Source organism: Sesamum indicum, linkage group LG7 (assembly GCF_000512975.1).
Source record: "Sesamum indicum cultivar Zhongzhi No. 13 linkage group LG7, S_indicum_v1.0, whole genome shotgun sequence".
Lineage (NCBI taxonomy): Eukaryota > Viridiplantae > Streptophyta > Magnoliopsida > Lamiales > Pedaliaceae > Sesamum > Sesamum indicum.
Genome location: NC_026151.1, coordinates 2,450,430 through 2,521,118, shown reverse-complemented (window position 1 = coordinate 2,521,118; position 70,689 = coordinate 2,450,430). Strand labels below are relative to the sequence as shown.

Here is a 70,689-nt window from a genome sequence, read left to right as displayed (position 1 = left end):
GCTTTTTTCTTTAAACCTAAATCTAAGTCGGTGCGGACCTTCTATCACACGTTCATGTGACATATTCGTGTAATATTAATGAGTAATTCACACGTATGTTCTTTTTTCAATTAAAAAAAGTTAATATAATTAGATTATAATTTAAAGTGGGGCAGTATTCAATACACGTGTGGATGTGACTTCCGTGTCATATAAACATATGATAGAAAAATATCCATTTGTCATACCTACGAACAGGAAACCTTACTCGGACTTAATACATAGTACAGACGGATGAATAACGTAAAGAATTAATATTTTTATAAAAACAAAAAAATCCAAGATCACATTATGATTTACAATAAAGTCAACACACAAGATTTTCAGGAGAAGGCCATCCAACTATTTAAGTGGCGTATTATTATTTTTTGCTTATTTTGGGCACTGTCACGTAATTTTCTCTTCCTCATAATTGTTGTGTACAAGTTTGGAATATTGAATGAGACCATAATTAATCTGTGGGTGGAATACAGAGCAGCCTCATTACATCTGCCTTTTATTTCCACCTAATTCCGCCGCACTATTTATTTCCACCTCATCACACTAAAAATTGGAAAACAAACATAAATATACTTTCCAACCAAAATAGAAAATGATCAACACAAGCCAAAATAACTAATGCAGCTTAAAAATTATGATAAATTAATATTATTTTTTTTTAAATATTTTGACTACATATGATTAATAATCAATATTTGTCCTAGTTTTCAACTGTATCTAATATTTTAGTTTTGTTTGCAGAAATAACATTAATTGTGATTGTGCATAATTAGTCTTCGCCACGAATTTTTTAAAATTTCTTGTAATGCAAGTTAAATACAAATCCCAAATATATTAATTTATGAAAAGTTCTTATCTAAATCTGGTTTGGCCGAATCGAACCAACTAATCATATAATTAGTCACTTTTTTTAAATTACATACCAATCATAAAATAAATGAATTATACTTATTATGTAATTGATTTAGATTTAATCGAAGTCGGTTCGGATTAGAATTTTCCATTAATTTATATACAAACAAAAGGAAGAAAAGAAAAAGAAACACAGCTACACAAAATTAACAAGGCACGCGGCAGATATACAAGAATTAAACAAAAACAGAAAAACGTGAGAAATTACGAAAACAAACGTAGAGTCTAAGAAAGAAGAGCCACTCCCAGCCTTTAAATTTTTGCAATGAAATCAGCAGAGAGAAACAAACCTAAAAACATGGTTGAAAGAAACTGATGGCGGATAAGATCAGAGAATTTAGCTAAGGTTTCTTCAATTGCTTAATTAATGCTCTCACAGAAATTAAAACCCTTATCTCCATGTATTAATTACCTCTCTAATTTCATGCACAAAAGTTTTAACATTTTTTGCTCTCAGGTTTACACGTACGTACAGACAGATGAGTAGTAATTTTAACGTGTAAGGAACGTACTGATCTGTGTGTGATGATGATGATGAAATGAGAGAATTAAAAGCCAATTATATAAGTATATTGGTTGATGAGGCGGTGTGTATGTAGATACATTAATAGCAGCTACCTAATTAACTTTAATTTTGTGTCTCTTCTTCCTTCTGCTTAAGTCATTGTACATGTGAAATTAACCTAATGGAAATCAATATATAGGGGTGTTGTTTGGGGAATACTAGGTTTTTCTTTGCCAGATTCTTGGCTTACCATGATTGGATCGATGTCCCGGATGAGAAAAGATTTGTTGTCCAAGCTCGGCTTGTGTTTAAATGAAGGTTTGTTTCGGACGAGCTAGTTATTTAGTTTTTGTCTGTGTATATATGTTGATTGGAATAGAAGATGCAACATGATTTGGAATGGAACGTTGAATCTGATATGTTGGTTTGGTTTTGGTTCATCATGTGATCATTATTTGGTTTGTTCTAGGTTTAATGTTTGGCATGTGATGATGATGTTGAGTTCCTGATTATTGTTATGAATTGATCATGGTTTCAGGTGGGCATGGAAAAGAAGAGATTGTGGATAGCTCAAGGGGTAAACCAAACGTGAATGATGAGTATAGAGAAGCCTTCAGGACAAAGTCTTACATAGACATATGCAACAAAGTTCAAGGCCAACTGGAAACAAGAACAAGTCTTGATGTTCAATTAGGACAATCTTCATCATCATCATCCTCGTCTTCCTCTCCTTTGGTGCATCCTGTCCGTCTCTCGGACAACTTGCTTGAGCCGCGCCAAGAAACCCTAACAGCCATCTTTGAAACCACGAAGACTCTCCATGATCACTTTCTTGAAAACTACTTTGAGATCAGCCTAGAAGCAGGCAGAATCTGCGAGTTCCTCCTCCAGAACGTGCACCAAGTACGCACCAATCATCGTGCGATAAAGTACTTGCTGAAGTTGATTAAACGAGTACCCGACTGTGAGAACTGGACAAACAATCAGCACCACACGGTGTACAGAAATCTTGCTTCGTTTGCCTCCAGCAGGAACCCCTTTTCATCGATGACTCCAGAGAAATTCCACGAGTTGCACGATTGCCATGTGGATTTGCTGCATCAATTGACATCAAAATGCAGGAAAACAAAGAGGAGAACAAAGTTCATTAGGTACATGAAAAGGGCATTGGCAACTTTTGTATTCTTGGGTTGTGGTGGATTAGCCATTGCTGTGTTAGTCCTAGCAATCCACAGCATCGTTGGCCTGTTGGCTGCACCGTGTCTAATTTTAGGCATGTTCGTGATCAAGAAACTGAGGAAACAAGCCGATCATGATCAGTCAAGCAGAACCTGGCTGGACGGGGTGGGAGCACAGCTCGATCTTGCAGCAAGAGGGGTGTATATTCTAGTGAACGATTTTGACACGATAAGCCGGCTCGTGCAGAGGCTGCACGACGAGATGGAGCACAGGAAGTTCGTAGCGGATATCTGCGTGAGGAAAGGGAAGAATGAGATGTTGAAGGAAGTGGTGAAGGAATTCGAGATGCATGAGGGTTGGTTCATGGAACAGTTGGAGGAGCTGGAGAAGCAGATATACTTGTGTTTTCTCGACATAAATCGATCGAGAAGGCTGGTTGTGGAACAAATGGTTAAGTGTTGATTAAGTCCACATTATTTTTAATGGTAATTAAATCAAATTTAAGTATAGAAACATGCAAGTTTTTGTAGGGAATTTAATTAATTCACCTTGTAAATATAAAATTCCTGAATTTTGATCAATGTATATTAAGACAGAGATTTCGATCAGGGCGTGTATTCTTCAGTTTTCATTACATGTACTTTTGATATCTATGGAAAGAAATTGTAGTGAAAAGTTATTGTGATCAAGCCTAACTAATTGATTTTTTTAACTAAGGGATTAAAATTAATTTTTCTTGTAATGAAAATGATTTTTAAATTTTTAATAAGTAGCATCCTTTAACTAAATTAAATAAAAAAGTTAATCAAATTATTTATCGACTAAATCACAATTAACTCTCCTGAAGTTTAGTTAATTACGAATACCACCTTATTCTTTGAAAATTATTAATATCCCAAATGTTTTATGAAATTATATAATTTTTGAATGGGAGCTTGTAATTGTCAACTTTTGACATTATTGTACTCTTTTTAATAAAAAAATAATAAAAAGTGATAAAAAAATTATAAGATGATAAAAATTCCACTTAGTTCGTAAAAGATATAAAAAATAAATAAAAATAAGTAAATTAAAGTTCATAGCTCACAAAGACATTTAATTTGATCAATTTACCATAAAAAAAATGAATGGAAGTCTAACGGAGAGAGTAGAGACTAATGGATTGAACTAATTGTTGGACGACCGATAAAATCAGGGTGACTTGATAATTTTTCAAATAATGAGGAAATATTTGTAATAATGTTAAACTTTAAAGGTGCCCTTTGTAATTTATCCTTATTTATAATAATAATGATTAAAGGAATAACAATTGACTGGTGAACAACTTTGGGTAGAGTGGAAATATAAAATGATCTTTTTATGATTAAGGAAAACGAAATATTGCATGGTGCATATACACGTATATATATGACAGGAAATTTCTCCAAACTGATCTATTTCTCTTTTATTAAATCATCAGACAAAGTAAAAATCATCACATGATTTTCAAAAATTCTACTAAAATGCAAAACTATGGCAACAGAGCCCTCAAGGCTCAAGACTTACTGCTAATCGGATAATGTATGTGTTCTTGTGAAGAGCAGCAAGCATCCGTCGGGCACCAGCTGAAACGAGTCAGAGCTCCGCTCTCAACTTTTTATACTCTTCTAAGCTCAGCAACGAAGCCTTTGCCTTTAGCCAGTCCGCGGGTTTTGGCATCATAATCGCAATGTATCCCTCCCGCTCTGGCTACAACGATAGATGATACAAGTTCAGTCAAGATTTTGAAAGAATAGGTCGAATTTGCATAAGGTGGTCAATATAACTAAATTTCAGACAGTAGGAGTACAAAATTCTCTTTGAACTTGTGTCGGACTTATGGCCTAGATCAAATGAATCCCACCATCAAACTTCAATAATAGGACAAACATGGAACCACTAAGCAACGGTCTGAAATCTGCTAAAGAACATTGAAGATGAAGTCATTCGCTTACCATAGTGTTAAGCAATTCTGGCTGCTTTATTAGCCTATCATTGACTTCCAATAGAGAGCCCTTCACACAGCACCTGAAAGAGCCGATTAACACCTCATAAGTTTTGAAGAAATAATGACACATGTATGAAAAGACGGAAAACAAGAAGTTCTTGACCTCACTATGTAGGAAGAATCACTGGTGCACACTTTACACAATGCTGTGTTGGACTCAAAAAGTTGCGCATTCTGCATAAGAAAATATTAGGAGACAGACTCGTTTAGCTGAATTACCAACTCCAATTGTAAGCTTTCACATTTTTACTAACAGTATAGCAAAATACTTTCTGTAACTCGTCAAATACTGCAAACTAACAATTTTGAAATGGTAAAAAGGTATGATCCGTACCCTCTGGAACTAGCTTCAGAGCATGAATCAAGAAACTAATAACAAATGATGAAGGCAGATACCAAAATTTGTAAAAAGATGTACATCAGGACTCTCAAACCAATGTACAGTCTTTGTTCCTCTCTCGTTACTTCAGCATGTTTACTAGTACGGGTACAATATAATAGAAGAGCGCTGAAACAAGTACAGCATATTTGCTTTTGACTTTTTAGCGTCCATTGTAATTAGAGAATGTAGAATTTCCAAATAAAGCTAATAAGAACATCAGTATAATCAGATGAACTAAGCCATTGCATTGAACTTGACAGCAACAGGAAAGAGTTCCAGTATCTTATACGGTGGGTTAAATGCATAAGAACAATAAAAAAAAACTGTTAACATAGTCCTAAATTCGACTAAAAACATAAAAAGGTCACAAGAGCTCAAACTGGAACTTCCATTCAACCAATTCTCAAACTCTTCAACTTATACATTTGAGATGAACTCCTTTACCAATAACTATTCACATTTCAAAATCTTGCAATATCATCAATTCTAATAACACAAATGATAATCACTGAAAGATGTTGTATGGAGACCACGCTTAGGCTGCCCAAAATGATAAAACTACCCTGGCATCATCAGAATGACCAAATACCTCAGGATCCACACATGTTTTCCCTGGGTTGATCTGTCCCACCATACCTGACCCCAATGCGACCAAACACAATACTGCACTCGATCTTCATGACCGTTCCATTAGGCCTTGATCAACAATCCATGAAGAATTACACAACTTGTCATTTCTACAAATACAAAGCCCCCCAGATGTATATATTCTCCCACCGCGTTAACTTAAGTATCGGAAGGCTATAACAAAGGTCTACCTAGTGTTGTTTACAACCTAAGACCAGAGCAAGGACTTAAGCAGTACTCCAAATTATTCTACTGTACATAAAATATTTGCAAAAGTAAATCACCAAAAATTTAAAAAAAAAAAAAGAAAGAAAGAAAAATTGACCTTTTTTCGCTTTCCAGTCACTTTAATTCCGCTGCGATCAGACTTGCCAACATTGAAATCAACTGCAGTTATTCCCCCTTTGTCCTTAAATGCCACATGAGTCGGAGCCAACCCAATCACACACAACCTACCAATCACAAAATCACAAAACATACTACAAAAGAAAAGAACATTCATAATCCAAACTACCCTTGTTTAAACAGAGTTCTTAACACACCCATTGGCATGGCGATGAACATACTGATCATGACCAGGCTTCATAAAATCTGAAAATAAAACAAAATCCAAAAATCATATAAACCCCACAAATACATTTGAACTCTTGATATCATCAAGAAACAAGTTTTCCATGTATTGCGGCAAGAAGAACCATATATGAGAAACTTTTAAACTTTACCAAGAGCAAAAGAAGTTGAAAAATTGGCTTCCACAGCAGAGGGAGGAATGTCGGGCAATTCCTCCACATTTGGCAACAAAAGCCTTCTCAATTCTTCTTCCTCGTGTTCTGGTTCTTCATCTTTCAGCTGTTTATGTTCAATCTTGAAATCTTGGGCTGAAGCACAAGATTGACGAAGTGGGTCGCAGTTTTCATGCAGGATTTCAGGGTTTTGTTGGGTGTTGATGTTGGGGTTTAGCTCTTTCATTGGTTGTTCAATCGCTCTTCTCTCTCAGGCTTTGTAGTTTGCACTTTGCAGTTCTCCTGCGGAATTTTTCTTCGGTTTGTACCAAAATCGTACCGTAGGTTTGAGATTTCCCTTACATAAGAACAGTGCACATAAGGGCATTGGATTGGACTCATGTTTTTGTTGCAAATTAATGAATTCAGGTCCATATGGCCCATTTTTGACAAAATATAGAATAGGTCTAATGGCCCATTGGTGATTTAAGACGGTACTTCGTTAATTTTATTTAAAAAAAATTATATATAAAATTTTAGCTCTTATTTTAAAAATAAATTTATCAAATTATCCCATATCAAGAATATTATTTGGTCCAAATTGGAGTTTTAGACGAGAATTAAAAGTTAAAAGTATTGTGTACTTTATATCACTTTCCTAAAAATAGTAGTCGAAAACTATTATTTTAATTGAGATTATAATTTTAAAATAAATTTATTTTAAAGATAAAAATTTGACTTTGGAAAGTCATCGAAGAATAGAAAAATTATTTTTTTTGTCTCATAACTAATAAGGTTCTATATATTTTTAGTACCACTATCAATGAAATTTCTGAAAATAGTCCTATAATTTTAAAAAATTCTCACTTAGTCCTCCTACCATATTTTCATTACAAAATTGAGGGGAAAAAAATTATGTGCAAATCACGTGACCATTACCTTTATTATAAAAAGATAACAATCACATAACTTGTATGTAATTTTTTTTTTGTTAATTTCCAAATTAAAGGTAGTGGGAGGACTAAAAGTGCAATTTGCCCTGAGAATGCATGAGGGTTTCCATTTGGGGTATTGATAATCATATATTATAATATGAAACCACAAACTTGCATTAATTACAATGGGCAGCATGTTTTCAAGAACAATAATCACAATTAAAATTAAAATTACAAATACAATATTATTTGCACTACATAATATGTAAGCTTTAATACCTCTTTTAATTCCTAGACAAACCTCTTTCCACTCTTTTGTTCCTCAAATCCCATAGGAAGAGAAGAAAAACACAGAATAAAGCAACCGATTGGGTTGGCCATGCATATGCATATGCATACACAAACATCAACTAAGAAAAAAATTAATTAACAGCCCCACAATTTCGCCTAATCTCAGTTCCACCCCCACTAATACTGCTCATTTTGATCATAGACTTTACAAACGCCTCATAGAACTCCTCCTGCGAGGCTGCAAATTTGGACACCAATGCCTTAGTTCTGGAAGTGGTGAGCAAAGCCTGGTCGGAGGAGAAAATGCTCTTCCCCTGAAGAAGTGCCTTGTAGTATGCATTGTCGAAGACAGTTGGGGAAGAGTCTAAGTTGGCTCCCGCGTTTTTGACCTTGTTGTGCATGGGGCAGAGCTGCCTCAGCCTGGCTGCCAAGGATGGGTTCATCGACGGGTCGACATCGGTTGCGTTGTTGAAGTTGTGGATTCTGTTCTGGAAGGATGAGCAATGGGAGAAGCCTAGTGTGTGTCCTCCTGCATTCGTATGTGTGTGTTTCGGATGTTTAGATGGGCAGTTTTTGCCTAATTATAAGGTGTTTGTGTGTTTTCTTCAAGTGTTTTTGTGTGCGAGATTGATATATATGCTTGATAAATCCTTTAGGAAAATTGCATCGACACCACCTGACTCAAAATATATTATGAAAAAGGATTAATTGCACTTGGATTCCTTATAGAAGTGCAAAATTATACTTCATTTAAAAAAGTTTCAAAATACACTTGCAACCTCTTCAAAAATTCTTTGTATGTTGACGTCAATAAAAAAAATGCATAAAATTTTAATTTTGCCCCTTATTTGACATTCATATATATATTTTTGTACTTATAAGAGGATAAATATAATATGTATATGAAAAGAGATTAATGTTATTACATTTTTTTTACTTTATAAGTACAAAATTATTGCATAGAAATATTAAAGGGGTAAAACATCGGCATTTTTTTGCATCCAAACCATAAGAAAAAGAGGTCAGAAATAAATAGTGAATTTTTGGAAGGGGTGTAAGTGTAATTTTAAATTTTTTTGAGAGAAAAGTGTAATTTTGTATTTACAGATGGAATTTAAGTTTAATTAACTCTGTAAAATTCTCTCAAATTTCAAAAAATTATACTTAAATATCAAGAATGTGAGTGTAATTATCCAAAATAGCTTGTGTTGAATCAAGATTGGCTTATAATTAGTTACCTGAGAGTGCCACTAAATCCTCTATAGAAAGGCCTCTTTGGGAGAAGCTTTGCTGCAATTGAGATATGTTGAAGGTAGGAAATGGCAATTGCAACGTATCATTAGCCCTTGAAATTCTTCCATCTTTCCTCCCTTTAGGCACATCCCACCTCGGACCTCCAGACTAACATATGCATCAAGTCTTACCCCAATTACTCATAATAAAATTACATACATGCATGTCCACTTATTACAACATAAAAGAAATCAAACTCTCCAATGTTAATGACTCTACTTACAAGCACAACTGCATCCCTAGCAGCAAGAGCCAGAATGTCAGCACAAGAGACTACACCAGGGCACATTTTCTCCACTTCCTTCTTAGCATTGTCGATAACGTAAAACGCGTGCAGTGAAATATTGGGAGGCCCGTCTTTTTCTGCTTTGTTGCTGCCCTTGGAATTCAGCAGCACAGAAGCATCACAGCCCTTGAAGAAAACCAAAATAATAACATCCATACATTACAAGACATAACGAAACCATAAAACCAATCGATGAATCAAAGTCCGAAACTGTTGTAATATTGAAATTAAAGAATGTGCATGCATTGTTGGTTGATCATTACTCTGATGAAGCAGTCATGGAAGTGCATCCTAAGTAGAGCTGCTGGCACAGTTCTGTCGTTCATCATGCCCTTCTTAACGACGTTCGTGATGGTCGATTCGGCCTTGGGGCATGTTTGTTGATAGTAGTTTACACTTAGTGCTTTTGAAGAATGCAAAATAGAAGAAAAGATAGTAAGAGTAAGTAGAGAAAGTAGTGTTGCTGCCATAGTAATATTATGTGTTCAACACCTTGTAAATTTTCTGTGGCTTGACTTGTTGAGTCATGAGGTGTATTGTATATGGTATTTGTAGGGGGGGGGGGGGGGGGGTGGAGAGGACATTTTTGGTAAGTTTGTTGAGCTAGAACCACTTTGAGTTCGTTAAGAGTTGTTTGGGAATGGATAGTGTGGAATATGTGGATTTGGGGGGTGGGGGGGGGGGTGGAGAGGACATTTTTGGTAAGTTTGTTGAGCTAGAACCACTTTGAGTTCGTTAAGAGTTGTTTGGGAATGGATAGTGTGGAATATGTGGATTAGGTAGCAAATGTATAGCATAAGAAGCTGAGGGGGGAAGAAAGGGGACTAAAAAGATAATTATGAGAAGTCAAGGGACCCTATTCTGAGAGAAAAAGGAAAAGTATGTAGTTGGTGGATTGGGTTGAACTAATAAAGTCAAGTGCCTCTATATTATTATCCTAGTGTTTCAGTTCACTCAAGTTTTAAGATCTTGTTTGGTTGGGTGAAAAAAAATGTATAAAAAGGTTTTATATTTGAATAAAATAGAAAGAAAGTATAATTGGATATATATAAAATTTTATTGAAATTCAATTTTGTGTTCATTCAGAATGTAGAAATTTTATTTTACTTACTATATGGATGATATTTTTGTTATTAGGTTTTCAAGTTTAATTTTTATTTTTTTTAATATGACATGATGAGAAAGTTAGATGGTAACATTACAAAATAAATCGTTTTTTCTTTTGCAATTTACTGTTTTTTTGGATACCCACACCATCATTCAAACCTATTGATATCGAATAGTATCAAGTATTTTTTGTATTTAAATTAAAAAACAAAAATAAATATATTTTAATTAAGTAAAAAAAATCAAACGACATCATAATTTTTTTTTTATTTTTCTCTCATAAATTATATTGGAAACTTACTTTTGACAAAATCAGAAACACCAGACACAAGATCAAAAACAATTTGTAATTAGAAATCCAAATGCAAAAATCTTAAACAATCACACACCATCCTCTCTCTCTCTCTCTCTCTCGTAATAATAATTACAAAAGTTTGCAATTACAACTGAAAAATAGAAATTGTGAAGCGACATTACATCCCGCTTCTTATTATGCTTTTTGTATCTTTCCATGGATGTGTACATTTGAAACCAAAGAAACTAATCGCTAAATACAGTCTGAACCAATTCTTACAGCCCCCGAGTCCATGGACTCACTCCCGACACATTTCACAATTATAATTTTTCTTTTTGGCGGGCTGCTTTCAGAAAAATAAAAAAGCATGCCGCGGCCCAGAACTGGGATGCCAGCCCATTTAGAGCTCAGAATTGGATTGGGCTAGAGTACGTCTGTCCGAAAGCCCAGTTGGAGGGGACAACGTTTGAGAAAGTTTTGGTAATGCCGTCGGTGGTGGTGACCATGAACGACAAGGATTGGCCGTTGAGGTAAGAGTAGGATTGCCAGTTAGCACCCCAGTTCCTAGACATGCTCATCCACCCTGTTTTTGAGCCCTTGATTCTGACTGATCGAATGGATCCAGCGTTGCCCACGTTGCTGATCAACACCAGCTCGAAGTAGTCTCTACCGTTCATGGTGAATCTCACTCCACCATGCTTCTTGCAAGGTACCCTGCATTACAAATTTAGATTGATCATCCACATTTTGATTTTTTTTTTTTATTTTCGCTAAATGCGTATGTGTTCACATAGTGTATCTGGATTGAATCGATCATATCGCAAGTAGATTAACTTAGGTTTGATCAGTTTGAGTTCATCGTAGACGACTGATTCCAGTATGAACCCGTAATGCCCGGATGATTTAAATGGACAAATAATCCTTTTCGGTACTGATTAGGTAACACGATAGTAAAGAGTACAGAAGGGAGTAAAAAGGGAAAGGACCTTTGGTAGAGAACGGGCACTATGCCGCCTCTATAGATGCCAATCTTTTCCCAAGCGGGCTGAGCCATGTCGAAGTGCTGGCGGGGAGGGTTGCACCACCCACCATTGTTGCTAGGAAGATCATAATTTGGTGGGCAGAAGTTTGTGGCAGTGACGGTCACTGACACGCCTCTCTTGCACCACTGCGGATTAGCTTTGAAGTCGCATATGATCTTGTAGCATTGCCCGCACGACGCCCCGTTATTGAACAGTGCCGTGCTCAATGCTGCAGTTCTAGTCCCGTAGCCAGATGAATACAAGTTGCCGTACCCACAAGCACCCCCTGCATGTCACAATAATTTAAACTTCAACTCTTGATCGTTTTTAATTGGGGTTTAATACACTTTCCCCTTATAATATTATAAATGAGTAAATTATCCTTTTTGCGAATAAAAATTACGTACCCATGGTTCCGGAAGCATCGCTGCCTCCATAGAAGGTGGCGAACGCCCGACTCCAGCCGGAAGCTGTGAAGGCATCGGTATTGGTGACGAAGTAGTAGATTCCGACCATAAGTGCCAATAAGGAAAAGCCGTTTATCGCCATATTTGAGATGTTTGATAAAGGAGAAAATTGCGGGAAGAGATGAGTGTGGATGAACTAAAAGAAGATGTGGGAGGAGTTTATATAGGTGGGAGAATTTAAGGTAAAGAAGCAGGTGGAGAGTGGTGAGATGTGAGAGAGCAGCAAGAAGCTGAAAATCTGAACAATTATAATATTTTGGGGTATGAAGAATGCAGAATTATTCCCACGTTCTCTCACTACCCCCACATGGATCTCCCAATAGACCAGGCGTGAATGGATCAATCAAATTAGCACACCAAAATTTTTCATTTCTCACATTCTTTCTTTCTCTCTCTCTCTCTATTTTTTTTTTTCAAATGATAAAAGAGTTAGATAGATTAAATTTTCATTACAATTATCTAAAATTAATAGCATATTTTCTTTTGCAAAATATATCAGGGTATTACCCGACTTGATCGTTACAACTCCATTAGCTCATTTTGGTTGAGCTTATAAGCTTTTCAAAATATAATAAATTACTTAATAAATTATTTTTCTAATAGAGCTTATAAAATCCTAAATATAAGATGTTTGGAGTAAAAAGAGCAATCAAATAAGGGAGGAAAAAGACCATTTTTCACAAATTTAATAACGAGTTATCCTCTCGTACGCCAAAGTAAATGGCTAAGAAATCATGCAATGACAATTGGTCACATTTTTAAATGTTTACATGTATGTGAAGAAAGACATGAAAAGAGTTTTGGATATGGGATTGAGAGGTGTGGATGCATGTGGCTGGGTTTGACCATAAGTGGTACGGCACCATTATTTCTCATGTGTGATGCACATGCCTTTGACATTCATTCATGAGCTGCTGTTCTTTTCTTTGCCTAACAAGTAACAACCCCTTCTAGTTGCAATAAATGCGATATATGTTGTTCTATAGATCAACCCCCAACACGCTCTTCATATAAGTTTTATTTTTAGAAATCATTTTATTGTTGTTATTTTAGTATCAAATTGATTGAAAGACATCAATCAACACTCACGGAAGGCGGCCTTGTCTTTAACGTAAGTTTAATTTTATAGAGAATCCACATGGATCATAATTCTAGGAGTATTTTTTGAGACACCCCTCCAAAATTGAGAAATACCTTTACAGGATTCAGTATATTTTTATGCCGTTCGAGTCAATCCAACCATCCAGCCCCAACAACCCGAAACATGGCCCTTGAAAGCAGGACACATGCCATAATTTAGACAAGCTCCATGTAGGTTTTACCATTGATCCAAACTTCTACCTAGTATCTGGCATATATTATTTTAAGATCGATCAATAATCACTCATATTTTATATCCGACATCAAGATCGCTTTATTGATTTTATGACCGTTAGCTGCTCCTAATGTGTGTTCTAGTTTCGAATCAACCCTGCTTCCCAATTTGAGGATTAATGAGAAACGAGAGCGACCCTTTGACCTCGACCGGATACATATAGGTACACTTACGTACACATACGATTGCTTGATTGACCAACTTTAAGGGTAAATTTGAACCGAGAATTTCTTATTGATTTCCAAGTTGACAATCAGTTCTTGAGGCGTGTAGACAAAGAGGAAATAGGACCAACCGACGCGTACGGTGCATGTACTCCCAGTTTGATGATCTTAGCCATGTGATGATGCCAGAAATCAAGCGAAGGCCATGAGCTAAGTCTTCATCATTATTATCACATGTAATCAAGAATTCTTCACTGGGGAAAACTAAGAACAAGTGGGCTATAAGTCAATCATGATAAGGTAGCGACCATCACCTGATCTGTCAGAGTAATAACACCAATGATTGGAATATCATCAAGATTCAGTTAAGTGAAAAGATCATCAGCTTATAAAAGGGAATTGTAGCTGATCGTAGCTTCGCAGACCTATTTTGTGAAAATTCTACAGTGATAAATCGTACAATAGTTGCTGTTCAAAGAATAATCGTAGAGAGTTTTTGACATCTAACCGTATGGTTGACACTTAAAACGTGATTACCCGGGAGTTGGAATGATCGAGCTCAAGTAAATTAGCGGAAAAGAGTCAAAAAACGTAAACACACGTATGTGAAGTAGATCTATTTAGCATAAAATTTTGAATTCAAATCTTATTGTGTGCAACATGGCCAGCACAGTCACGAACTACAAGTGTTAATTAACACCATGCCGGCATCCAACACACGTTGAGATTATTTGTTTTATTGGATATGAATCATAGATAAAGAGAGGAGGCGATTAAGATTAACCTTGCGCTCCTGCTTCCTCAGTTGTCTCTGTTCTCGAGTTTTACACGATCAAATGATACTTGAAATTTTCCCCTTTTCGTATCCCTCAAACCATATTTATTCTTTACATAAGTGGAAGTATCTATTTCGCCTGCCGAAACAAGAAAATCTAACCCGACCGACGATCAATGAAACTTTTAACTAAATAAAGCTTCACATAGCTTCAGTTATAAAGAAAAATAAAACAAAACAAGGCATAGAGTTGTAGTCGATAACAAAGCCAGAGCTAGCATAAGGCAGACATCTTCCAAGTGATAAGAGTAACAACACTTTTCCCCTCAAAATATCCAGACTAAGATGGTTCAACGATTCAACCAATACCTCAGTATTGCGTCTAATCGTATCAAAATCAGAATAGTGTCATTTAGTCTCAAATTATAAATATCTTTGCCGATACTAAGATAGGATAGGTTAACTTTTGCAAAATGAAACTAGAAATCAGATGAAATCATTGAAGGATGGGAAGGGTGTAAAGGAAGTCATCTGCAGAGTATCAAATATCAACCAACAGAGCTTATCCAGACATACAAATAAAAGAATGTGCTGCTCAACAATCAGATTACACTTGATTAAAGCAACTAAACAACTATGGAAGCCGAAACGCTAAAGGTGACAAAGAAAACAAAAAGGCTCACCACGCATGCGCGGCCCATGTTAGTCTACAATGATTACAGATGACGTCCTAAAGTTAATACTAGCAACAGCTGCAGAAAAAAAACATAGAAATTGGGAAGATATCCATCAACCTCATAGGACAACATACTGTCCTCATAAAATAACCCCCAACGTTTGAACACCTAAGCAACTCAAGCAGCAGCTTGGATCAGCCCATTAGATCTGAATCCACGACCCCTCCCACGAATCCCCCTCCCACGGCCACGACCTGCAATTGAAGAATCCACCACGTTAGATAAATTAAGCATACCTATATCAACAGAGTAGCGACGTTCATATGGATATATAGCAGCAAAATGCAACAAGTGTATAAAGGACTGATGATCTTTGCAAGATAATGAATATAAATAAATTAATGTCTCCAACACCTTGTTGGAACCCATCTGAAATCAAAGGATTATCAAGTACAGATCTTTGATTATCAAGTACAGAGATGCACACAGGGGGCAGGCCTTCTAACTCTTGAACATTAATAGCATCAGATACCTTGTTTATTGTATTTAAGAGAGTTGCCAATCAATGCCTACATGCTAATTACTATACCCAAACAAAATACATGATATGATAAGGTCAGGCATGACAGAACTATATCTGAGTTGTATTTTCTGACTTTAAGCTCACAAAGCAAACAAGTACTGCGCAATCCTTACAACAAGCTGCAAATTTCACACTATCTAAGGAAACAATCACCACAATAAGGGAAACAGTACCTCGTGGTGCTTCTTGATTATAGCCTCCAGCATCATACTGAGCATCCACCTGAGGACCATTGTACCCTCCCCTCCCACGGCCACGGAAACTGCGACCTCTACCTCGTGCCCTACCTCTGGCATACCCACGATTCCTATCATAGCCTCCATCCTCAAACTCTGAAGATGCAAAACCATTCCCTACCGAAAGACAATAGTTCAAACTCCGTGAATACACTAAGTACTGCGAGACAAATAATTGAAGAGAAATGAAATTCCAAAAGGCGGGAGTTAAGATAGCCTGTATCTAATGAAATGATGAATCAAATTCATACCAGATGGAGCTCTAGGCCTCCCCCTTCCTCTACCAAATCGACCTCTTCCTCGGGCAGGAGGTGATCCCTCTACAAAATAAACATGTCAAAATATGACTTGCAGAATCACAAAAAGGTACTGGAATCAGAAAACACGACACTACCTCCCTCAAAGTCAAGGTCTGTGGGCACCTTGACCTGGTCAGCTGGTATGGGAGGTTGGTACCTACAGCACATATGTCAATAACCCCACATTAAAATAAATCATTAGGAGTAGAAAAGAATTATTTACAGTTTACGAACAGTTTTCAAATGTGGTTCATGATAAGAAGAGGGAAAAGGTCTTTTTCCTTTACAACAAACACCATGAAAAGTCATGCCAGAATTTATATTATTGCTTGAAGATTTGTAACTTTCACCTGATCTACACTACACTGCAAATAGATCCGAACATGAAAGCTTAGCAAACAGAAGAAACCTAAAATAACTTACCCAACATTTGTCTTATCTAACTCCTTTTTTGAGAGAGTAATCGTGACCATTGAAACTTTCCTTGTGGTTTCCAGACTGTGAAAACAAACGAAGAAAGATGTCACAAAAGGCAGTCATATCACTTGATCCTGCTGCAGCCAAAACTTGTTTAACTCAGAAGTTTAAACTGTTTCTTTTCCCTAATACGTTTGTCCTTACGTTTGAAGTCCTTCCTCCAGGGGTTCCCATGTGTCCGTTATGTCGGTGGATTGAATTGCAGTAATTTGGTGAAGTCCAACAATCCTCCTCTGAATTACAGAAAAGCATGATGTCTTGAGATCTCCTGAAATCAACAATTAATCGAAAAGAAAAAAACAGACTCCAGATCAAAATAAAAAACCTTGATTAACTCCACGATTGTTACAGTCTTGTTGATGGCTCTGCCCATTGCCTTAAATACTATATCATCGGATCCCTTTTCCTACAACAAGTTGCATGGAAAATTGTTGAAGTCAAATGCTCTGACCAAGCACTTGAATAATCAAGCATAGATAAAACTTGAAAAACATTAGGTAGGACTTGCACAATCTCCACAGATTGAAAACAAGTATTGCAGCTCTGGTAAATGAATTCACTCACGTGACTCACCAAGTACAGACTCCAATAATGATTTCTTAAAACTACACAAAGCATCACATAAGTGTCTGCTACATCATCCATGCCATAACCATGAGATAAACACTAGAAATGTAGAAAGTATCAAAAATTCAAAATTTCAAAGACATCACAACAAGAACTTGCCGAGCCATAGAATGGCAAAGCTGACTCTATAATCTACTGAAACTAGGGAAACCTTGAAATTATGTCTAATTACACAAACCTTATTTCAAGGATATGTCTATAAAGCTCATTGAAGCAGCCACAAGAACCCGAGCAAACATCTCATATTTCAACATCTAAATATGAACAATAGCAAGGTCTTAGAGCCACCGCTCCGCAGTTGTCATACAAGCACTGACCAAATTAAAAATACGCACAACACATCAAACTGACAAATTCAGCTCCGCACAAACTATATTTGCAAACACATGCACACAGATACAAAATCAGCAAATGTGTAAATATACCTGAAGCAGACTCATGGCGTAAGTTATATAACTCCGCATCCTGCCTTGGCTTGTAATCCGGATCTCGTTCTCATCTATCGGTGTTTCCACCTTTGGCTTCTCCACCTTCTGGTACCGATCCATGCTCTACAAAACCCCAAAAACAAAACAAAAGAAAATCATCCAACAAGGAACCTAAAAACAACAAGATAAACATCTAACACATAAATACAAAGATACCACAAAAATTTAAAATAAAAAAAAAAAAATCTAGGGTTTTACTGATGGTAAGAACGGCATAGATCTACAAATAATGAATTGTTCCAAAGAAATTAGCTTAATTAAATAAAAAAATTCACTAAACCTTGGTGCTGTGTGTGTGGTAAGAAAGGATAGGATAGTACGCTCCAGCCCTCTTCTCCGGCTTCGTTTGTTCGTTAGAGCCCTGACCGCTTTGCTGCGTGCTCCTCAGCTATTTATTGTGCCGGTCCAGGGTGTGTGCCCTAGTTACTATCCACCGGTCCAACCGGCTATCAGTTGATATTTTCCTTTTTCTAAAAAATAAATAAATATTTGGAGTTGGGATAAGACTGCGCCCAATATTTGGATACCGAACTGATCGAACAACTAGTTTGGGTTGGCCACACGTTTCGACAAAATGGGTTTTAGATATTACCAAATCTTAACGTGCTACAACATCTTTGTTTGGTTCTTAGGAAGATCTCAGATTCCACTTGTGACTTGTGTTGCCCTAATAATTTGGAAATTCATCCCACGGTAATTCCTATTTTTACCCCATCCGGAAGTCGTAAATAGGAGTAATCAACTGTCAAAATTGGATAATTTTAAAAGAACATCCGCTTCTGTCCAACCTCAACCAATGTGTAATAACCAATCATCTGTGATTTGTTTAATCAGGCCAAACCAATCATGAATTAGTTTGATGTCATAATTTCAAATTATATCAGACTTTATGTAAGTTTATTGTAATTATTTATTCATATTTATTATTATTGATGCATTTTTTCAATTACGTTCATTTACTGAAATATTTATGTAATTATGTAAGTATCGTTTCTATTTATTTATTTATTTTTTGAATAAAATGTCTGTTTACTACAGTAAAACCTCTATAAATTAATAACTTTGGGACCATGAAATTTTATTAATTTAGAGAGATATTAATTTATCGATAAATTAATATTTTATTAATTAAAAGAGAGACTTTTTAAATTCAGCAAATTTAGTACATATGTACTAAAAATAATTGAATTCATATATGTTTCATTGATTATATTCATGCATCAATCAATTCTTTGTAACTAATTAGATATATTTATGTATAATATCAATTCATTGTATACAATTAACTATTATATTTATAGACGCATATATCAATTCATTGATATTACTTAAATATACTATATAAATCGTTGCACTTAAATAATTATTATAGCCAATTAAATATATTCATACATGATGAATGAAACATATACTATATAAATCTCAATATGAAAATAAAATAATTCATAACAACCCACCATGTCTTATCATCTAAAAGGCATCGTAAAATCATTCATGAATGATCAAATGCATAAATCATTACAAACTTCATATTTTAGCAAATTACCATAATATTTATAATTATAATATTTATGAATTATTAATTTAGAGTTTTAATGGGACCTAGTATTTATAAAGGAATTTTCTGAAAAATTATTATCTTATTATCTTATCGAATTTGATGATTTTTTACAAAGGCCCAAGTCGGGACCGGAAGATTTTATTATTTTAGAGAGTTTATTAATTTATAGAGTATTAATTTATAAAGGTTTTACTGTATCTAGTTAAGTCCATGATTACTGTAATATTATGAGTTCTATTTTGCTCTACTTCAATTATGATGATTGGTTAAGTATAAATCACTATTAATAATTATTATATTTTCATAGCTATTTTTGTATAATGTAATGATATATAACATAATCGCTCATCAAAGCAAAACACATTGCAACTAAATGAATATTTACTTTCGTTTGGTTTAAAAAATAAATAAATTAATATTATACTAAAATAATTTTAGATATAAAAATGTAAAAATCTTAATTAGTAAAATATATTCATCAAACAGAAATAAAATATTTTTTTATTAACAAAAATATTCATGCATTTAATCTAAACTATTCAGCCTAAATAAAATAAAAGTTACTATCAATCATCGACGGCATAGTGGTTTTTCTAGCGATTCGATTATCTTTTCTCAAAAACTATCAGCGGAAAGAAAAAAGAAAAATTGGAGGAACATTATATACATAGGTAATAAAATAAAAAAAAAATTATGTACTTGTTTATTCTTTTAGTCTTATACTTCTTATTTTTCCGCCCAAACTTGAACGAAAATAAAATTGTATGGGGCTTTATATACGACCTGTTTTATTTTTCCTCTAATTATTCTCCGTAACCAAATACCAAACTTTTTCTTATACGACCATTTTTACTTAATCTTTTCTTAGAAACTTTACTTTTCACTCTAACCGAACGAATCCTTAGATACTAGGATCATCTAACCCATCTCAAGGGGTGGGTTAAGTTGAGCCAACCCAATCCCTCGGAGTCTAATAGGCATAAAAAATCATAAATGCCTCAAGTAGGTTCCACCATATTATTAATGTAACCTCTTTAGGTTGGATTATAATTAACCTCTAAAGACTGCAGATTCATCCACAGGCAGCTGCTGATAGTATACGATCTAAAGACCAACGCACAGTCACCAGCCATAACAGGATTTTAACTGCAGTAATTTCTGGAAGCATTGCTCTCTTACACAACTTAACTATCAACAACTCATTATTGACTTCATAACTTGAACCAATACATATTACATGAGAAAGAGAAGCAGATATTACACTGTGCATCTACTCATCATCATCAGTAGATATGCCTAAACTCCTCCACCCTTTTGCCCTTTCCGCTGACTAAAGGATCTAAAACTTTCCTCCATCCTTTAACGTCCAAGGCCGACCCTGCGTCCGGTAAGGGAAACCCATTGACGAAGAAGAAAGGCGTCCCATAAACGCCCCGTAAGCAACCCAACTGCAAACATTAGAAACTCGTGAGATCAAGTCGCAAATGATTCAAAAGAATTGCTATCTTACCTTGAAAGAAACTCTTGTTGCACGATCTGTTTTGGAGTCTGTGAAGCCGGATTTGATTGCAGCGCGGTACGATTTTCCAAGTGTCTTTGTGACGAACTTTGCTATTTGGTCTAGAACGGCTGCTCTTGACAAGTTGAATGTTGCTTTGCCATAGAAGTTTTCCTGTTCGACAATATGCCAATTTCTGAGTCTTATGATCCAGTATCGAGGAAAAATTCTTGCTCAAATTAGATTTGACAAAACGAGTAATCGCAAAACAAGTGTGTACAAGCCACTTTTCTTAAATTATGCCCCAATCATACCGCAAGTAAGTGCAGTGTTCAGGTCCAACCAAACCTGAATTGGGGTTAGTATTTCCACATTCTTGACAGTAACTCAACATCAATAAACAATCAGGTAATATGACATTTTATGATCAAAATAAAAGACATCAATAGACGGAAAAATCACTTGGATCGGCTTCTGAAACTGCATAAATAGGAATTCAAGCGAAACTGAAGGGAGACATAAACCAATGTAGACGTATGAAATTCAATCTCACGTCACCTGGTACTCGAAAAACGCCTCCAACAGATGGTACGTGATTGAACTGTTCACCTTATTAATTATATGCAAAGCCCGCGAAGTGGCGAAAGCATTATCATGGTACCTGCAATGTTCAAGCAGACAACACAAAACAACAAAAGTCAAACAAACATCTTACAGTCTTATCTAAACCTTTGATTATCAAAACCTTGTTCTCTACAATGAGGACAAGATTAAGGGAAAAAAGAAACCTCATGCGCATGTCAAGATTACCACAGTTTCCATATCCAGATTTCGAAAGTTTCCTAGATATGATGATAGAATTTTCTGTACGTACTACAATTTCATAGTGTACCAAGATGACAAATTTGAGCCATAAATAAACTTCAAGTTCCATTTTAAATCCACAAAATTTGGATGACAAGTGAGAACAGACAAGACAAACAAACACAAGGAAATAAGAAAAGCAGCGATTGAGAGACTTACGGCAAAGGAAAGGTGTGCACGACAACTGAAACACGAGAGCCATATTGCTGAATTGCTTTCTTGAGAGGGGGCCAAGAATCCCGGCTGTCGGGGCAAACCGGGTCAAAGAACGCCTCGATCAACACGGGCTCTTCCTTGCCTGTTTTCCGTCGGTACCAGAACCCGTCCTGCTTCGGCGGGATTGGGGACTGACACGAAATCAGAGAAAGCAAACACAATAACGTAAGAAACCCAACAAGATCTCTCGAGTTATTGTTCCTCTTGAAACCCATTTTTCTCATCCGGGCTCCTACGAATTTTCCTATTCTGTATTTCTAACTACAGTGAAAATCCGAGTACAGTACCTTCCTACTTATATAGTGAAGAATGAAGAGTGAAAAGAGTTGCGGCGGTGACAGTCAAAGCGTGGGGGAATTACCAACTGCACACGTGGCGTGGAGGATCAACCGATGAATCTAAAGCAATCTCGAGGTGTTATTGGCGGATCGTTAAAATGGTCGAAATCGAATGATGACAGACTGCTCACTAGAATTGGAAGTCAAGAAACAGGGGATTCTGACTTACGACAGAAGGCGATGAGGTATTTTGTGAAGAATTGCGTCTAGGTACACCGGAAATCGATAAGGTTTCCTTTTCTCTTTTTCTTTTGATCTCGGATAAGATTTTCAGTATGGGGTATTGGGAATGAACTGTCAATTCCAAGTTGTGAAAATCTCCACAAACTTGATTTCGCTTGATGATACAAACTTTCTTTTCCAACTTTTTATTTTTTTAAATTGTTAATTTAATTTTAATTAAGATTAGTTTATTTTAACTTTTTATTGTTATTATATTTATGAATAATTACACTCCCTTTTCATAAGATTTGATTAATTACAGATAGACCTCTTATGGTTTGGGATAAACATCTAACAAATACATTCCTCTACTAGTTAAAATTCACTGAATTTGCAGATATTAATAAACAATTATATCTACCCCCAATTGACTTATTACTGATTAATTACAAGTCAAATAAATCTTTTTATGATGGAATTACCCTCATATATATTCGCACGTTATGAAGGTATGTCTTTGTCGATATAATGAGTTTAGTTGAGAAAAAATTGTTTGATCTGCAATAAATTAGTAATAAGGCAATTTGGGGCAAATACCAATTTTTATTTAATTTTTTTATTAATATCAATAAATTCAGTAATTTTTACTAATGGAGAAACTTAGTTGTTAAACAAAAATAAATCTCAAAGGTATTAGATATAATTTTTTAAATCACAGAGTGTTTACATATAATTACATCATAATTCAGGAAATTGAAATGTAATTATCCCTTATATTTATTACATCAAATGCCAAGACTTTCGTGTCTTGTGCAAATCTCCAGCTTAGTTCCTTTGAGTTCCTCTGCCTGAATACAACCATATGATCCCCAACAACCTCTACTTATTGGATTGAGTTAAAATTTTCTTTCAGAACATGTCAAATTCTAATGTCCTAAACATCCTTAAGTGAAATAATTAAAGTTGAGGCATCACAGTCAAAACCACGTGAGTTCGAATTCTACAAATATAAGTATATATATTTTTACAGTAGTTTGTTATTTTCTTTTCTCGTTCAAACGTATTTATTGATTTGAATTATTGTTGTACTAAATTATTTTTCTTGCATTTCAATATATTGAATAATGTAATTAGTCACATGCTGTTGAGTCATAATTACAAATACCTCTCGTTGTTTGAAAAATCACAAATGTCTTTCTAGAATTAATGAATGTCTAATTAATAAATACCCTCAATAATGGACTAGCTCGATGGGATATCTATCATACAACCATCTAATTCAAAAAATATAAAAAAATATTTATAATTTTTAAATAATAAAAAAATATCTACAATTATAACAAATTTCATGAAAACCCACATACAAATTAACATTGGCATATCCGAAAAACAATTAGATTGGGTAATGGGGAGGAGAAGGTGGCCGAAAATGTTCATCATGGGCCGTAGAACTTTCTAAATTTGTTTCTATCTTCTTTCAAGATGTACCAAATCAAAGCCCAGTGAAGACATATCAAACATTCGAAGAATGGGCCGTGTAGGATTGATGTCCAAAATCAGAACCACGTCATAATTTTCGGAATTTTATTAAAGTCGGGGTTTGTTTGTTTGTGAAAAAATATTGCAACAAACTTGGAGAAAAACAGACCAAATCAATTATAATCGTGTTATAAAATTTTATGTTAATGGGGGTCGTGTCCCGCATAGGCAAAAATATGGCTAAGCTCAAGCATTTTCTTACAGCCAATTTTTGATGAATTCTATGTTTCTCTTTTGAACAAATTCGACAGTGTCAAACTTATATTATCTTTTCAACTTTAAATTAAATATTATAAGATGAAACAATCATTTTTCTATTAAAAAAAATGGGTGGGAAGAAGCAAATTTCAATTAGCGGTGCAAATTCGAACAAACTTTCGAATTGATCCCACTAAGATGAAAATCATACCCACTTTTCTTTTAAAAATAATATATGTACAAATTCTAAGTACTACTCTTAGAAAAAATAAGTGTCCTGTTTCTTTAAGTGGTACTGTAAAATCTCCGAAATATCAATTTCACAGTAATTCATATAGTCTTTTTTTATTTATTACAAAAATTGATGCCAACCGTTTGCATGGTTCCAAAAATAGAATAGAGTTAAGGATCCCGACAATAAAGATAATTGACTTCTCTATGAATAGGAGAATTGTCCTGTCAAGGTAGGGAAAATTATCCCAACATAAAAAATTTAGGGATTTTCTGTGATAATATAAATGATAAAAAAACATCCTGTAAAAATTAAAGTATCAATTACTACTCGTGTGATATAAAACATGTTAAAAAAAACCCCTATGTACAGAAATTGTGCCACATGCGATTTGACTGCGAACTTGGATAGGAAAAGCATATTATTTTGGATATTTTTGCCCTTCTCTCCCCCAATTTAAAGGTTGCTTCATTCCCTTCTTTCTATCACATTTTTACCCTTTCTTGCACGCTCCTTTCTCATTTTTTTTTCTTTTTTGCAGATTGTGAAGCGATGTCCACACAATCAAGTCGATTGAAAAAAAATCGAGGATGCAAAGAAGTGTTCGATTTGAGGTTTTCAGCTTCACCATTTTGTGGATGCAATTCAAATGCAGAAATTAGAGTAGTGGATTTTTTAAGAAAACCTTCTAAAGGTAGGTTGTATTATTGTTGTAGATTTCAAGTTGTAATTTTTTTCGTTGGGTACAACCTAAAAGAACTACATAGGCACCAAACGGGTTTTCGGTAAACTTTGACTGTGGAGCATACACTGGATTGGGGGAGAGTGCATTTACAACAGATGAAAATGAACAAAATGGTCGTGATATAGATGATGTGGTATCGAAAGCGTCAAATTCCAGGAGATCAAATGTAACTGTCGAACACAAGGAAAAAGTGGTTAGCAATGCTATTTTTTGGATTGGAGTTAGTGCAGTTTTATGTTTTATGATTTTTATTTTGTTAATCAAGTAAAAATCAAGGGTGGTTGTAATTGTATTCTAATTCGTCAAATATGCAGTTTATTTTTATTTATCAAGGGTTGTTCTAATGGTATTGTAATTTAAAAAATCTGCAGTTTATATTTATTTCTAGATTATAACATCACATTAAAATGTTGTCCAATGCTGTAAGAAATACTATATAAGACACTTAAAATATGAAAAATAATAAAATGCCTAATTTCGTTGAGCACAATGTAAGCTAATTCACACTATATCTGCCAATTAAGTCAATTTACACACTGCCAGAATGTAAGTCAATTTACACTGCCAAATTTCTCAAATATAAGCCTAAGCTAGAAGTACATCCAACCGCATTACAAAACATTACTAGCTCGAAAAGTACTGCCAAACATTCTCTGCCAAAAATACTGAATAATTTAAACAAATAGCTCCATTTAAAGTAGCCAAAATGTATATCCAACCCCATTAAAATGGTTAAGACAAAATTACAACTCCGTTATTCATAGCTTCTATGGCCTTTTCTTGGACCTCTCCTTAATTCTTTTCAGAATTTCGAAAATTGATAGCCTTTTATTTTTATTTGTATTTATAGATCCTCTTAAGCTTGTTCCAACAGTGTCTCCTATCACAGCAGCATTTCTACGTCCTGAATAGCCAATTCTTTGCTGATAATAACAATAAAAAGAAAAAGAGTTTAAAAATAATTACAATAAAATATAAAAATAAGGGAACCTATAATAATAGAACTTACGGTAGATGGATGAGTGCTTGTGGGGGATGTTGCAGATAACTCAACAGTTGCTTGTTCATTCTACATTTCAAAAGGTAATATGTCAAAGATTATATTACAGTCACAAGCATTTGATAGTCAATTCCTTGTTGTTAATAAAAAGAAAGAGAGAGAGAGAGAGAGAGAGAGAGAGAGAGAGAGAGAGAGAGAGAGAGAGAGAGAGAGAGAGAGAGAGAGAGATTACAATGCTTATAGTAGATGGAGGAGTGTTTGTTGGGTGTAGCTGCAGATGATCAATCTGCATTTGGAAAAAAAAAATTTAATATGTCAAGAATATTACAGTAAACAATTGCAGCAAAAAGAATTATATTTTAATTGCTATGAGAACTTACAATGCTTACAGTAGATGGAGGAATGCTTGTTTACAGTATCTTTGCACCTGCTCTTGTTTTTTGCTTCTGAAATTCAAAATTAATTTGTTGATATTTAAGTAGTAACTAATATTTACTTTGAAAAAAATATATTAAAAAACTTACCTTGGTTGCTCTTGTAGCCTTAGACTGCAATTTATGCTCCTGGCTTGCGGGGGAATTTGGGAGCCTTCAATAGGTATTTCCTCATGACTTATACCCTGCAAATGAATGTTTTTACTCAATAGAATTGTAAAAAAAAAAAAAAAAGAAACAGAATATCAGATGAACAATTTCAATTAACAAACCTTGTAAAATTTTGACTTTGGATGTGGTGGATTCTTGCAAGTTTCCTTGTTGTGCCCCCTCTCCAAGCAGTTCGTGCAAGTATATGCTAGACATTTTCTTGTAGAAGTGGATTGCACTTCATCCGGACCCCTCCTCCTAAGTCTTTTTGGTCTACCCTTTTTCGTTTTAACTTTTGGTGGTTTTAGAGATTCATAAGTAGTTTGAATATAATCTTTTTACCCCGAGAACAATATGAATCATCTCCCCATAAACCTTTAAGTATGTTGATTTTTTGTAACAAACATCATCATACTCATCAATTAGAACCCTTTTGGTAGATATTATTGCACATGCATGGCAGCAGGGGTATGCATTCAACTAAAACATGCCACACATACATGTTCTTTTTAAAACATCTACCACATACTTATCTAGGAAATGATCTACTTCATACTCAACCATCCTACACCATAACGTAAAACAATTCCTAGCCATTAACTGTTGCTTCTTGATTGCTTTTAGAACATTTGGGGCAAATGTCTCCCTCAACTTCTCCATCCCATCCCTTTTTTGCTGCAATCTTGACATCAATTTACATATAATCCATTCAAACAATGTGTTTATTGGCTTATCTCTAGCATCAAGTATGTAATTATTAAAGTTTTCACAAAGATTGTTCACCAATATATCACATTTACTATGCAAAGGGAAAAAAACCCTAATCCAATGTTCTGGATTGATTTTTCTCAGCCATTCAAAGGCTGTCTCAACTTCAAGTTTTTTTTTGGGGCTAAAATCTTCAATTTTTTGTATGAATTCTTCAAAATCCCTTTTGTTTGCTGTTGATGCAGCTTTCTAGAAGAATTGTTTCAGTTCTTGGGATTTAAGTTTTATTTTGAAGTTTTCATGCATGTGCATAACGCAAAATCTATATTTAGAATTGGGCACAAGATCTTTTAAGGCCTCAATGAGTCCTTTTTGCCTACCCACCCACCTATATCATCTAGCAATTTCCCCAAAAACCAAGTTCAATTTTTCCTATTTTCTATCTGAACTATAGTCTTGGCAATAGGAAATATATTGTCATTCTCATACAGCCACAAGCAACTGTCCACTATAACAGTTTTTCAGAAAACAACCATCTAGACCAATGATTGGTCTGCAACCATTAAAAAAATTATTTTGAAGTGCTGAAAAACTTACATACATTTTATCAAGGATTGGTGAATCTGAACCCTCAACGTTTCTAATAATCATCTCGTTGCCAGGGGTAAAATGCATCACTGTCTCACAAACACAGTTTTTCATATTGAATAGAATCTTTTCTTCTAATTTTTTCAAGCGCTTCCCTTCTTGCCCTTTGAACTTTTTGTTGACTCACTTCAACCTTGCATTTTCTCAAAATTGATCTTTTCAGCTGTTTAATTGGAATATCTGAATGGTCTCTAATTGCAGATTTTATCCTTTTGGCAAGATATGAACCTTTTGCAAGCTTGTTATTATATATTCTAACACGTGTAGCCCCTTGTATGCTTTTGAATTGAAATTCATCTTTCATTACGGGGAGGCATGAATTCTCTAATTACAACCCTCAAATTTGCATTTTGCAGTCACCCTTGATTTCTCATTTTTTATATATTCAATATCAAATCCTTTTTTGACGCACCAGTCTCTCAAAACCTCCTTAAAACATTTTGCATTATGAAATTTCATCCAACAACCAATTCCCCCAAAAATCAAGTCCAATTTTCCCTGTTTTCTATCTGAACTACAACCATGGCAATAGGAAACATATTGTCATTCTCATCACTCCCTACAGCCACAAGCAACTGTCCACTATGACAAGTTGTCAGAAAACAACCATCTAGACCAATGATTCGTCTGCAACCATTTAAAAAATTATTTTTAAGTGCTGAAAAGCTTAAATACATTTTATCAAAGATTGGTGAATCTGAAACCTCAACTTTTCTAATAATCATCTTGTTGTCAGGGTTAAAATGCATCACTGTCTCACAATAATCCTACAGTTTTTCATATTGAATAGAATCTTTTCTTCTAATTTTTTCAAATGCCTCCATGCTTGCCCTTTGAACTTTTTGTTGACTCACTTCAACTTTGTATTTTCTCAAAATTGATCTTTTCAACTGTTTAATTGGAATATTTGAATGGTCTCTAATTGCAGATTCCATCCTTTTGGCAAAACATGAAGCTTTTGCAAGCTTGTTATCATATGTTTTAGCACATGTGTGAGCCCCTTGTATGCTTTTGATTCGAAATTCATCTTTCATTACTGGGGATGCATGAATTCTCCAATTACAACCATCAAATTTACATCTTGCACTCACCATTGATTTCTCATTTTTTATGTATTCAACATCAAAGCTTTTTCTGACGCACCAGTCTCTCAAAACCCCTTTAAAACATTTTGCATTATGAAATTTCATCCCAACAACCAATTCACATGTCTTTATGTTTGTGGTTTCTTTAAAAAATTCATGTTTGGTTGTGAATTTTCATTATCAGAATTAGGCAAGCTTTCAAGTTCATCACTTTTAGCATCATCACTAAACTAGTTTTCATTTTCTTCAGCATTTTCAGTCTGAAATTCTGGTTTTTTTATTTTCGTCTTCATAACCTTTCTCAGTTTGTGGATTAAATCTTTTTTAGTTGGGTTCTTACTCAAGAATATGTTATCATTACTTGACACTTCAAGGTCTTCTAAAACAAGACTTGGGGTTTCACTATCACTTGAGGCTTGATCAGGCTGATGATAATCCTCATCAGAAGAATCATCAAATTCTGATGAGGATTAATTTTCAGCATAGTTTATTTATCTTTTTTTTTTGTGTGCCTTTTTCAGGCCTCAAATTTTCAGTCTGAAACTCTTATTCACCACCCTCACCATTACCACCATGTCCTTGTTCCCCCTACCCCTCACTATTCAACCTTTCCCCAACACCCTCACACACAGATCCTATCCCATCCTACCCTGTCCTTGCCCCTCACAATTTAGCCTTTACCCAACACCCTCACACACAGAATCCAGCCCTCGACCATCCCCCACAGGAACACTATCATCTAAATCATCTTCGAAATTAACCCATCTAGCGAGTACCTAATTTCTTCCTCAGTTTCATTGTAAACAACATTACCATCTTTATCTAGTGTCTGAACGGGCTCACAATCACTTTCTTCTATATATATTTCAATAGGCAAGTCTATCCCTCTATATTGATTCTCCAAATCACATACGTAAATGTCAGGGCATTCATTGTTAATACTTCTTAGACCAAGTTCTAATGATAAGCCTGGAACTTTATAATAAAAGTTCATTGTGCCTTTCCTCCCACCATATTTGTCATACATAACTCCTAATTCATGCATTCCTAGAATATCAATATCTATCCCTTCAAATGCCTTTTTTTATGTCCCTTCATATTTAGATTTATTACCATCCACAAATCTACCACCATACCCGAAATGAATATCATGCAAGTCACTACTCTGCACATTGAGGAAAAAATAAATAAATTCAATTTTTTTAAAAGGAGGCAATTCTCAAACAAGAAGCACATTAGAAAAGTAGATACACACGTTTATCACAAGGAATTTTGTGAACATTTATATCATCAGTGGGGGTCAATTAATAACTGTCAATTTTCAAACAGGCCCACATTTATGAAATACAATACAATAATTTTCAAATAGGGACCACATACTATAATAAAAAGTCTAAATAAAATTCTTAAATTTTACAAACTATCATAAAAGGTATAAACAATATCATGCAAGTCACTACTAGAAGTGAATATCATGCAAGTCTCAAATAGGGGCCACATATACATATAAATTCAAATAAAACAAACATACCGTTATTGTCTTGCACAGTTCACCAAGTCCCAATCTTTCTTTTTCTTTTTCTTTTTTTTTTGTTTTTATACAAAATCTACAATAAAGTAACATAACTAAGAATCAGTTCTTTGATCGGAATTTTTTTTAAAAAAATAAAAAAATACATTGAAGTAGTAGATCTGAAAAACTAACCTCATATATTGGTTGAACCTCTTTTTTTTTCTCCAGCAGAAACCCAAAAAGAAAAAATCCTATACAGAAAAACTTAGAATAAAGAAATAAGGAAAACCCTAAATCAATTCTTGTACCGAGAATTTATTTTTAAAAATCATAAAAAATATCTTAAAGTAGTAGATCCGAAAACTAACCTCATATATTGTCGAGACCTCGTTGATTTTTCTCCAACCGAAACCAAAAATAGAACACCTATATAGAAAAATCAAACTTTCATATTTAGAAATTTAATAAAAAACTATAAATATCCTAAATCATACCCTAAATCGTACATATTAGAGCTTTCGAGGTACTGAGGCTGGTTAATGATTCCGAACGAATGGTGCAAGTTCGAAATTGTTTGCAATTTAAATATGAAGGTGGGGACGTAGATTTTGATACGATCTGAGTGATTACCTCATATCAAACTCAACTCTTTGTAATGAAGCATATTTTTCTCGCATCAGAAATGAAAAGAAAATCTACGTGCATCACTATTGACTTTTGGAGACGATAGTAACTATGTAATAATTCGAGTGTATGTATCGCCCACAAATTTCACGAGCAGCAAACCGTGGGCTTTGTACATCACCAGCAAAGCACATGTGGATCACAAGGATACTTCCAAATGCTAACACGCAATTACATAGTACTCACGAAATTAATGATCCAACTTTGACTTGAATATTGCTTGATAGCCTCTTAGATTGTATCGGGGAAAAAAAACGTTTATGTGACGATATGATGCAATAGTGTAAGATGTTTCTATGTTTGTGCATCTTAGATTCGGTTCTTGATCTTGTAATAATGACTGTCTTAAGTCACAAATTTAAATTTTTAGAATTTAAATAATATGTCATTTATGTATTAATTGTTTGTTGAAAAGGAGTTAACATCACCTATATAAAGTGGGACAAATATCCACGTAACTTATACAATTCGAACTTATTCATAGAACCTCAGTCTTAATCATTAGTAAAACATTGAAATAATAAATCCAAATTATTAAATCTAAATATAATTGCATGCATGAAATGTGTAAATACATTTTCAAGATTAATTTGAACTCGTTAATTCAGACATATTTCTATCTTTACCAGAAAAATAAATTAAACTTTAAAAATCTTGAAAATGCAGAATTCAATTAAAAATTAAATACTAAAAGTAAAAGCAAACGGGGGCTAAAATTTTAACAAAATTATAGCATCAATCAATAGAATTTAAAATAGTAGTTCCCTACTTTGGTGAAGCCATGTGAAGAAAATATCTTTGTCTAAAGCAAGAAACCCGTGCTTCCTGCAAATCACCTCCACGAATTAAAATCTTCCTCAAGAATTCACAAGTTCCACGGCATGAAAGCAGCATCACATACCGCAGAAACAATGGGTACGGGTTTGGATTTGGGTTCGGATTTAGATTTAGGTTCGCCTAATTCAAAACCCGTAACAAAATGGGGCTTGAGTTTAATCGTTAAATGTCTTCTTGAATTTATGACTGAGAAAAATGCAATAAATCTTTTTGTAAAAAAAAATAAAAATTTACCTTCTTGTGATTTAAAAAATATCGTAATTTATTCGTTTGTGTTTTTCTAAAATAAAGTTATTTACCTCCTTAGATAAGGAGGTAAATTGCATTAAATCTATTTATGATTTGGGTTGGATTGTGGGCTTTAACATGTATAGCTACTTATGTGAGTAAAAGGATCTTAATTTCCCCCGTTTTACCCTTTTACAAGGCTCAAAAGGAGGATTCGTACACTTTCAAAGTGGGTTAGGTCCATTCTGGTTGTCCTGATTTGATTTAAGGACCTACAATCTTAGCCTTTGTTGAAAAATTATGGCTCAAGACCATTTGGTAGGCTCAAGCCCAAAGTCGACCAATCCTCTAATATGGATGGCTCAGCCCACTCCATATCTTCGGTCCACTTATTGGCTCAACCTACTCTCTCCACTCGGCCCATTTGCCGTACCCTATTTGTCTTATATTTATATCCCCTTCTTCAGAAACCTAACTCTAATTCATTTACCCTACCCCCTCGTTTCCTTCACTGGTTCTCTCTGGTTTTTTCCTTCTCTCTCCTCGCCGATTTTCTATCTCTCTTTCTTCTCGGTTTCTTCTCTGGCGTCTTTCTCTCTCTCCAATAATCAATGTCCCTCTCTCTGATCTCTAAACCATACCTCTATAAATACTTCAAGAGGTTTTCATATGAGAATAATCGATTGAGAAATCTTCTTCTCTTTTGCTTCGATTAAAAAGGTGTTTTGTGAATTCATTCCTGAGTGAAAATCTGAAGTGGTTGTGAATTGTCTTTTGTGGACTGACCTTTGTGGTTAATTGGGTTCTGAACAACTGTGAGATGTTGCCGGCCTTGTTGGTTGTGGGCTTCCATCTCTGGATCTAGCTCCTTGAGCCAACCTCTTATCTGTTACTGCTTTACACATATAGATCTGCGAAAAAGAAGAAAAAAATATATATTTTTATATATACTCTGTTATTCTAGATCAGTATAATTTCTGTTAATATTTCTGTATATTGTTTTGTAATATAAAGGTTTTTGTAACCCATCATTCTTGTAATAGTTGATTAGACTTTCCTTTTTCGGGCTCACTGGTAGTCGATATATCCAACAACCCTCTAAAGGTGGACACATGGTGCCATCTAGGTCATGAGTTCCAGTATCATCCGTACACAAATGAAAAATAATAAATACCTGCAAATCAATTATTCAGGTATGCCAAATCAATTAAATATAATATTCAGTTCTGACCATCCCATCTTAGGCAATATCGCTAACCTAATCATTGGAGTGTTTTTATTGGAGACGATCCTAACACCTCTAATGCGACTGATGATTTTAGAATTATTTTCTGCATATCCAAGAGTAGCACAATCAAACTCCTCTCGACCTTATCATCTACATTTATATTATACTCATAATTAACAATTTAATTGGTCCATTTGGTTCTAGCATCATTAGTTTCGCCTCCATCAAGGATTGGGTGGGTCAGATTGCGAGCTCGATCAAATATTTTATTTCATCATCATTCCATAGTAGTAATTTGATGTTAGAGGTGACAATTTTATTGCATAAAGTGCAAATAAAGAGAGAAAGAGGGACATTTATTTTTTAAAAAAATACATATTAAAAAAGTAAAAGAATTATGAGATACGCATTTCACTTTATATCGGTATGAATCATGATCAGGAAATGGATAATGTATATCTCTGCAATATGCTAACAACTTCAATAAAATATAGAGGCTTAGAGGGAGTACTGTAGCCACCACCATACTTGAAAACGTATTTTGTCAAATCACATAAAATTGCAGGCAATGATTTGTTCAATTCATTTTGGAAATTTTTTTGGGCTTGCTTGGTTTTATTTTTTGTTTAGGTATATTACAACGGGTTTTTTTTTAAATTTATTATAATTAAAAAAAATTATAATAAACTGTTACGAGAGAGTTTTTGTTAGATGATTTTTAATTTTACGGGGACATTTATAAGTTTTTCAACAATAAGGGGTATTTGTAATTATAATAAATTTTAGGAAAACTCGTTGTGATTTATTCTTTTTGTTTTGTTTTCTTATTTTTTTTAACTTTTGCCTTTTCTTTTAGCTTTTACATGAAAAAATGAGATATTTTTGAATTAATTAATGTAAGTGTATGGTATGAAGAAATAGAGCTGAGAAAATTTTTATTTATTAATTAATTTGTTTGAGCTAGAAGTACATAAAAAAGGATGAAAATTGAGATTTGAATGTTGCAAAATATAGGTAGACCATGGAGAAATGCACTTTTCTTCCTCTAATGTGATAGTGGTAGGATGACACTTGTGCTCCATTTTGATTTTAATTTTTGTAATTATGAATAATAATTAACAAAAAAAAAATAGCATATTATGGTCCATTTATGTCAAAAAGTATCAATTACACCTGAAAAAGACATATACTTGACACAAGATAATTTCATTGTCTGGATAAAAATTGATCGATTTTTTTTAATAATAATATTGAAGTCGAAATAGACAAAAAAATCCCTCCAAAACCAATTAAATACTTGGTCAAGAACAACATATCATCATGTAGATTCTTTCAAAGTCAAAATTTTTATGATTTTTTTAACTTTGTAATTCATATATTACATATATTAGTTGTAAACACATTTAATATACATATAAAAAGTCTCCTACAATAACTTTTCAAATACTTCTCATTATATAATCTATAGAACCATAATTTTATTTAAAAAATATCCATACATCTACTTGTACAAAATGTACATACATATGAAAGTTCCTAAATAATATATCATCACTATAAATACTACAAAAAGAAAAATTAATAATTTTGCCCTATGTCATAAATGGTTATGGCATAAAAAATATAATAGATCAAAATCATCTACCACGATCATAAATTATTTTATATTTTTTGTTATGGTCAAAATTTGCTATAACTTTTTGGTGCAATTAATATTTTGATTTCAATTGAAGAAGTGATGATTAGTAGTCATTGCACAGCTACAAATTAATTAATATTAATTATATTTTTTTACTTTTAATCTTGATAAGTAATCATAATAAAAGAATATCTTCTAGTGATATTAAATTCTAGAGTTAATTACATTTAGACCCATCTAAAAATATAAAAATATATTTTTCTCCCAAAAAAAAATTACAGTTACACCCCTTTCGGAAATTCACTATTTAAACCTGAACATCTTTTGTTAGAGTTTAGATGAAAAATGATGATGTTAGTAAAAAAATACACAAAATTTCAATTTTACTCATCATGTAACATTCTCATGTAATCATTATGTACTTATAAGGAGAAAAATGTAGTGTGTTAACCTCAGTGCATATATATATATATTATATTTATCCATTTATAAATACAAAAATATACATGAAAATATTAAGTGAGAGGCAAAATGAAAAATTAATGTAATTTATTTTGTTAGTATTATTATTTTTTATCCAAATCCTCCTGGAAGACTGTCAAATTGTAAAGGAAGATTTTTTTGAAGATTGTGTAAGTACAATTTCAAACCGTTTTTTCAAAAAAAAGTATATAATTTTATATTTTAAAAAAAAATTGAAGTGTAATTAACCCCAAATTCTATTCTAAATTCTTTGTGTGGAAATTGGCCAAACCAAGAACCACATAAACTATAATCTTGACCCCGACATAAATTCCCCACACAGTAAAAATAAAAAACATAAGTCATCATTCCTTGACAAACAAAAATTCTATACAAATTGTAGAAACTACGAAATCCCTCTTGGATCTTCCAAACACCCCACCAAGATTACAACCATCCATCAATTCCACCCACAGAGACAGATAACATCACACACACAGACACAAAAAAACACACACTGTACAGTGTTATTACAGCCCACAGACACACACACAGAGTGTTCCATTCATTAAAACCCTGCCCTAAAAACCCTCCTCAAATTTTGCATACTTGGCCAAATGTATCATGTATGTGTCTACTCACTCACTCTTGTGCGCAACAACTAAGCAACAGTGATGAAATCACTCACTTTCTTTCTCTGATCAAGTCGCATCACAGCCATTCAATTCATTATGCTCGTCACACCAAATCACAACCCTATAGTTACACATTCTAGAGACTTCTTCCACCATTAATGAAGGGATTCATTCATGTTCACCACCCTCCCTTTGTTCTTGCCAAGAATGTAAGATTAGAAAATCAAGCGGTCACGAAATCGCGGGTCCAATGATCTCACCGCAGTACGTTTCTTTTCCTTTTTCCCATAAAAAGACGAGTGCCCATAAAAAAATCTATACATCAGTTTCTTCATTTTTTCCTTGAGATTCAAGAAAGGCGTCAGCTTTCCATAACTGGAAAAACAATTTCTGTTTGGCTTTGTCTATACTGCTTATAACTTAAAATAAGCTCTCTCTCTTTCTCTCTGTACAAAGAAAATTAATAATTTGCTCATTTTCAATATCAGATCAGTAAATTGTATTAAACTTTCTCTATATATATAGCCATCTAATTTCATTTCCCACACACAATAAATTATAAACCAAACACCTGAAGTAAATAGCCTCCCTTCAATACTCTGATAAACGTTTCCAGCACCCAAACAGACCCTAAACACCCCCAACCCCAGTATATAAACCCACTCATTTCCCCCTGACCCTTCCCACCGTGAGCCATGGTGTACATTACACTCCAACCCGCTTGAAATTCACACTTGTCTCAAGCTTTCTTGAATACCCATACCATACTCAGACAAAAAACCATGCTGGTGTCGGTGTTTCTCGCCCTGTTTCTGCCGTGCGCCGGCATGAGCGCAGTGTTCGTGGTGTACATCTGTCTGCTGTGCTACTCGGCGAGTAGGAGCGACGAGAGCCAGGAGTTTCGGGCGCCGGTGAAGCCCAACCAGGGGAAGGGCCTGTCGTCCTCTGATCTCGAGAAACTCCCCAAGGTTACCGGCAAAGATTTGGTGTTGGGCACGGACTGTGCGGTGTGTTTAGACGAAATTGAGAGCGAGCAAGCGGCGAGGATGGTTCCCGGGTGCAATCACGGCTTCCATCTCGAATGCGCGGATGCGTGGCTGTCCAAGAACTCCATCTGCCCTGTTTGCCGGGCCAAGATTGGGCCCGAGCTCTTTGATCCACCTCAATCAACCAGTCCTTGTTGAAATGTAGAAATGAAGCTCTCACAATGTTATGGGTATTCAATTTTTGTATGTAAATTTTAGTTTTTTTTTTTTTTTTTCTTTTGTTCTTATTTTCTGAATTTGTAGACTCAGAGGAGAACAGAATTCATATTCATCTTATTGTTATTATTTATATATATAATAAGTTTTTTGGGCCCTTTTATTTCTTTTTCTTTTCTTGTTTTTCATTCTTCATAAATATCTAAGTCTGATCATTATGTTAATTACAATTTTAAATCAAAATTTCAAATATTAAATACTGGTAATTCTTGAAGTAAATTACTATTAAAGCAGAGTAGCAGACATTTATATTTGGATCCACACATTTAAAATCATGCATTTCAATTCAGGATTTGTTTGGCTAAATTTAAATTTAAACAATTAAAAATTCTTGAAATTATATTTTGTTAAACATCCATGAATTTTTTAATTTCTTTTCCTATAAAGTTATTTGAAGTATTATTTCGAAATTGTGTCTGTAATTTCTAATCTTATTGTTGGATAAATTACTTCATTTACGGACAAGGAGGTAAATACCATTTTTTTAAAAAAAAATTAATAATTTTCTCATATATATCATATCTTAAGAATAAAAATATATTAAATTTGAGAAAGAAAATAAAAGTTGAAGATGAATATTTTTAGTAAGTTAATAGGGAAAATAGGTGGAAATATAATTAAACAAGAAATGCGTGTGTATGAGTTGTACATACTTTAATTGCTACATAATTGTTATTTTTGAGTGGGGGGGAATATAACTTTAATGATTATTTGGAGTAATAGGCAACAATTTTTGAAAGGGAAGTCGTGTATAAGGGAGTAGCGTTTTAGTCAAGTAATTGCAGCTGCCTCCCCTCCCAACTCCAATAATTTTGTTTCGGGGTTTAGAGGAAATAAGTAAAATTTTCCGCTTTTATAAAGTTGATTGGAATTTTCGCAATCATGTCATGCCACTTCAACTTCCTCTCAAATTTGAAAATTAGCTGCCTTGTTTATTACTCACAAAAATTGGAAATTTTTAATCACAATCATTTCTGTTTTTTTAGAAGCTATTATTATAATATTACTTCAATATTTGATCATAAAATTCGAACCTATAACCTTAAATTTGATTGTGGTCCTTAGCTGAACAATCTTGATTTATAATATATTCAGATGTGCAAATATTTAATTCATCTCTTTTTATGTGATTTTATTTTTTAATTAATATAGTATTTATCATTTTCATTATTAGATTAATTTTACTTTAGAAATTGCATGCACTTATATTAAAAATAATTAATTGAATCCAACAGTAGCATTCGGCAAAACTGCATACTGTAAGGGGTTGAATTAAAATAACATAAAATAAAATCAGAGGAAAGATCCATATGCTGGGAATATTCCCTTGTATCTATACTATTAATTAACTGGGACCAACATACATCAACTACAATATAAATTATTTGTTTCTGTCTAACAAATATATTTATTTATTAATTAAAATTTATCTAATTTGCTGATATACTAGTAAAAGATATTAAATGATTTATTCATTACTCACTTATTGTTGGCTATACAAATATTTTTTGACCCCTTAATAATTAAATGACGAGATGTACACCCCTTACATTCAGTGTTGTGTGAAAATGTACGAAGATAGTTTGATAGAAAAAGAATATTTAAATTGAGTAGTATGTGTACATATATACGTATATTGTAGTAAAAAAGTATAGAGGGGGGGAGGTATTAATGGAGGGAAGGGTGAGTGGGGCGGAGGACGAGTGGGAATGCATAGAATGGTGTGAGAGGTGGTGGGGATGGGAGTTGGAATTTGCTGCTTGGTTCACTGTTTCCAAGTGCTGCATGCAGACGCAGACGCAGACGCAGTGAAGTGATTAAAGCGGGGAGCATCGTTCGTTCCTTAGAAGACAACTGTTCGGTGAGAGCTTCTTCTGATTCCATATGTTGTTGGAAGTATATATAAGAAGCTCAAGCTGGCCTCCACATCTCTCTCCCCTTTTTTGTTCTTTACTTACCAAAAATGTACAAATTCTGTTTCATATTTCAATTGTATTATTGTAAGAAATAATTGGTGTGGTATATATCATTTTACTATTAATAAAATGATGTCCTATTTGTATCCAATATTTGAGTATAATACTTAATAATTACACTATATATTAATATATCGTTTATTAAATTTATCATATTCATAAGACATTATTTTGAACAATTAAGATTTGTATCCAAAATTACTGTACGTATGAATTATGTGACACGAAAAGTGAAATTATCTTAAATTTAATTGTAGACTAATTATATGATATATACCAAAATAAAATTCTTACCCAGTTTAAATTTTATTGAACCAAAATTAATTATTTTTTTTTAAATTGTATAAGAATCACACAATAAATATATTATACTTGTCATATAATTAATTTAGTTTCGATAAAATCAAAATTTTCCATAAAAGCTAGGCTGAATTTGATTTGAGCTCCGGGCGCATAGAAAGACGCAAATATCATGCAATGGAAAATCTTGTATAATTACATACAAGAACGAGTTCAACTTTTTAAAAATATTAAATATTAAATATTTCTTTTTATAATAATTTAAACTTTTAATGTTATGATTATTGAGATTTGGATTTGGAGAATCAAATATTCTGGAACCATATCTTTATTATTATTGATTGTAATTGTTTCTTTTTTTCTTGTTTATTCTTACTGCCCGCATCTGTATATATATACTCATTGTGTGTATGTAAAATTCTTAAACTTCTTCAATGATTCTTTTAATATGACATCAGAATTAGGACAATTAAAAGTGTATTTGAATCTCATTGTCTAACAATCTATACGATGATTAATGATACCCGCCGCATCAATTTTAATTTTTTGTAAAAGTAAAAAATGTATTTCATGATAAAATAATTAATTTATTCAACTTTTCAAATTTTACGTTAATTGATAAATTATTATTAAAATATTAATTATATACAAGTAGAAACTACATACCTGGCGGGTAGTAATTAATAATAAAACTCAGGCCAAAAAGCCCATGGGCATCCTATTTGATTCTTAGGTAGTATTCTTACAAATAATGTTCTTTTGTTCATACGAGGAATTTAGCATAGAGAAGTAAATTGGGTTGAGTTTGTGATCGGGTTCGGGCCCCGATCGATGGACTTAATATAGAGAAGTGCAGGCTCCGAAGCATGGGCTTCTGCTTCTCAACGGACCAAAAGCTAATGAAGCTGACCATGTAGTAATAATTGTGTTTATTCTCTCCCAAAAACAAGAATTGCCACTCGCATCATCAACTCAGATGATTTTAAGACATCATATCCATACAAGTACATCGCAATTAAATTATAATAATTCACATAAATCAATACAAATATACACACATTCGACATAATTTAAATTTATTCATAGAATTCAATCTTAACCAGTAGGCTAAGACATCATTTACATAAGTTCATCATAGCAATGAAGTCTTAGCTTGGACTAGTACTGATTTAGAACATTGCACGACTAAAGATAACAAAATTGTAATTTTTGTAATCAATTAAGTTGGCCCATATTTTGAAAATTTCACCTGATTTAAGTTCGGAATGAAAGTTCATTAATTAAGGCTGTCTACACATTTGGTCCGTTCTCAAGCCATGAAATCCTACAAGTAAAAAGAAGTCCCTGTGAAAAAAATAAAATACAATTTACTTATTCGTGACACTGAAAATGATGCAATATACCAAATTGCATTATTTTTTAAATTACAAGAGGGTAATTTAACCTTTATTTTTTCACAGGGTTCTTTTTAGGGTAAATTATATTCGATCCAAATTTATATTATAGCTATGTGATATCAAATAAACAAAAATTAATTTCAGGATAAAATTAGTAGATTGATGATGCGTGCACAATATAACAAGTCTGACAATAGAAGGTCGAAAATAATTATAGTTTGATCCACTCAAGTTAGTACGAGGAATTTGAGGTTTGCGTACAAGTCTTGGGCGTTTTATATTTTCTACAATTTCATGACATTTGTTCCCTTAAGCTAATAATTGACATGTTATAATCTCAACTACTTTGATGTGTACGTTAACTTAGAGTTTCGAGTAGAAATAAAATAATTTCTTTATTTAACTTTAACAAATTGACAAGTTCAAATGTGTGTATCAATTTATACACGTCTCTCCATCGCTCCCACCACTTTGGACTATTTTCCTCCATGTTTGGATCTTGAATTCTCCCAAATTCAAAATTATGTATTTTTCATGATTTGATTTGACTTTATTTTAAAATATTTGAATTTTTGCAGATGCATGTCATCATGTAAAAGAATCAGGTCCAGACAAATGAATAAATATTTGGACTTTTATTCGGGTTAAAAATTAGTGTTTGAGTTTGACTTAATTAGTGAGTACAAATCAAACTCGAAGCAGACCTTATTAGAAATTTTATTAATTTAATTAAAAATTTTTTTTTGAATAATTGAATGTGACTGGACTTCATTTTCTATGTTCAACGCAATCAACTCAAAAGGATTTGTATGAATTTATCACAAATAGAATACTAGATAATTTAATTTGTTTTTTCAACCATTATTATTATGAATGATTTCGGACATACAAGTACTTTTTCTTTGTCTTTTGTATTTTGGACTAGGTTTTGTTGCCTTAACCAAGTCCGAAACGGCACCGTATTGGACACGCGAAAGCTACCAGAAGGAGGGTCCAAAAGACAGTATAATACGTGGGCCGTATGATGGTGGGCCGGACTATCACCTTATTTAATTCTATTTCCAGGATTCACTGCGACAGATGGCGCTACTACCACTTGTCCCAATCGCTCACTCGTTTCGATGTTACCAATAAAATGCATCTTCTCCAACTCTCTAAATATGATCATGAAATATTGAAATTTCATAATAAAAACAAGGGATAATTACGTTTACATAAATTATTATTGTATTTTGAAATAGTACAAAAATCACTCATAGCTGTTTTAGCCAACCTTTAAAATAATTTTTCTAAAATAGAAATGCCCGTAGGGTGTTTCTATAATTATCAAAAGATAGAAAATGTGCTAAAGTAATATTTATAAAGATGAGACGTATGATCCCGTATTTTTTTTTATTATTTATACTAATTTTTAATTATTTATTAACTTTTTTTTATTGAATTCCTATATAAAATTACAACTTAATAATTAAAATATTCAATTAACATATAAATTAAATTAGTCAAGATTATCAATTCAAATTTAAAAATTATCACACTTGTATAAATTATTTGAAACTATTAAAATTAGTTATTTTCTATTTTTATTTATAACTAAGTTTTACTAAATTAAAATTTTAAAATAATTTATGCATTTTATATAAATCTAATTAAAATTAATAAAATAAATTTATTTATTTATTAAAAAGATATTTTAATAAAACGGGGTTAGGGTGGGACGGTGTGGTTGGGGAAGAAGGATATTTTTTTCCAAATAAATAATTTAAAATATCCTATTAATAAATAAATTATTTATTCTATTAATTCTAATATAATTTATATAAAATACATAATTTTTTTTAATTTTAATTTTAGTAAAGTTTAGTTATAAATAAAATTAGATAATAAATAATCTTTTTTAATAATTTTAGGAGATAATTTATATATTAATTAAATAATTTAATTATTCAAAAAAAACAAAGTTAATATAATAATTTGCATTTAATTAAAAATAGTATAAATAACAAAAAAATATATATATGTGGTGACATTACTCATCTTCATAAATATTACTTGACATCCCTTCTATCTTTGGATAATTATAAAAATACCCCTAAGGCCATTTCTATCATTGAAAAATTATTTTAATAATTAACGTAGTCAACAAGGGTGTTTTTGGATTTTAAAGGCTGTCGAGGGTAATTTCTATGAATTTTTAAAAGGCAAGATAGTATGTTTAAAAGACAATAGATGAGGGATTGTAAATATAATTATCCTAAAAAAAATTATGAGTTTGAGTTTTTATTGTATTAGTGAATTGTAATAGTAATTATTGATTTAATTTAATATATTAATTACTTATATATATTTGATATTGATAGTGCATGTCATAGTGCTTATTCAATCTTGTGTGGATTGTTGATATGGTTTTAGAGATCCTATTTGAAATGTCATCCGGACTATTTGTCGACGATTCATGATATGGGCTTGATTGTGTTTGGACCTTTATTTTGATTGGTGAATCTCAGGCCCCTGGACTTTAATGAAAACCTACGAGTTCTTTTTTTTTTTTTTATAATTTTTATTTTTCACCTGATGTGCAATTATATCGTAGGTAGAATTTCTATTTTATCATTTCACTAAAATCACAATTACATTACATATAAAAAGAAAATGCAGTCTTGATTCCAAATCCCAATAAAGTTTGAATTTCCTTCATAAGAAAAAAGCAAAAAAGAAAAAAGAAATACTAAAAGTAGGCTTGTTGGCAATACTACAATTATGTAATGTTTGAGGCAACAGCTTTTTGTGTTAGAAAATGTGAAAGGCAAATTAAAGTGTAGGAATGGTAAGAAGAAGAAGGGGACAGGTGTCCCCCCTTGAGTTGTTATCCGCTATACCAACCCCTAACATATAAAATATATAATAATAATATTATTATTTCTGTTTTTAATTAAGGGATGAGTGGACCTTCCCATGCCTACCATTTTTATACGTATTTTAGCCTTTCTTTTTCTGCTACCCCTCACATCATTCGCCTTCTACGTGGCGCATTCCCACTACATTTCGCCCCATTAAAATCTTCTTGTCCTACCTCTTAAGGCCTTGTTTGGAATTCTCTTCTCACTTAAACCATGTCCAGTGTTTAAAAACTACGTTGAGAAGGAAAAAATACTTAAGGTCTTAAGAAAATTCTTATCAAAATTAGATACGATTAATTACTTTACTTGAACATTATACGTTCGCAGGACAAGTATGTAATACTTGCTAAACAATTAGTTCAAATTTTATCAAACTCGATTTATGTTCTGAAGCATTAAAATAACATATTTAAGACATGAAGGATGAATATTTATAATTTTTTCTAGTGGTATAATTTTATGTTAACTGTAAATTTGAGTACATACTTGAATTTGATTCGTGGGAGGGCCAGATAAAAAGGGTGATTCCAAACTTATCCGGAATTTGAACTAGAGTTGAAGGGTAGCAGGTTTTGGGCGCGATGTTTAGGAGGATAACCCCACATTATAGACAAAAACACAAACGAGATGGCCAAACAGCCCCTAAGAAGAATACTGGTAGTCAACTGAGAGCCAAATTATGTGTGATGGGCACAGGGCTTGAGAGTGGGAAGGTACGGATGCTACGTGTTACTTGTCGAATATTGCCAGATTTCTATAGGAATGCATGAGAAGTAGGCTACACAGATAGTACTACTGCCTTTGTAGTTGGAACACTGTCCTTTGGCCGGCAGAGAGAGAGAGAGAGATGAGGCAAGAAGCAGCAGTAGTAAAAAGAAATGAAGTGAAGAGCAATGGAGTTGATGATGCATATGATTTGAGCAAGTATGGGTTCGGTGAATGTGAGATGGATTCTGGTTCTGGGGCGTCCAGATTGTTCTCTCTTTTGGCCTCTAAAGATCGTGACTTTCTCCTCTCTCCCTCTGGTTCTCAGGTAACTATTTTCATCTTCTTTTTGCTACTAAGTTTAGCTGAAAACTTCACAAAAGATTCAACTCTCTCTCTCTCTCTCTCTAGTGAGTGTGTGTGTGTGTGTGTGTGTGTGCAGTCTTCTCAAGTTTAATTTTTGTATGGTTAATTAGTTAAATTGAAGATTCGAAAGAAACAGGAATATCTGTATGTGGGTTGTTGCTGGATTCAATTTTGAGTGATTCTAGAAGCGTTTTCTTCTTTGAATCTCAAAAATCCTGCTGCAGAAACAATCTGGTAGAAGTTAACAGGTGACCGAACGAGCCCTTCCCTTTGGTGGGTGGGATGGGGATAACCCTGAAAATCCACTGGTCGACTTGATTAAGGAGACACCATACTGAAAGAAAACAAACCTGTGTTGTTCAGCGTTTTAAGCATGTGAATGAGTTCTTGCACTGTACTGCCTTCGCACCAACACCTGCTGGTTTCTCTTGATTATTCTTTGTAATTGCTCATGTTTGTCTAATTAAGTTTAACCAGGCTCAGTCTTTATTCTTCTGTCTTCTTTCTCGGTGGGGTGGTGGTGATGGAGGAGCTAATTAGTTACAGATCCGAGTTTTCTATTGCAAATCCTATTGCATCTTTTATTACAGTTAATATACGCACCGCACGTGTCAAAATTATTTTTCTGAAACCAGATATCTAATTTAACTTGTACACGTTACGTGCACGATCATAGATGTTTCAGAAGATCCAAAAGGATTTGCAGATCCGTAAATCGAGTCCGAGTTGCGACTGACTTAGATGCTTGTTCATGCTTTCTCCGTCGGTTTACTAACTTAATCAGGTAATTAGTCATCTGATTGTAAAGCTGGATATGTGTCCCAAGTTTCATGGAAGCCGAGATGAAAGACAGTGAAGAAACTCCATAATTCAAATAAGTCGACTGCAGGCCGGTTAATATTTTCCTGAATTTGATTATTGCACTATTTCAGATGGAAAACTTGGAAAAGACGAAAATTAGATTATGCTTTGTGCTGTTTGCATTTAGCTTTTTTGGTTGGTTTTTGTTTAGTTTTTATCCAACTTTAGTTGGTCTTCTACCATACTATATGGAGTCGTCATGGTTTCAAGTTCCCGTATTTGAGGCAGGTGAAAATCGCTGATCTTGAAGGTAAAATTGTTGGCATTTACTTCTCTGCTAACTGGTATCAGCCTTGCCATAAGTTCACCCCCGTACTGGCCAATGCTTACGAGCAGCTCAAGAATTCTGACCCCGGCTTTGAGATAGTCTTCGTGTCGTCGGACGAGGATGTCAATGCCTTTGATGACTACCGTAGTTCGATGCCGTGGCTTGCTGTTCCGTTTTCTGATTTGGAGTTGAAAAGAGCCTTGAGTCGGAGGTTTGATGTTGAAGGCATACCTTGCTTGATTATTCTGCAACCAAATAATTGTAAAGGAGATTCAATAGTTATAGATGGAGTGGATCTCATATATCGCTATGGGGTACAAGCTTATCCGTTTACAAAAGAGAGGGTCGAGGAGTTGCTCGAGAAGGAGAAGGACAAGCACGAAAATCAGACTCTCCGCGATTTGCTGACAAACCACGAAAGAGATTTTCTCATCAGTCACAAAATACCAAAACAGGTATTTGACTTGTAATGTTTTTGCCCAAAAGTTAACTGTATATGTTTACGACTGATGATCAGAAGACATTAAGAATATTGTTTACGTATTGTCTGTTTCAGGTGTCGGTGGCTTCATTAATCGGGAAGACAATTGGACTTTATTTCTCAGCTAAATGGTGCTTTCCAGGAGTAAAATTTACACCCAAATTAGCCTCCATCTACCAAAAGATCAACCAAGAATCGAGCCTCAACAGCCATCATCAGGACTTCGAAATAGTGTTTGTGTCGAGCGACCACGACCAAACATCTTTTCTGTCATACTTCCAGACCATGCCATGGCTGGCACTACCTTATGGTGATCCAAACATCAAAGCTCTCACTAAACATTTCGACATACGAGGAATCCCCAGCTTGGTTATTTTAGGCCCTGATGGAAAAACAGTGACCAAACAAGGAAGAAACCTGTTGAACCTGTACCAAGAAAATGCGTATCCATTTACAGAGGCCAGAGTAGAATTTCTGGAGAGACAAGCCGATGAAGCGGCCAAGAATCTTCCCAAATCCGAGTTCCATTCTGGGCACGGTCACAGGCTAACATTGGTGTCCCAAGGAAATGGAGGAGGCCCCTTCATATGTTGCGACTGTGACGAGCAAGGGTCAGGTTGGGCTTATCAGTGCATCGAGTGTGGCTATGAGGTGCATCCCAAGTGTGTGAGAGTCGTCGACAACGGCCCTTGACTTAGAGAGGGAAATACTTGGGGAATTCTACATCTCAAACAGAGATTTTTCTTGTATAATATGGCAGAATTGTGTGTCTTTTCTTGATGGTGCCGCTCTAATGTCATGTGGGGATCAGTGTTAACTTTGTCTCACTTGTGTATTAACATCGATGTTTTTCACCCCCGTGTTATGTGTTACTGCCAAGGAAAGGAAGTTATGGATTGAATCTTTTGTTGTAAATTTTATTTATTTTGTATTGCATTTACTATATACATATCATGCGAATAAAATAATATTATTTACTTATTTAAAGAAAGATTTTATACACGAGACGAGACGTGTATATATACTTGTCTGTAATAGAAAATTCAATCCACTCTAGATGTATTTAGACGAAGAATGTTTTTGTTGTCTAAGAACTAAGTGTTGCTTCTTTTCTAACCAATGCAACCAGATTTAAATGGTTCTACAAATGAATTTAAAATGTGTAATAATGATTTTAAAAAATGATTAAAATGAGACAGAAATTTTGGAGTTCATCACAGATTCGCAATATAGATAGTTGAAAATAAATTTAGTGAACTTAAAAATTTCAATTTCCAATGATTGATTAAAACAAACACAATTGATATCAATGGTTAATACTATTGATGGGGCTCTTTAGTACAAGTACTGAAAAAGACATTTACACCCAACCCCCTACAATCGACCGACCCGACAACCCAACATTGTACCCATTGATGGCTTGCCTATCTAAGGGTTTTGGAGCTGATACATGGCTCAATACGACTCAGATGAATGATTTTTATAAATAGGGGGTTATCTCTATTTGTAAGAATTCGTATTTATTATACGAAGATCGAGTTATACAACTTCAATTATCTTATTAATTATTCTAATTTTGGGAGTGACCCCAAAATTTAATTTTCTTACAATTTAACCCACTTATTTATCTAAATCGAGAATACGAAAGAGATAACATACCCAATACAAATATATTTTGACGAAACATGACCTCAATTCAAATCAGATATCAATAAAAATTCCCATGGTATATAAGGCGCAAATATTACATAATATAGTCCAAGGGTTAGATGCACAACTTATTGAGGTATTTGTTATATATAAGGTATAGTAGAGGGAGCGGAATGTAATAACCACAGATTTATGATTTCTTCAACCACTTAGAAGCTCCTAATTCAAAGGGTTGTTATGTGGATTGGAGTTTTTATTTTAAATTTTATTATATATTTATTCTATTTAATATATATATATATATATATATATATGCTACTTCTATAAAATGTTAAGTTGTGAAGATTGATTTGAAGAAGAAAAGGACAACCTGATTAAACTTAGAAATCCCAAGTTGAGTTGGAGAAGGATAACCCGATTCAAAGTTGAGTTGGAGAAGGATAACCCGATTCAACTTAGAAATCCCAAGTTGAGTTGGAAAAAGGATAAGTCATGGCTATATATATACTACTCTTATTAGCATTGTTTTGTAGAGTAGAGTAGAGTAGAGTAGAGAGAAAAACATATAGGTTCTCTGTATAATCGATAGAAAGAGTTGAGACGAGAGTGAGTGTTGTCTTCACGTGTGGTGAAGACTTACATACTAGTGTGTGTGCATTGTACTCCTCAATTTTCCTCCTCTTTGAGTGTTTTCTCCTGGCTTGGTATCGCCCCCAGACGTAGGATTTATATCGAAACTGGGTTAACAAATTCGTGTGTCTTTTATCGCCTTCATATTCCAGCCTGTTGTCCATCTTAACCCGATCCATTTCCTAACAACTGGTATCAAGAGCCTGGTTCAAGGAGTTAAGATGGAGGGAAAGTTTCCAGTCGAATGGTTCAATGGTTCCGACTTTGGGTTTTGGCGTATGCAGATGGAGGCCTACCTGTACGGGAAGGACCTATACGAACCACTTGCAGAGAAGTCCGAGAAGACGAGTGATGAAGAATGGAAGGTGCTCGATCGAAAGGCGATGAACGCTATAATCCTGTCGCTCTCTCGGAATGTCGCCTATCATGTGAAGGGAGCGAAGAGCACGAAGGAAGTCCTACAGACTCTTGCCGATATGTACGAGAAACCCTCAGCAATGAACAAGGTCATGCTGATGAAGAAACTATTCAGGTTGCAGATGGAGGAGAGGAAGTCGGTGGCCGATCACTTCAATGACTTCAACCAACTCACGACACAGCTGGCATCTGTGGATATCGTGTTTGACGATGAGGTAAAAGCGTTAATTTTGCTCTCATCTTTACCTGACAGTTGGGATGTGGTTGTAACTTCGGTAAGCACTTCGTCTGTGAAGGAGAAGATGAAGTTCGACAACATCAGGAACATAATGTTGAACGAGGAAACCCGTAGAAAGCAAACGGGTGGATCATCTGGCTCTGCACTACATACAGAGTCCAGAGGGAGACCTGACACACGGGGTAAATACCGTGGAAGGTCAAGGTCCAGGGGGAAGAACAAGGGCAAGAAGGAGATGGTGTGCTGGAACTGCGAGAAGCCCGGACACATGAAAAGCGAATGTCGGGCGCCAAAGAAGGAAAAGGAGGGCCGAACAGCGAATGCCGCGACGGAGGAGATCACGGATGCACTCTTGTTGAGTGTGAGCAGTTCTTCCGATGATTGGGTTGTGGATTCAGGGGCCTCATTCCACTCATGCAGCAACAAAGACATCATGGAGCCATACACCTCAGGTGATTTTGGCTTAGTTTATCTTGCAGATAACAAACCCCTCAAGATTGTAGGAAAGGGAGATGTGCGGATCAAATCAACGAATGGGTCATGCTGGACCCTACATGATGTGAGACACATACCAGGACTGAAGAGAAACTTGATCTCAGTTGGACAGCTGGGTAGTGATGGATTCCACACGACGTTTGGAGACGCGAAGTGGAAGATCAGTCGGGGAGCAATGACTTTGGCGCGAGGATTAAAGTCGGGAACGCTCTACATGGCTGGAGGATCCAGTTCAAACATCCCCTTTGCAGGAACTGTATCGCAGGCTAACCTGTGGCACAATCGCTTGGGCCACATGAGCGAGAATGGAATGAACGTGCTGAAGTCGAAAGGACGGTTGCCCGAGTTAAAATCGGTAGAGGTGGGTCATTATGAACATTGCGTGTTCAGAAAGAAGAAGCGGGTGAGCTTCTTGACCACAGGAAGAACTCCGAGAAAAGAAAAGTTGGAGCTTGTTCACACCGATTTGTGGGGGCCAGCACCAGTGTCATCTCTTAGTGGATCAACGTACTACATGACATTCGTCGATGACTCCACTAGAAAGATATGGGTGCATTTCTTAAAAAGAAAATCTGATGCCTTTGATACATTCAGGAGATGGAGGGCACTAGTGGAAAATGAGACAGGTCTACAAGTGAAATGTCTCAGATCGGATAACGGTGGCGAGTACAGCAGTGAAGGTATCAAGAATTACTGCGCCGACCATGGAATCCGAATGCAGAAAACAATCCCGGGGACACCTCAGCAAAATGGCGTTGCTGAGAGGATGAACAGAACACTGAATGACAGTGCGAGATGCATGCGATTGAAGAGCGGACTACCAAAGATGTTTTGGGCAGATGCAGTCAACACGGCTGCTTGCTGGATCAATCGAGGGCCTTCTGTCCCGTTGAACAACAGGATACCAGAAGAGGTATGGAGTGGTAAGAAAGTGGATCTTTCTTTCTTACGTACGTTTGGTTGTTCAGCCTATATTTTGAACGATGATCGGACTAAGCTGGATGCTAAGTCGATTAAATGTACATTCATTGGGTATGGGACTGACGAATTTGGGTATAGATTCTGGGATGATCAAAACCGGAAAATAATTCGTCGCAGGAATGTTATATTCAATGAGGATGTAATGTACAACGACAGGAAGGTAAGCCTGGACGATGACAAGAAGGAAAGGGAATTTGTTGATCTCGACATTTCAAATTCCGGGATCATGAGACCAGCAGATACGGATTCAGTGGGAGTTCAGACGGACGAAATCGAACATACAGAGATAGAGCCAAAACCAGTATCGGAGGAACCGATTACTGAAAGCAGCACACCCTTGGCACTGGGTCGAGAACCGAGGCTGAGACCTTGGCACTGGGTCGAGAACCGAGGCTGAGAAGGGCCCCAGATAGGTACTCCCCCTCTCTTTATTACTTGTTTTTGTCTGATTGTGGAGAACCCGAATGTTACGCAGAGGCAGTCATGAAAATCACAAGGGACAAAGGTATTGGTAAATTATGGTTATCTCAATCTGATTATATTGAGAAGGTATTATGCAGATTCAAGATGGAAAATGCAAAACCGGTTGGAACGCCATTGGGAAATCAGTTCAAACTATCCAACAGTAATTCGCCCCAGACTGACTCCGAACGTGCAAAGATGAGAGTCACACCGTATGTCTCAGCAATTGGGAGCCTGGTGTATGCTATGATCTGTACTCGACCGGATATAGCACATGCAGTGGGAGTAGTTAGCCGTTTTATGAGCAATCCAGGAGTGATGCACTGGGAAGCTGTGAAATGGATTCTTAGGTACCTAAGGGGTACTAAGGACCGAGCATTGGTGTTTGGTAAGGGCAAGCTTACCTTGTTTGGGTTTGTTGACGCTGATTTTGCAGAGAGTGACTATGACAAAAGGAGGAGCACTACAGGGTACGTGTTCACATATGGCGGTACAGCCGTATCCTGGGTCTCAAAGTTGCAGAAGGTTGTCACACTGTCCACGACGGAAGCTGAGTACGTGGCAGTTACTGAGGCGGCTAAGGAGCTCATTTGGCTGCAACACTTCTTGGGTGAATTAGGGAAACCTCAGGCAGATGTGATTCTTCATAGCGATAGCCAGAGTGCGATCCATCTGGCAAAGAATCCCGCGTTCCATTCGGGGACAAAGCACATCGAGATCAAGTACCATTTCATCCGACAACTTATGGAGAAGAAGGCACTGCAGCTGGAGAAGATCCAAGGAGAAAAGAATCCTGCGGACATGCTGACCAAGGCGGTTGCGATGGAGAAGTTGAAGCTGCGTACGGCTTCGACTGGCCTTGATGACTAGAGTGGACAAACCCGGCAGTACCAAAAAAGAAGTGGAGAAAAGCTAATCAATCTTCAAGTGGGAGATTGTTAAGTTATGAAGATTGATTTGAAGAAGAAAAGGATAACCTGATTCAACTTAGAAATCCCAAGTTGAGTTGGAGAAGGATAACCCGATTCAAAGTTGAGTTGGAGAAGGATAACCCGATTCAACTTAGAAATCCCAAGTTGAGTTGGAAAAAGGATAAGTCATGGCTATATATATACTACTTTTATTAGCATTGTTTTGTAGAGTAGAGTAGAGTAGAGTAAAGAGAAAAACATATAGGTTCTCTGTATAATCGTGAGAAAGAGTTGAGACGAGAGTGAGTGTTGTCTTCACGTGTGGTGAAGACTTACATACTAGTGTGTGTGCGTTGTACTCCTCAATTTTCCTCCTCTTTGAATGTTTTCTCCTGACTTGGTATCGCCCCCAGACATAGGATTTATATCCAAACTGGGTTAATAAATTCGTGTGTCTTTTATCGCCTTCATATTCCAGCCTGTTGTCCATCTTAACCCGATTCATTTCCTAACATAAAATAGTTTCTTAACTAAAATTAATAATATAATCTTTCAATACTTTAATATTTTCAATAGAAAATTCAATCCATTTGCATTGAGATCTTGGCTTACATCTTGTTCGGATTAAATGTAATTAAAAATTACAAAACATATTTACTACTTTAAAAGGATGAATGACTAAAATGTCAAAATACAAAAAACACAGAATCAAAAATTTGCTTCCATGCTGGTAGAAATTGATTGATGGAAATAAAAATCCTAAATTAAAATAAAAAAAAGGCACATGCATGCCCTTTTTCGGCATCATTTGCAAAGCTCATATGAAAGACCAAAATTAAAAAGTTATAGAAATTATTTATTATCCTAAAAGATAAAAGACTAAAACGATAAAATGCAAAAAATAGAAGACAAATATTACATTTTAGCCGAGCTTGTTATGATACTTCGGGCTTAACAAGTGTTGTCTACTTGTTGGCATGATCGGTCTCACTGGGCGAGGTCATTAATTTGGCCCGGGGCTTCGATTCTGGAGCAAAAATTATGAGCATCGGGCAAGTCAGGTTTGAAATATATGAACAAGTAAATGTCTTAAAATTGACATGAAAGGTTGAAAATGGAAGACGATCGCCACATCCGTAGGACTTAAACTCACTCAGATTTGGTTTCTCAATGAACAACCGTCAGATTTACTTAAATACAAGTAAGAATTATACGCTATGTTTATTTTCATTTTTAAGTTATCTTCGGGACGAGTCAAAACATACCCAATGTTTGCCATCATTCAAAAACACCTTATCTAGGTGTTTTAAACTGTTTTAGCATAAATACATACATATACATAAATATATATAAAAAGACATGATTTGACTATGAATTGACAATGAATAGTAATTTTTGTCTCTCAAAATACAACATTAAACATACAATACTTATTTTAAATTATCTTAAAAAACAAATCCAAACATATATATTATCTCTAACACACACTTATTTATCTTTACTTTTCTCTGTCTATTTCCACAAAACACAACAAAACACTTCGAAAACGAATCCAAACATTATGATAGATTGTATGTCGGTTCATAAGTTGTCCAAACATTATTAGCACTAATTTGCACCTTTTATTAGCACTGAAATACAATTTGCGAATCCGTTCATACGCTGTCCCAACATTATTTGATGGAAATAAAAAGGGTCCAAACATGATCATGTGAAAAATATTGAGTTATGTACAACGCTCGGTCGAGTCTTTTCTCACATAATAATTGATGAGATATTGCACATGTTATTCGTCCGTCCTCAGTTGTTCAGAGAAATCGACCGTTCCTTTTTTCATCATAGCCGCGAATTCTTCGTAATTGATCCTCCCGTCCTACGGACCAAAAATGATCGATTCATCACATTTCATGTCCAGATATGGTACTCAAAACAATTCGAAAACATCCCTAATTAATTATCTTACTTTGTCAGTGTCGACATCATCAAGAACCTCATCGATTGTCGCCTCGTCCCCCATCCCATATTGTTGCATGGCATGTCTCAGCTCATCTCTTGTAATATATCTGACGAGCGAAAACGTTAATTTACAAGTCTTTCCAGGACTAAGCGTTCAAAATGAGAATCGAAGAAATATATGTACCCGCTATTATCCTTGTCAAAATACTGAAAAGCCTTGTACAGATTCTCTTCTTTCTCCAGTCTATGCCGATGCATGGTCGCAGTAATAAACTCAATGTAGTCTATGGTCCCGTTCTTGTCAACATCGGCCTGGATAAGGAAAGAACAGTACCGTTCAGGCAATAAATTTAAAATTTGCACCAATGCAAGATGAGAGAGTGCAGAAATTCTTACAGCTTCCATCAGTTGTTTTATTTCAGCTTCACTAAGCTTGGATCCCAGCTTAGACAACCCTGTCCTGAGTTCTTCATATGTAATAGTACCACTTCCATCAGTATCCATATTGTTGAACATTTGTCTTAGTCCCTTGATTTCTTCTTCAGACAGGTTTTCAGCAATAACCTTTCAAGTATTAATCCATATTACTCCTATCGTTGCGTCTTACCCTCGACAGAAAATTCAATAATCAACGATAATTTCGGTACCTTGAGTGCGAGCTTTTTCAGCTTGTTCATCGCCCTGAATTGCTTCATCCTGATTAGAACAGCACTGTCAATCGGTCTGTCTGATGCTTCGCCGTCTTTCTTCAGCCAAGGATGCTCTGGTAATAAACAGACAAATCAAAATACACCAATGACGGGAGTGATTTTATCATATATATGTTAACTTGAGAGTAAAAAAATCATTTACATAGCTACAAATATTTTGATCTACTGACCAAGAGCTTCCGCAGCAGTAATTCTTTTTCTTGGATCCATGGTCAACATTTTAGTGATGAGATCCTTTGCTCCAGCTGATATAGAAGGCCAGGGAGAGGTCTGAAGGTCTACATGACCCTTCAAGATTTCCTCATATATACCTTTCTCTGTCTCTGAAATACAAACGATTCTTACATCATCAGTAAACTTCTCTACCATCAAGAGTTACTAATCTGGTAACCTGTAGTTTATGACAAGAACGTCGTATAAGAATGTGCTATTCCCGAAGAGGTTTCTGTTGTTTTATGACCCTTTCAGGCAGCATACGTAAAAGAGCCACTACGAAAATATAAATTCTAACTTGTCGAAATAACGGCTAATAGTCGTTGTACACCAGTACTTGTTGTACCGAGCTTATCAAGTTAATAAGTGTTTACTTAACTTACCAGCCCAGAAGGGTGGAAATCCACTTAAAAGTATGTACAAAATGACTCCAGCGCTCCAGACATCAATCTCCTTGCCGTACTTTCTTCCCAGAACTTCAGGCGCCACATAATAAGCACTCCCGACAACATCTCTATAGACTTTTCCTGGAAAATATTTGTCCAAAGGGAATTGCAGCACAACTCAAAATCTTATGCAACTTTGCTAGAAATGTAATTGATTGAATAACATTAAGAATTGATATCATATTAGCTTTCTCCAAAATCAAAACATTCCCAAATATTTCCAGAAGAGTATATCGATTTCACATATGGGATTATCCAAATATTGTTAAACATTATGTTGGGGTTTTATTCACACAGAATGAAATGTGGCGATTCTTTTTTTTCTTAACAATCAAAGTTAAAATCAAATTTTGTTGAACTGATTCAGTTACATAACAAGTAGAATTTATTTGTTGTATGATTGACAACTCTTTTTGAACTGTTCAAATTTGATCAAACAAATGTTAATTTAGAATTTTCCATAAGAACTATGAGCCCTTTCAATTACTCTTCTTTTTTCATAACCACAACAATGAGAAATTGTAAACCCATATTTCTTATACTTTAAGGCCCCGTTTACAATGGGGAATTGGGTCCTAGTCGCCCATACTTCACCAGATAGGGGTCTGGGTTTATTTATTGTGTGGGTTGTTGAGTTAGTCAACTCATATAATAAATTCAACTATACCCAACTCATAATAAGAAGATCTCAATATCACAAAAAAAAAAAAAAAAACAAATAAAACAAGCACATTCCAGCTTGGTCTGGTCCTCAATTAAGTCAGTCCATGGGTTGGCTCTAAATTTAAAAATGGACCCAATTGGACCTAAGACCGTCCTAAAACCAACCATGAACAGTAGTAGACCGATATTCTTGGATCGAACTTTTTTAGACTGATTTTTATAGATTTTGAACCGACCCAATCTACTGTGCACTTTGATCAATTGCCCCCATCCCCACTCGTTCGCCGTCTTCCTTCCACCTACCCATTGTCTTCTCCTATCCTTTTTGGGGCTTTTATTTCACTTTGAGGAAAAAAATGATCTTATAAATTTAAGGACATATATGTTATTTAGCATTTAAAATAGGTTATCATGTAAAGCAGATACTAGAATTAGTTTTGTTCAACCAAAAGAATATAACAAAGTATACTATCTATAATTAATCTATTTTTTTTTATAGTACATCTAATTCAAACTTATTTTATTATTCATTTATTTCTATAATAAAAGTAAACTGGGGCAAACTAGTTTTACTCTTACTTGATATTCATTATTGTATTTTTTATTTCATTTAATATATATAATCATCATATATATATTATAATTAAATATTAATTAAAATAAGATTACAGCAGAATTATTGTATTTTTTTTATTTCATTTAATATATATAATCATACTCTATATATTATAATTAAAATAAAAAATCACATATAATTGCCCACCAGCTAAGGGTAGCCCCCAAAACCCCACACCACTCCCACTCCCTCCAAAAGTAAAAAAGAAACATGAGGTTGAGGTTGACCTGTCCTTGTCCAGTTGACCTGGTCTTCTTGACCTAATCCTAAAGTGACATCCACATATTTTACCTGCAAAACTCATTTTCAAGTTTCAACCTGGAGCCAACTGATTTTTTTATTTTAAATTCTGTTGTATTTTTATTTTAATAACATTTAATTATAATATATATTATGATTATATATATTAAATAAAATAAAAAATAAATCAAACATCACAAACATCTGTCGCCATCAATAAGAAAACTTTATCTTATGTATGTCCTAATTCATCAATCGTCCATGCAAGTGCTCTCTTTTTCTATCTTTCACAAAGAAAATATCCCACTAGTCATTCATGCTATTTTATTTAAATCAGATCTAATCAAATTCAATCAATTGCATAAATAATGTATATATTGTTATATAATTGATTATTTTTTTTAAATTATGCACTAATCACATAATAATTGTATTATATTTATTTTGTAATTGATTTAAATATAATTTGATCAGACTTAAGTTAGAATTTCTCAATATTATTTATTCTTCACTCTTTTTAACATCTTCTTGATTTAGAAAAGAATTGTTAGAGTTAGTCCATGTAAAATAAATAAACCAATCAATACTTTCCAAATCAAGATAGGTACTGAAATAAAAAAATTAAAGAAAAAGGACTAATTTATATATAAGTATGGGAAATGATGGATAGCATTTTTTATTACAGAAAACGAGTCTTTGTAAACTTCAAAGTCTCCATTTGTTCATTAATAGGAAATAATTAAGACAGGACAGGACAGTTTCACAATCCCATGTAGCCTCCCGCACTATCATATATTATAAACTTGCACAACACAAAAGTGCTCTCAGGAAACTGTTGCAATTAAACAATCATATCTTTCCAGCAACCAATACTTTACAAGCAAGCAATAATTTCATTTTAAATCGAATTATCACTCAATATATATACCCATCAAACTTTTTTTGAACACAAGAAAACAACATTTATCTAAATTAATAAGAAACATTACAGGAAAAAAAAAAAAAGAAGAATTTATTCCCTAAACTATTAATTACTACAACTTTAAAATCACGATAAATTAATATTATCGAACACATCAAATAAAATCTAGACAAAAACTTTAAATTTTTTTTGTTATAGTTAATCAATATTAATATTGACAATAATTTCACCCCATGTCCGAAATATTTATCATAATTTTTAATTGTAATTAATATTTTGATCATATTTGCAAAATTTGCTAATATGCGTTGCACAAATGCAGTTAATTAGTATTTGTTGCAAATTTTAATTCTTTATCATGATAATTAAGTGTAATGAAACCTGCATTTAAACTTTTCAAACTGACCTGACTCGATGAAAACTGAGAGCCCAAAATCAGTAGCCTTCAAGGGAGAATCCTCATCCCTATTCACCATCAAGAAATTCTCAGGCTTCAAGTCTCTATGCATCACTCCCATGAAATGACAAACATGAACCACATTCACAATCTGTCTCCCAAGTCTTGCAGCCTCCTTCTCAGAATAGCTCCCTCTCGCTGTAATCCGGTCGAAGAGCTCACCCCCGGAGCACAACTCCATAACCAAATACAGGTTTTTCTTGTCCTCATAAGCCCCTTTGAACTCAACGATGTTAGGCTGTCCGGTCAAGTGCTGCAGAATCATGATCTCCCTTCTTACATCTTCTATGTCCTTTTCAGTCACGAGCTTTCTTCTTGAAATGGACTTGCACGCGTATTTCAATCCGGTGGCTTTCTCTGTGCAGAGGTAGGTGATGCCGAACTGCCCTCTGCCCAGTTCTTTGTCAAGATCGTACAGTGTGGTTATGTCGATGCAAGGCTTACGGAGGACCGGCCCGATGTTGGGCGGCGACGGCGGCCGTGGTGCTGCGGTGGTTTGTCCTGGTGGTGGCAGTGCATGGTGGAGGGGAGGGGGTGGATTGTAGGGAGGAGAGGGGGAGTCTGATGGAGAGGATGATGATATGGGGATGTCCCTGGTTCTCTTGAATTTGGAGAAGCAAAATCCCATCTGGAAAAAAAAAATTATTTGTTTGAGTATGACTGTGTGTGTGTGTGTGTGAGAGAGAGAGAGAGAGTTGTTTCTTTTCTTTCTTTCCTTTTTTTTTTTTTTTATTTCTTGCTTTTTGGTTGGTGAGTAATGTGTGTGTTTGATGGAGGGAGAGTGGGAAAATGAGAGTTGTGAGATATGGGGGATATGAATATGAATACGATGTTGAACAACGGCGGTTCAATGTAAGAGAATAAAAATGGGGTGGGGTGCTACTTTTTAAGGTGCTTTGCTTTGGGGTTTGGTTGCTTGCCTTTGGTTGGTATTTTCTTCCGTGTTCTTCTTGCTTAGTTGCTTGGGATATATACCCTTCTCAAAAGAGCATAGACAAGGAAATACATTTTATAATTCTACTTCTTGCTTCAAACTTTGGTCTATGGAATTTTAATTAATTTATTACATTTGTCATGTTTAATATTAGATTGAGCCTTGAGTTCATCTCCTCTCTCCTCATGACTTCATTTCTACACTCAAATCTCAAAATTTGATATATACCCCGCAATCATCCTCCAATGCTTATATTAGTGAAATTTTTTTATTGAAGAAAAATAGATTGAATAGAATATCATACCTGACAAATTAGCTATTGGAGCTATTTATAATATAGTTGACATAGGGAGTAATTCGACACCAACAAAATAATGAAATTCTTGAAACATGGATCATTATGCAATCTTTTAAAATTTGGTGTAGTTACACGTAGAATTTATATAGTATGAAAGGTACATATAATAATGAAATTCTTGAAACATGGATCATGATGTTTGTTTTTGTCCAATAAATAAATTCCTTGTTAGTCAAAAATTCACAAATTTTGTTGATATTAATAAAAAATCATATTTATTGACTTACTCCAAACTTATTGATGGTCAAACAAATTTTTCTGACCAAACTACCCTTATAAGGGTGAAAATGCACCTCGTACATGCATTAGCCATTGTGAAGATGTAAGAGTAATTTGATTGGCAAAAAACTTTGTTTCACTTGCAATAAATTAATAATAATTAAGTCAATTATATGTAAATATATATGAATTTTTAATTCACTTATTTATTACTAGTATGAACAAATATGGTGAAATTTTGACAACATGAAAATTTATTTAATGGATGAAAATAAATACGAAAGATACTAAATGTAATTTTTTAAATTATAAAGGACTGGTGTGTAATTACGACAAAATTAAAGAGAAATGAGTGAAATTATCCAAATATTTAGGTAATTTTATGGTGATCAATAAATTTTGGTGGACCCCATATAAAAGACAATTGTTATTTTACTAATTCAAAATTTTCTTTGTTATCTATTTTGGCCAATCATCAAATTTCAACATAAAGATTTTGTCTAAATCAAATGTAATTAGGTTTAAATAATCGCATAATATATTATTATTATTGTATATATTTACATAATTACAATATCATATATTAATCATATGATAATTATAACTTAATGTACTTATTATGCAATTAATTATTTTCATTTGGATGGAGTTTCCGAAATTAGAATTTCAATTCCCCATGTTTGTGCCATTTTAAGCAACTTGCTTCTCAGCTTATTGTACACTGATTTCCTCTTGTTCGTATTTATACACGACGTATTCTTAGGGTGTTTGAGGAAATTCATTATGAGTCCACCGCGTGGGAACAATAGTTTCTCAACTCATTATTGTCCGTTTATTGTCAATGTAATACCCTATTTTTGCGTAAGTTTAAGTAATGCCTCAAGAAACGTCCAGAACACTCCAAACAAAATACTTCTGCCTTCGAGAACAGTCCACACACAGTGAGACATAAGGTTCAAAAACCAATAATATTTCTTGGGTAAAATTGCAAAATAACCCGCAGTTATTTAGCACCAAACCTTCCCTCTTAGAGTAAAAGAATCATTCACTTTCTAAAGAAGAATCACAGGAACAACTGTGCCATTTATCAAGCAACACCACAAATTCAATAACTTATAGGCCTAATATCCTGGTTTCTGCAATACCAAAATCACATTACTAGGAAACTGTTATCACTCAAATATGTATGAAACTGTCCATAAGTACCTGAAGGCAGAAAATCAACAGAAACTTGGGCAGGTGAATAATTAGTTCTTTACCTGATAAACAGTAAGCCACATGTAAACACAAACATGAGTCAAACATCAGCTACAACATATATAACTGATTAATTGTTCCTGAGCAAAAGGACCATTCTCCCTCTTCCATGCGAGTATCCAAAAATCAAGGTGATGCTACAGAAACTACCATGTGATTCAAATGTGAAAATTATAGAGACCGCTATTAGCAGGAAGGAAATTAAAATGGTTAAACATACCAAAGTCAGGGTTCAAAACTACAATATTTTTAGTGGTCGCTGGCAACCAATTCAAGAATTGGCTACCAGATCATAACCACCCAAGGCATTTACCATATTTTATAAATCCTCCACTCATGTTCTCTCACTATATCCCCTCTAGAAAAGTAAATCAATCCAAGACCACTCTTGCTAACGAGATATATTGAAAGGAAAAAAGAAGAGGGACAATGCACTCTCTCCTGTCCTGTTTTTGCTCTTCATTTCAATAAATACTCTTTCATATCAGGTAAACAAAAATAAGAATACACATCTATGCAAGCACACAAAAATGTTACAAAGGACATAAATATATCATAAAGACAAACAATACCCGTAATGGTGACATCCTGCACGAGAAAAAGGATTGTGAAGATGAAAATGAAGACTTAGAAATTAAAGGAGAATGGCAAATGCAACAAGACGCAGATGACATTCGTTGGCGCAAAAGATAAAAGCAACACCTCGCTTCTTTTATATTCAAAATGAAACTAAAACATATTCTACCGTGACACATACACACACACGCACCACACACACACACCCCACACGCGTGGACACACCCCACACACACATGCCCCACACGCACACACACACACACACACACACACTCACCCCCCACAAACACACACATACACAAACACAGCCCACACACCTCATACACACACACACACATTCCACATGCATACACACACACACACACATAAATAAAAAGATGCATAGACAAGAAAATAGAAATGTCGGAACAATAAGGGGGCATCATTCAACAAAACTTCTCAAGTTTGTGGTCAATAAAATTGAAAAAGAAATGCAGTAGCTGATTAGAACATATAAAAATATATTCCTTGACACCATGATCTCAACAGAAACCTGCTACACTAGATCATGATTTTCAGAGAAGTTGATCCAGAAACTGGATAATATTAATCACAAAATCATTGCCCTAATACAATTACATAAATAAAACACACTGGGAAATGCTAAAACCTTCTTTGCTCCAATAATAACACTGGGTTCAAAAGAGCAGCAATAGTTAAGCTCTTCTTGATGCCCACAGGCAGGCTTCCCCCAAAGCATCGAATAGCAACCAACAAGTAAAACAACTTTAAACTCAATAAAATTCCAAAGCATTACTATAATATTTCAACTAACAGGACCGATCACATATCGGAATCACACATAGCATACTCAGTAAATATCATAATTCTTACAACCAGAAGAATGAAGCAATTAAAATGATACATTACATCAAACTGAAAAATAGCAAATGCACCAAACTAATGCATTGTCCACTAAGCTAAAGTGGGTTTCATCAAGAAGATCATCAACCAACAGATTAAAGATTGAATAGGGCACACTTAGCAGCAGTTTAGAGGAACCTTAAAAGCACAAGACATATCACCTACTTTAGAAGCTAGTCCTCTTCATGGCGATGTTTCCTGCTCTTCTTCTCAGACCGCTTCTTGCCCCTACCCACTCGTGAATCATCTAAAGCACTGACGTCAGAAACAGAGTCTGAATCTGCTTTCCTGCTCCTCCTTTTATGCCGCAGATCAGCAGAATCATTAGAAGAATCATCATCTGAATGATGGTGACTCCTCCTCCTCCTCTTCTCCCTCCTACACTTCCTCTTTCTTCACATGCGCTTCAATTCTTGCAATTTATACCTGCAATTTACCTGATTCAGAAAAAGTGTTTTCAATTCCTTAAAAAGAAAAATAGAAAAGAAATAGAAAAGTACCTTCAAGATAATTCAACTACCCATACTGCTCAAAAGCAACATGAGATCAGAGAGTAAACCAAAATCGAAAATGCTATGAATACGTGGGATGGTTAACAGAAAGCAATTAGCACTGGGTTACCTTTGTATTTACGAAGGCATTTCAGCAAAAGCCCAAGCGACAAGAAACATAAATCACACAACATGCCTCAACCTTTAACAAAGTTAGCATAAAAACTTATAATGGAAAAAGTTAAAGCTAGTGTCTCCTTCCAGTAAAGGAATCATTCACTTTCTAAAGAAGAGCCACAGGAACAGCTGTGCCATTTATCAAGCAACACCACAGATTCAACAACTTATACGCCTAATATCCTGGTTTCTGCAATACCAAAACCACATTACGAGGAAACTGTTACCGCTCAAATATGTATGAAACTGTCCATAACTACTTCAAGGCAGAAAAATAATAGAAACTTGGGCAGGTGAATGATTAGTTCTTTACCTGATAAACAATAAGCCACATGTAAACACAAGCATGAGTGAAGCTTCAGCAGCATATACAACTGATTAATTGTTCCTGAGCAAAAGGACCATTTTCCCTCTTCCATGCGAGTATCCAAAAATCAAGGTGATGCTACAGAAACTACCATGTGATTCAAGTATGAAAATTATAGAGACCGCTATTAGAAGGAAGGAAATCAAAATGGCTAAACACACCAAAGTAAGGGTTCAAAACTACAACATTTTGTAGTGGTCGCTGGCAACCAATTCAAGAATTGGTTATCAAATCATGACCACCCGAGGCATTTATCAGATTTTATCAATCCTCCACTCATGTTCTCTCACTATATCCCCTCTAGTAAAGTAAATCAGTCCAAGACCACTCTTGCTAACGAGATATATTGAAAGGAAAAAAGAAGAGGGACAATGCACTCTCTCCTGTCCTGTTATTGCTCTTCATTTCAATAAATACTCTTTCATATCAGGTAAACAAAAATGAGAATACACATCTATGCAAGTACACAAAAATGTTATAAAGGACATAAATATATCACAAAGACAAATAATACTCGTAACGAGCATAAAATGTTGCGAAACTATGGTGACATACTGCACGAGAAAAAGGGTTGTGAAGTTAGAAATGAAAACTTAGAAATTGAAGAAGAATGACAAATATAACAAGACGGAGATGACATTCGTTGGCGCAGAAGATAATAGAAGTAAAACAACACCTCACTTCTTCTATTTCAAAATGAAAGTAAAACATGTTATACCGTGACACACACCCACACACACCCACACACCCCCCACGCACACGCACACACACACACACACCCCACACGCGCGCACACACACACACACATGCCCAACATGCACACACACACACACACTCACCCACCCACAAACACACACATACACACACACCCCACACACCCCATACACACACACACACACACCTAAAAAAAAAGATGCACATACAAGAAAATAGAAATGTCAGAACAATGAGGGGGCATCATTCAGCAAAACTTCTCAAGTTTGTGGTCACTAAAATTGAAAAAGAAATGTAGTAGCTCATTAGAACATATAAAAATATATTCCTTGACACCATGATCTCAACAGAAACCTGCTACACTAGATCATGATTTTCAGAGAAGTTGATCCAGAAACTGGATAATATTAATCACAAAATCATTGTCCTAATACAATTACATAAATAAAACACACTGGAAAATGCTAAAACCTTCTTTGCTCCAATAATAACACTGGGTTCAAAAGAGCAGCAATAGTTAAGCTCTTCTTGATGTCAACAGGCAGGTTTCCCCAAAAGCATCGAATAGCAACCAACAAGTAAAACAACTTTATACTCAATAATATTCCAAAGTATTACTGTAATATTTCAACTAACAGGATCGATCACATGTCAGAATCACACATAGCATACTCAGTAAATATCAGAATTCTGACAACCAGAAGAATGAAGCAATTAAAATGATACATTACAAGAAACTGAAAAACAACAAATGCACCAAACTAATGTATTGTGCACTAAGCTAAAGTGGGTTTCATCAAGAAGCTCATCAACCACCAGATTAAAGATTGAATAGGGCACACTTAGCAGCAGTTTAGAGGAACCTTAAAAGCACAAGACATATCACCTACTTTAGAAGCTAGTCCTCTTCATGGCGATGTTTCCTGCTCTTCTTCTCAGACCGCTTCTTGCCCCTACCCACTCGCGAATCATCTAAAGCACTGACGTCGGAATCAGACTCTGAATCTGCCTTCCTGCTCCTCCTTTTATGCCGCAGATCAGCAGAATCATTAGAAGAATCATCATCTGAATGATGGTGACTCTTCCTCCTCCTCTTCTCCTTCCTACACTTCCTCTTTCTTCGCATTCGCTTCAATTCTTACAATTTATACCTGCAATTTACCTGATTCAGAAAAGTGTCTTCAATTCCTTAAAAAGAAAAACAAATAGAAATAGAAATGTACCTTCAAGGTAATCCATCTATCAATACTGCTCAAAAGCAACATGAAATCAGAAAGTAAACCAAAATCGAAAATGTTATGAATACATGGGATGGTTAACAGAAAGCAATTAGCACTGGATTACCTTTGTATTTACTAAGGCATTTCAGCAAAACCCAAGCGACTAGAAACATAAATCACATAAGACGCCTCAACGTTTAACAAAGTTAGCATAAAAATTTGTAAGGGAAAAAGTTAAAGCTAGTGTCTCCTTCTAGTAAAGAATCATTCAATTTCTAAAGAAGAGCCACAGGAACAGCTGTGCCATTTATCAAGCAACATTATAGATTCAACAACTTATAGGCCTAATATCATGGTTTCTGCAATACCAAAATCACATTACTAGGAAACTATTACCACTCAAATATGTATGAAACTGTCCATAAGTACCTGAAGGCAGAAAATCAACAGAAACTTGGGCAGGTGAATGATTAGTTCTTTACCTGATAAACAGTAAGCCACATGTAAACACAAGCATGAGTGAAGCTTCAGCAGCATATACAACTGATTAATTGTTCCTGAGCAAAAGGACCATTCTCCCTCTTCCATGCGAGTACCCAAAAATCAAGGTGATGCTACAGAAACTACCATGTGATTCAAGGGTGAAAATTATAGAGACCGCTATTAGAATAAAGGAAATCAAAATGGCTAAACACACCAAAGTCAGGGTTCAAAACTACAACATTTTGTAGCGGTCGCTGACAATCAATTCAAGAATTGGTTAGCAGATCATAACCACCCAAGGCATTTATCAGATTTTATCAATCCTCCACTCATGTTCTCTCACTATATCCCCGCTAGTAAAGTAAATCAATCCAAGACCACTCTTGCTAACGAGAAATATTGAAAGAAAAAAAAGAAGAGGGACAATGCACTCTCTCCTGTCCTGTTATTGTTCTTCATTTCAATAAATACTCTTTCATATCAGGTAAACAAAAATGAGAATATACATCTATGCAAGCACACAAAAATGTTACAAATGACATAAATATCTCACAAAGACAAACAATACCCGTAATGAGCATAAAATATTGCGAAACTATGGTGACATACTGCACGAGAAAAAGGATTGTGAAGTTAGAAATGTAGACTTAGAAATTGAAGGAGAATGACAAATGTAACAAGACGCGGATGGCATTCGTTGGCGCAAAAGATAAAAGCAACACCTCACTTCTTCTATGTTCAAAATTTAAGTAAAACATGTTCTAGCATGACACACACACACACCCCGCACACACACACCCCCCCCCCCCCCCCCCCCACAGACACACACACCCACACACCCTATACACACACACACACCCCAGACGCACGCACACACACACACACTACACACTCCACACGCACACACACAAACACACCCTCCCCCCACACACACAAAAAGAGGCACAGACAAGAAAATAGAAAAGTTGGAACAAGGAGAGGGCATCATTCAACAAAACTTCTCAAGTTTGTGGTTGATAAAATTGAAAAAGAAATGCAGTAGCTGATTAAAACATATAAAAATATATTCCTTGACATCATGATCTCAACAGAAACCTGCTACACCAGATCATGATGTTCAGAGAGGTTGATCCAGAAATTGGATAATATTAATCACAAAATCATTGCCCTAATATAATTACATAAATAAAACATACTGGGAAATGCAAAACCTTCTTTGCTCCAATAATAGCACTGAGTTCAAAAGAGCAGCAATAGTTAAACTCTTCTTGATGCCACAGGTAGGCTTCCCCCAAAGCATCAAATAGAAACCAACAAGTAAAACAACTTTAAACTCAATAAAATTCCAAAGCATTACTGCAATATTTCAACTAACAGAACCGATCACATGTCGGAATCATATATAGCATACTCAGTAAATATCAGAATTCTTACAACCAAAAGAATGAAGCAATTAAAATGATACATTACATCAAACTGAAAAACTTCAAATGCACCAAACTAATGCATTGTCCACTAAACTAAAGTGGGTTTCATCAAGAAGTTCATCAACCACCAGATTAAAGACTGAATAGGGCATAGTTAGAAGCAGTTTAGAGGAACCTTAAAAGCACAAGACATATCACCTACTGTAGAAGCTAGTCCTCTTCATGGCGATGTTTCCTACTCTTCTTCTTAGACCGCTTCTTGCCCCTACCTACACGCGAATCATCTAAAGTAATAACATCGGAATCAGAGTCTGCATCTGCCTTCCTGCTCCTCGTTTTATGCCGCAGATCAGCAGAATCATCAGAAGAATCGTCATCTGAATGATGGTGACTCCTCCTCCTCCTCCTCTTCTCCTTCCTACATTTCCTCCTTCTTCGTATGCGCTTCAATTCTTGCAATTTATACCTGCAATTTACCTAATTCAGAAAAGGGCCTTCCATTCATTAAAAAGAAAAACAAATTGAAAGTAAACTAATTCAAGAATTGGTAATCAGATGATAACCACCCAAGACATTTATCAGATTTTATCAATCCTCCACTCATGTTCTCTCACTATATCCCCTCTAGTAAAGTAAATCAATAGACCACTCTTGCTAAAGAGATATATTGAAAGGGAAAAAAAAGAGGGACAATGCACTCTCTCCTGTCCTATTATTGCTCTTCATTTCAATAAATACTCTTTCATATCAGGTAAACAAAAATGAGAATACACATTTATGCAAGCACACAAAAATATTACAAAGGACATAAATAGACCACAAAGACAAACAATACCTGTAATGAGCATAAAATGTTTCGAAACTATGGTGACATCCTGCACGAGAAAAAGGGTTGTGAAGATAGAAATGAAGACTTAGAAATTGAAAGAGAATGGCAAATGTAACAAGACGGAGATGGGATTCGTTGGCGCAGAAGATAAAAGCAACACCTCACTTCTTCTATATTCAAAATGGAAGTAAAACATGTTCTACCGTGACATACACACACACACACACACCCACACACCCCACACGCACACACACACACACACACACAACACACCCCACACGCACCCACACGCACACACACCCCACAGACACACAAACTCACACACACACACACACACAAAAAGAATCACAAACAAGAAAATGGAAAGTAAATCAATCCAAGATCACTCTTACTAATGAGATATATTGAAAGGAAAAAAAAAGAGGGACAATGCACTCTCTCCTGTCCTGCTATTGCTCTTCATTTCAATAAATACTCTTTCATATCAGGTAAACGAAAATGAGAATACACATCTATGCAAGCACACAAAAATATTACAAAGGACATAAATAGACCATAAACACAAACAATACCCGTAATGAGCATAAAATATTTCGAAACTATGGTGACATCCTGCACGAGAAAAAGGATTGTGAAGATAGAAATGAAGACATAGAGATTGAAGCAGAATGACAAATGTAATAAGACACAAATGGCATTCGTTGGCGCAGAAAATAAAAGCAACAACTTACTTCTTCTATGTTCAAAATGGAAGTAAAACATGTTCTACCGTGACACACACACACCCCATACACACACACACACACATACACACTCCCCATAGACACACACACCCCCCCCCCCCCACACACACCCAGACACCCCATACACACACACACCCCAGAGACACACACACACAAAAGAAAAAGACCCACATACAAGGAAATGGAAAAGACAGAAGAAGGAGAATGCATCATTCAGCAAAACTTCTCAAGTTTGTGGTTGATAAAATTGAAAAAAAAATGCAGTAGCTGATTAGAATATATTTTTATATTCTTTGACATCATAATCTCAACAGAAACCTGCTACACCAGATCATGATTTTTAGAGAAGTTGATCTAGAAACTGAATAATATTAATCACAAAATCATTGCCCTAATATAATTACATAAATAAAACACACTGAAAAATGCTAAAACCTTCTTTGCTCCAATAATAGCACTGGGTTCAAAACAGGAGCAATAGTTAAGCTCTTCTTGATGCCCACACACACACACACACACGGAAAGGGGAGCTTTCAGCAAAACTTCTCAAGTTTATGGTCGATAAAATTGAAAAAGAAATGCAGTAGCTGATTAGAACATATAAAAATATATATCTTCATGATCTCAACAGAAACCTATTACACTAGATCATGAGTTTCAGAGAGGTTGATCCAGAAATTGGATAATATTAATCACAAAATCATTGCCCTAATACAATTACATAAATAAAACACACTGGAAAATGCTAAAATCTTCTTTGCTCCAATAATAGCACTGGGTTCAAAAGAGGAGCAATAGTTAAGCTCTTCTTGATGCCCACACCCACACACACACAAACACACAAAATGTGACGCCCCAAATATTATAATACATAATTGGGGGATTAATTGGTAAATTTTTATGAAATTTAGTTAATTAGTAAATAAATTATGTTCCATAATTGGAATATAATAAAACTTGAACGGATTAAATTGGAGTTCGTTATAATATTTTGGGACAATTTATATTAATTAAAGAAATTTAGGAGGGACGTGATGGATATTTTAAGAAAACTCTTATTAAATTAATAAAATAA

General features: G+C 34.7%; 9 protein-coding genes and 1 long non-coding RNA gene across 12 annotated transcripts; 3 read left to right on the top strand and 7 right to left on the bottom strand.

The window, feature by feature from the left end:
- On the top strand, positions 1,352-3,242 carry LOC105165981 (UPF0496 protein At1g20180-like). Its single transcript, XM_011085144.2, has 2 exons — positions 1,352-1,774; positions 1,995-3,242. Exons 1-2 carry the CDS (start codon positions 1,708-1,710, stop codon positions 3,095-3,097), a joined length of 1,170 nt encoding a protein of 389 aa, XP_011083446.1. The 5' UTR covers positions 1,352-1,707; the 3' UTR covers positions 3,098-3,242.
- Positions 4,054-6,745, bottom strand: LOC105165980 (FAM206 family protein). 2 transcript variants are annotated; one of them, XM_011085143.2, is made up of 6 exons: positions 6,393-6,745; positions 6,213-6,261; positions 5,996-6,122; positions 4,765-4,835; positions 4,609-4,681; positions 4,054-4,359 (listed from the first exon to the last, which is right to left on the bottom strand). In XM_011085143.2, the coding sequence occupies exons 1-6, from the start codon at positions 6,637-6,639 to the stop codon at positions 4,333-4,335; spliced, it is 594 nt and encodes a 197-aa protein (XP_011083445.1). In that variant the 5' UTR covers positions 6,640-6,745; the 3' UTR covers positions 4,054-4,332. The 2 variants fall into 2 exon arrangements, with proteins under 2 accessions (XP_011083445.1, XP_011083444.1); XM_011085142.2 differs by having other exon boundaries at positions 4,054-4,363; positions 6,393-6,744.
- Positions 7,517-9,702, bottom strand: LOC105166002 (peroxidase 64). Its single transcript, XM_011085175.2, has 4 exons — positions 9,461-9,702; positions 9,135-9,323; positions 8,857-9,019; positions 7,517-8,147 (listed from the first exon to the last, which is right to left on the bottom strand). The coding sequence occupies exons 1-4, from the start codon at positions 9,665-9,667 to the stop codon at positions 7,750-7,752; spliced, it is 957 nt and encodes a 318-aa protein (XP_011083477.1). The 5' UTR covers positions 9,668-9,702; the 3' UTR covers positions 7,517-7,749.
- LOC105165978 (expansin-A11) lies at positions 10,817-12,290 on the bottom strand. The gene is made up of 3 exons (XM_011085141.2): positions 12,029-12,290; positions 11,586-11,907; positions 10,817-11,313 (listed from the first exon to the last, which is right to left on the bottom strand). Exons 1-3 carry the CDS (start codon positions 12,168-12,170, stop codon positions 11,007-11,009), a joined length of 771 nt encoding a protein of 256 aa, XP_011083443.1. The 5' UTR covers positions 12,171-12,290; the 3' UTR covers positions 10,817-11,006.
- Positions 14,921-18,230, bottom strand: LOC105165977 (ribonuclease P protein subunit p25-like protein). The gene is made up of 9 exons (XM_011085140.2): positions 18,070-18,230; positions 17,727-17,852; positions 17,000-17,080; positions 16,819-16,907; positions 16,621-16,695; positions 16,293-16,354; positions 16,150-16,218; positions 15,836-16,015; positions 14,921-15,333 (listed from the first exon to the last, which is right to left on the bottom strand). Exons 2-9 carry the CDS (start codon positions 17,847-17,849, stop codon positions 15,257-15,259), a joined length of 756 nt encoding a protein of 251 aa, XP_011083442.1. The 5' UTR covers positions 17,850-17,852; positions 18,070-18,230; the 3' UTR covers positions 14,921-15,256.
- Positions 20,476-22,473, bottom strand: LOC105165976. Its single transcript, XM_011085139.2, has 4 exons — positions 21,872-22,473; positions 21,407-21,509; positions 20,861-21,022; positions 20,476-20,798 (listed from the first exon to the last, which is right to left on the bottom strand). Exons 1-4 carry the CDS (start codon positions 22,150-22,152, stop codon positions 20,634-20,636), a joined length of 711 nt encoding a protein of 236 aa, XP_011083441.1. The 5' UTR covers positions 22,153-22,473; the 3' UTR covers positions 20,476-20,633.
- On the bottom strand, positions 25,663-31,464 carry LOC105165975. The gene is made up of 10 exons (XR_848122.2): positions 31,311-31,464; positions 31,049-31,106; positions 30,873-30,931; positions 30,699-30,774; positions 26,849-30,332; positions 26,667-26,761; positions 26,523-26,588; positions 26,375-26,428; positions 26,152-26,211; positions 25,663-26,065 (listed from the first exon to the last, which is right to left on the bottom strand). It is a non-coding gene; the product is annotated as an uncharacterized LOC105165975 (long non-coding RNA).
- On the top strand, positions 37,176-37,577 carry LOC105166001 (E3 ubiquitin-protein ligase ATL23). Its single transcript, XM_011085174.1, has one exon. The coding sequence runs from the start codon at positions 37,176-37,178 to the stop codon at positions 37,575-37,577; it is 402 nt and encodes a 133-aa protein (XP_011083476.1).
- LOC105165973 (probable nucleoredoxin 2) lies at positions 44,922-47,829 on the top strand. Its single transcript, XM_011085138.2, has 3 exons — positions 44,922-45,261; positions 46,389-46,883; positions 46,985-47,829. Exons 1-3 carry the CDS (start codon positions 45,076-45,078, stop codon positions 47,600-47,602), a joined length of 1,299 nt encoding a protein of 432 aa, XP_011083440.1. The 5' UTR covers positions 44,922-45,075; the 3' UTR covers positions 47,603-47,829.
- LOC105165972 (calcium-dependent protein kinase 29) lies at positions 54,296-59,860 on the bottom strand. 2 transcript variants are annotated; one of them, XM_011085137.2, is made up of 8 exons: positions 58,866-59,544; positions 55,956-56,099; positions 55,530-55,682; positions 55,297-55,412; positions 55,046-55,213; positions 54,834-54,961; positions 54,657-54,756; positions 54,296-54,566 (listed from the first exon to the last, which is right to left on the bottom strand). In XM_011085137.2, exons 1-8 carry the CDS (start codon positions 59,542-59,544, stop codon positions 54,480-54,482), a joined length of 1,575 nt encoding a protein of 524 aa, XP_011083439.1. In that variant the 3' UTR covers positions 54,296-54,479. The 2 variants fall into 2 exon arrangements, with proteins under 2 accessions (XP_011083439.1, XP_020550899.1); XM_020695240.1 differs by having other exon boundaries at positions 54,834-55,213; positions 58,866-59,860.

Coding starts and splice junctions, on each gene's coding strand:
- LOC105165981 (XM_011085144.2), top strand. CDS start 1,708: ATGATTGGATCGATGTCCCGGATGAGAAAAGATTTGTTGTCCAAGCTC. Junction 1,775..1,994: donor CGGCTTGTGTTTAAATGAAG/GTTTGTTTCGGA, acceptor TCATGGTTTCAG/GTGGGCATGGAAAAGAAGAG.
- LOC105165980 (XM_011085142.2), bottom strand. CDS start 6,639: ATGAAAGAGCTAAACCCCAACATCAACACCCAACAAAACCCTGAAATC. Junction 4,682..4,764: donor GATTCTTCCTACATAGTGAG/GTCAAGAACTTC, acceptor CGGCTCTTTCAG/GTGCTGTGTGAAGGGCTCTC. Junction 4,364..4,608: donor CAGAATTGCTTAACACTATG/GTAAGCGAATGA, acceptor CTATCGTTGTAG/CCAGAGCGGGAGGGATACAT.
- LOC105166002 (XM_011085175.2), bottom strand. CDS start 9,667: ATGGCAGCAACACTACTTTCTCTACTTACTCTTACTATCTTTTCTTCT. Junction 9,020..9,134: donor CTAGGGATGCAGTTGTGCTT/GTAAGTAGAGTC, acceptor TGCATATGTTAG/TCTGGAGGTCCGAGGTGGGA. Junction 8,148..8,856: donor GGATTTAGTGGCACTCTCAG/GTAACTAATTAT, acceptor ATACGAATGCAG/GAGGACACACACTAGGCTTC.
- LOC105165978 (XM_011085141.2), bottom strand. CDS start 12,170: ATGGCGATAAACGGCTTTTCCTTATTGGCACTTATGGTCGGAATCTAC. Junction 11,908..12,028: donor CGATGCTTCCGGAACCATGG/GTACGTAATTTT, acceptor TGTGACATGCAG/GGGGTGCTTGTGGGTACGGC. Junction 11,314..11,585: donor GTGCCCGTTCTCTACCAAAG/GTCCTTTCCCTT, acceptor TTTGTAATGCAG/GGTACCTTGCAAGAAGCATG.
- LOC105165977 (XM_011085140.2), bottom strand. CDS start 17,849: ATGGATCGGTACCAGAAGGTGGAGAAGCCAAAGGTGGAAACACCGATA. Junction 16,908..16,999: donor CAATCGTGGAGTTAATCAAG/GTTTTTTATTTT, acceptor TCTGTAATTCAG/AGGAGGATTGTTGGACTTCA. Junction 15,334..15,835: donor TAATCAAGAAGCACCACGAG/GTACTGTTTCCC, acceptor CTTCAATTGCAG/GTCGTGGCCGTGGGAGGGGG.
- LOC105165976 (XM_011085139.2), bottom strand. CDS start 22,152: ATGAGAAAAATGGGTTTCAAGAGGAACAATAACTCGAGAGATCTTGTT. Junction 21,510..21,871: donor GTGCACACCTTTCCTTTGCC/GTAAGTCTCTCA, acceptor TGAACATTGCAG/GTACCATGATAATGCTTTCG. Junction 21,023..21,406: donor AGGCGTTTTTCGAGTACCAG/GTGACGTGAGAT, acceptor ATTGTCGAACAG/GAAAACTTCTATGGCAAAGC.
- LOC105166001 (XM_011085174.1), top strand. CDS start 37,176: ATGCTGGTGTCGGTGTTTCTCGCCCTGTTTCTGCCGTGCGCCGGCATG.
- LOC105165973 (XM_011085138.2), top strand. CDS start 45,076: ATGAGGCAAGAAGCAGCAGTAGTAAAAAGAAATGAAGTGAAGAGCAAT. Junction 45,262..46,388: donor TCTCTCCCTCTGGTTCTCAG/GTAACTATTTTC, acceptor TATTTGAGGCAG/GTGAAAATCGCTGATCTTGA. Junction 46,884..46,984: donor GTCACAAAATACCAAAACAG/GTATTTGACTTG, acceptor TGTCTGTTTCAG/GTGTCGGTGGCTTCATTAAT.
- LOC105165972 (XM_020695240.1), bottom strand. CDS start 59,544: ATGGGATTTTGCTTCTCCAAATTCAAGAGAACCAGGGACATCCCCATA. Junction 56,100..58,865: donor CTCAGTTTTCATCGAGTCAG/GTCAGTTTGAAA, acceptor AATATTTTCCAG/GAAAAGTCTATAGAGATGTT. Junction 54,567..54,656: donor ATGATGTCGACACTGACAAA/GTAAGATAATTA, acceptor TTTGGTCCGTAG/GACGGGAGGATCAATTACGA.